General features: G+C 33.8%; 1 protein-coding gene across 1 annotated transcript; it reads right to left on the bottom strand.

Annotated features, from left to right (window-relative positions):
- Window positions 1-4,568: 4,568 nt before the first annotated feature.
- On the bottom strand, window positions 4,569-57,920 carry LOC143257687 (calcium uniporter protein, mitochondrial-like). The gene is made up of 7 exons (XM_076516730.1): window positions 57,814-57,920; window positions 24,439-24,508; window positions 20,567-20,773; window positions 15,377-15,481; window positions 14,163-14,323; window positions 12,802-13,011; window positions 4,569-8,975 (listed from the first exon to the last, which is right to left on the bottom strand). Exons 1-7 carry the CDS (start codon window positions 57,904-57,906, stop codon window positions 8,739-8,741), a joined length of 1,083 nt encoding a protein of 360 aa, XP_076372845.1. The 5' UTR covers window positions 57,907-57,920; the 3' UTR covers window positions 4,569-8,738.
- Between the last annotated feature and the right edge of the window lie 604 nt (window positions 57,921-58,524).

The raw sequence follows: 58,524 nt of genomic DNA, 5'->3' as shown, positions 1-58,524 counted from the left end.
TCCTCTTTGAAATGGCTGTACAGCGTTTAGTAATCTCGATGCAGGAATGTTTTTATTTCTGAAATATTTATATTTTCTATTTTTAATTCCAGTAACATTCTATTCCCAATTGAATAATGATTGGTGAAAGAGCTTTTCTTTTTGCATCTGAATGAATATTCAAAAAGTAGAAAACTTGGCATATTGTTAACTTTGCAAATAAGTAGAAATACAATATAAATACCAGCAGTTGTATTACTTTTTGACCTGTATTTTTAATTCATTGAGGTAAATTGTGAAACTCTTATGTAGTAACTTTAACATGGCAAGGCCCTCAGTGGCACAGTAGTATGTCACACCACAAGAAACCGGATTTCGATATCCGCCGTGGGTAGAGTACAGATAGCTCGTTGTGTAGCTTTGTGCTTAATTCTGAACAAACAAACCTCATGACGGGTTCCCGCAATTTTACGGATTTCAAGGGTAAAATCAAGGCCTCTAGTCTTCATAGTGGTTGAAGTGTAGTTAGTCCATTGTGTAGCTTTGTGCTAGAAATAATCAAACTAGAAAGGAACGATTTGCACATAGGTTATCTGCATGATAAACAGGTCAATAATAAAGTGTGACACTTTATTTCTATTGAGGTATAAAAAATATTAATCATATTAGTGATGTATTGAATTACAATCCGTGGATGTTCAGTCTTCTTTATTATCGGTCTTTTCTTTCCCTCTGTGTACGTCATACACAAATATCTGTACTCATAAAATCATCTTTTTGGGTTTAGTTTCGTACTTGTTTTTTACATATGTGTAGTAGTTGTTAAGGAACGCACCTTCATAAACTATACACTGCAGTCATTCAAGTTTCTCTCAGTATTATCTTCACTTGTGACTTGAAAATGTAGTGACGATACTGTGGAAGTTAAAGGTTATAATCTAAAGTTGATAAATACATTTACAAATTAAAGTATTTATTCTAATGAATTTGTCTAGACAGTTGCCAATATATAAAAAGATAAATACAGTATTGTGATAACTTTCTTAAACCCAAAACATGGAGTTCTTTTTTTCATTTTAACCAGTATTACATTATAAATATTCCAGATCAGGTATTTTTTTTTACGTTGATGTTTTATTAGTAAAATGTATTACTGTTCAGCTTAATAACTGCTGTTCAATCAATATTAAGCATCATCTGCCATGAATAATGGGATGGTCTAGAAAGTTCTGTTCCTCTGTCGTGATATGTGGTATCTTGAATAATTGTTCACATTACTCAATGATTTTTTTTCACTTTTATCTCAAGACGGCGGTATTAAAACTTTTAATAAAATAAAATAGAGAACATTTGGACTTTTTTAGGTTATCTTCAAAGAGTTTGCAACTGACCTTTGCCGAGCACGTCTTAGGGACAAGAGTGTAGACGGGTACGTTACAGTATATGTAAGGTTATCAATTAGTGTAGGTATAAAGGTGTTTCTTTATATCGGTTTTAGTTGTTGTGTAAGTAAGGCTTCTTTGAGTTTGCGTTTGTTTCCCTACCTAGTATCTGAGTGTTTTCCATGGTTATACTGTGTTTATTTGATTTGCGTGTGAAGGTGTTTTTGTTTGTTTGTTTTTGTTCTTTAAATCTGGTTTCCATTTTTCTGCTTGTTTCTCCAATATAGAAGTCATGGTAGTTGTTGCATTGTATTTTATAAATCATGTCGGTGTCGTGTTTGTCAGTGTAGTTTTTACATAGCATGGATTTTAGTCTTTTACCTGGTTTTTGAATAAATTTGGTGTTTACTAGAATGTTGTATTTTGTTATGTTTGTTTGTTTTCCAAATGTTGGTTATTTTACCCTGATATCAGGAATACATAGGAATACATAATTCGACATTTGTGGTGATCCTAACACTTATTCTGTATTCTGCTTCCAATCCTGTGGAAGCAACGTTACTTTCTATTGGTTGAACCCCGGCTTTATTTCGTTGAAGATGTCATTAAATTTACTTAGCCTGTATGTACTAATATTACATTAATTTAAGACTACCTTCCAGGATCATGACAACCTTTCTGATGACATGATTGAACTATTATAGGATTTTTTAAAACTTTCTGATAGCTAGATTTCTGAAGACTACAACCTCGAAATTAATTATAGCAAAGGTATGGTCAAGCCTAGAGCAGTCACAGTGATTCTTTGGCCTTAACAGTCTTCAATCGAAGTCATATTGTTTACTTTGATTTAGTGTCTCTAACAACATTCTTTATCTGGTAAGCTTAAAGATCTAACACTATCATATTTCTTTCCTCTGAATGTCTAAGTCTTCCATAATTCAGATATTAGTCTCTATACTAAACTAACCGTAAGGGTCATTTGATAATCTTTAACTTCAATAATTGATCTAACAGCCTGCCTTGGTCATTTTACGTAATTATCTTAACATGAGCTACGGTTTTTCTGATCGAAACAAAACCTGTATTCAGATTATTTATCTTGGGTTTCATTGTGTGATGTATTATTGTAGTTGTTGGGTTCTAAAGTTAGAAGCTGTATCCACCATCAATGACTTAAGTATAAAAACGTTTTTTACCTGACATAAGATGACTTCTTAAGTCTCAGTTTTATCTAGATAGGTACCACTGTGACATCAGATATGTTCTGTCTTTCCTCTTCATATTTAACTGAAGAAGAGCTGCAAGCAAGTTTCCATCTCAGCTAATTCTTATAAATTAGCATATAGGTTGCACATCTATACAACTTCCTAAGTGGTAGACTGATGACGTTTGAACTCAAGGTTTAATTCAGACTCAACTCCGCTAGGTTTGTCATTCTTTCTACTTGTCCGAAGATTTGTTAGGTGGGTTTAAATGTGTCTGTTCCCTAAGCTAGCCTCATTTTTTCTCTTACAACTTACATCTTTTGTATGACAATCTGCCTTATACATGTAGTGATAATTAAGTATATTTTATGCAAACGATATCCTAGGTATCATGTTTCTTATAAAGCTCATGCTCTAGCATCGATTGTTTTTGAATTTCGTACAAAGCTACTCGAGGGCTATCTGTGCTAGCCGTCCCTAATTTAGCAGTGTAAGACTAGAGGGAAGGCAGCTAGTCATCACCACCCACCGCCAACTCTTGGGCTACTCTTTTACCAACGAATAGTGGGATTGACCGTCACATTATAACGCCCCCACGGCTGAAAGGGCGAGCATGTTTGGCGCGACGGGGATGCGAACCCGCGACCCTCGGATTACGAGTCGCACGCCTTAACGCGCTTGGCCATGCCGGGCACTCTAGCATCGAAAACGTAACTACAGTTCTTATGGTTATGGTCACATGTTCTTGCGTAACACAGTAATTTCTATTCTAAAAATTTATTCGAAGAACAATGTTGACGATTTTAAACTATGCATTTTTTACAAACATTCCACGGACCTTCTGGTGTTTATGACAGCTAGCATCCAAGACCATGCTTCACAATCTGAATTTTATCCAGGATCAGAGACCGCTAGAGTTCTGAATGTTTTTGGATTTTTCTAAATAAAAATGCATTAATATGTGGTCTGGCGTTAAACTGTACTATTGCTTTATGTAGTAATGATGAAGAACGAAACCTTAACCAAGATTTTGGAAGATGTGGAATTGTTTTCCAAAGTATCTTACTCGCTTAATCCACGCGAAACATGGATTCGTGGCCTTATAACCAATTCGTAGATGCAATAATAGATGATGACATTTGAGTCAGGCTAAGGCAAAGTAGATGTACATCTTTAAAGGAAATTGTAACTTGAATCATTAAAAGTTTGAGATAAAGAACCAAAAGCACTTTCCAAGAACAATGAAGTTATCAGCTCAAGTCGTACAGAGAAATCACTCTGATGAAGGTGTTGAAAAGTTCAAGGACCCAATTATTCAACTTTTAATTCAGAATTGTAGAAGTAAATCAAAACCCTAAAACAGAAGGTGTTTTAATTGCAACGTGAAAGGGAATATTGTCGAGAACTGCAGACAAAGAGTCTTTAATTGGAGTGCTGATTATTCAGAATGGAAGAAATAAACCGCATAACGTAACATGTTTCAACTGTGACATGAAACGACAAACTGCTAGAAACTTCTCCCAAATGATGACAGAATAAGGTAACTGCAATCATTGTAGAAACTCTGGACAATATATCGGAGTGTATAATGAATCAGTTATTGAGAATATACCAAAGAATTGGTTGGTTGTCTTAGAGCAAAGTCACATTGGACAATCTGCTGTGTACACTGCAAGGAATCGAATCTTGGATTTTAACACCGCAAGTTCAGTTGGGTTTGATTTTCTAGTTGCGTCTGAGCACTTCAGCAAATTTAGTAAAATAATTCTATTGCATACTAGTTCACTTTTGGAATAACACCTGATAAATAAAAATGTAAAACTACTTCGTAGTATACAATTTGTAACGATTCAGTTTCTGTGTCACTTTGTACGAACATATTTTCAGCAGTGATATTTCACGAAAAGTTTAATGTGGACGAAAATGAACAACACTTTATAAAATATTTATGTCAACTGCTGAAAAAGAAAGAAATCCAATAATATATTTCGAATAGCTTTAATAATACTTTATTCAACAAGAAGCAACAAATGTTTAACAATATTCAACAAATTGATAGCAAGACAATCTACATAGGTTTAGCCCTAAAATTGGTTATTTATAAACACGAACTATATATATTTATATATAAGCCAGAAAATTAGTCTACCACGTATACATATCAACTTTCACAAGTCATGTTACAAATTGTATAATAGTTTTGGAGTTCTGTGGAAGGACATATCATGCTATCAAACAATAATGTTATAGGATATGTTTTTTTATTTATATATTCATATTACTTCATGGCTAGAGAGAATATTTAACTTCACCTGATAAGCACATAGCTTAAGTATTATAACTTTCTTGAATGTTTAGAAAGTAATTTAAACTATATAAAACAAAAGTTATGTGAGACTAGAGGAGTTTGTTGATGGATTATTGAGTCAGCTAACTAGTTTGTCTTGCACTGTAAATTTTGATTTTTTGTTTCCAAAGTTAGGTGAGACTCTGGGAGTTTGTTGATTGATTATTGAGTCAGATAGTTAGTTTGTTCTGCAGTTTTTGAGTTTCTAAAGTTAGGTGAGAGAAGAAGAGTTTGTTGATTGGTTATTGAGTCAGCTAACTACTTTGTTCTGCAATTTTTGTGTTTCCAAAGTTAGGTGATAATAGAGGAGCTTTTGATTGATTATTGAGTCAGCTAACTATAATAGTTTGTTCTGCAATGCAAATTAGATTTTGTGCTTTTTTATTGAGATGTTATTTATTTGCGAACAGACTTATCGTTAGTTACGTTGAACTTCCACACATTGTAATGAAATTTAAAAAATGTTTGCGTTACATTCAAGTAGACAGGATTTTATGCTATATTTTTACATAATAATCCGAAATTATCAACAATACACTATATAAGAAAAAAAGTTAAATTGTCGTTTTCAGTGATGTACTTTTATATTAAGTTATCGTTTGTGAATATCCGAACCTAGCGGTATACGTAAACATGTCTTTACAATATCGTTGACATTAAAAATATAGCTAAAACTATCACCAATTATAGTCTCTATTGAAGTGGTCGAAATTCTCTCAGTTTGGAATTTTTGTGACAAGATATCGACAGATAAAAGAGGAAAGATGTATTATAGGATAAGACAGCACACCGTAAATTTCCCTGCTACACCTTAGTTATTTCGTTGTAGTAAAAATGCGGGTTTTCAATTTATTCATTTCGCGATTTTGAAGACACATGTAAAATGGGCAATCAGTTGACATGCTTCGTTGTTATATTTCCAAGCTAATGTTTCCTATAGTGACTACTGTTTTACTCTGAAATAACGAATTCGGGTTACTTCAATGAAACTGAAGACGGTGTACTAACTGTCAGGTTAAGTAGTGTATCAATACACGGTAATAAACGTTTTGTGAAGTGGGCTCATAACAAAAAAATGAACTTCAAACGTAACTCCTATGCGTTTTTAAGATTAGCGTACGGCGACATGGAAAGTGTGCAAAAAATGGTTTCTATTGTTTGTTAGTTTTTAATTAAGCGCAAATCTACACAATGGGCTATCTGTGTTCTGCCCACCACTGGTATCGAAACCCGGATTCTAGCGTTGTAAGTTCGCAGACATTCCGCTGGGGGCAAGTTTCTATTTACCACTAAGTGTCTCTGTAGTCGGTTAGTAAAGTATACTAACAATAATTAATGTTTTTTATAGTTAGCTAGTCGAACGTTAAAATACACCATTAAAGAGGTTGAGATTAATCAACTGAATGATGACAAACAAACAGCGATTCTCAATCTGTTACTTGCAGTAGAATGTTAAAATAAAAACAATAGTCATCAACTCACGATATGTTGCCCTCTTTCCCGCCCTGATCAAATCCTCCTAGAATAAAAAATTAAGAAGTCATGCATTGTTTATCTCCAACGTACTTTATTACGGAATTAGATAAACATAACAGGTCTTCGTTGTTCATGCTCATGATAAACCAACGGATATTCACGATATTTCATCTCTACTGTGAATGTGCTGAAGTATATTGTATAGTTTTGAGTGTAGAAAAAATAGACATCGTGAAAACAAAACAAAAATACAATGTGCTGGTAGTCGAGCGAGAGAAAATTCTACAAAAAATGCAGAAATATACATGGAAATTCAGGAGAGATTTTTTGAAGTGACCATTTTAAACGCCTATGTACTTAGCTTTGAACTAAAGTTTCGCATTCTTATCTCTTTATTTAGAATTAGACAATTCTAGCAAATATATAAAATTTTTTCTGTCGTTTTTTTGAGCTCACCATAAAATACAATAACCCTCAATGTGCTAAATTAACCTGCATAATATTAGCGTATGTGAAACATAAAAAAAATATTTTAAAATAAATTGCCGTCGTAAACTTTCCTATATCCTTTAACCACTTTTCTATAATATCAGATAATGACTGGTGTGGCAGGTTTAAAGACCCATTTCATCTGATGGGAAATGAACCTTTCGCCAGATTTTTATTCTTATAGAGCAAAACTCATAATATGCTATATGTGTGAGTATCTGTTTCTAATAGCAAACCCATCTGCTGTGTCTACCAAGAGGAATCGAACCCTTGGTTTTGGTGCTGTAAATCAACAGACTTACCACTGTCCTACCGGTGGACTGTATGTTATATGCGATCAATTAAACTCTGCATTTTTGCATTATAAGTCCGTACCATTATAGCGGTCGTTCCGGGAAACCTATTAATGGATTATTTATCTACTGACATTTTCATATTTTACCTTTATAAATGAAAACTATTTGGTAATATACAATTATTTTTAGATAATAATAATATATAAAGCTAGGAATTTATATCAGGCCTTTCAAACAATATTAATCATATTTAAGGACAGCGAAAAGTTCTGTTATTAAATTTCACGATACATTCCATACTTTTACACAATGGTGTGTTCGTGTAGATGGTTGAGAAAGAAACACACTGAAGAGCTCTGCACAACCTGAGATATCAGTTGTAGTATTTTGAAAATTTAAAAATCTTCTTACATTTTGAATCCCACTTGTACGAAAGTGCTAAATTTGATTGGAAGGGCAGGTAATCTTGCGATGTAACTTGAACGAAACAAATCTCTAACACATGCAACCAAAATAAAAATATTTTGTTTCGAAATAAGTCTTTGACATTACGTTAATTGAAATTGAAATTTACTCACGGATTCTCAATATTTTTTCCTACAAATACATAGATACACAGACGATGACACTGCGGACAGTACAATACCTTAACACAAATTTTGTTAGTTCGATGCGATAAAAAAATAATGCTCCAGAGCATTTTACGTGAAAAATGTGGGCTTATGAGCAATTTTATTACAATGTAAGCCTTAACTTCGATGTCTTGGCTACATGTGGATTAAAAAAGAAAAAGTTGTTATCATTTTAGTTCTTTCGTGTGAGCAAACGTTCAATATTTTCTTTTATTTTAAACCATAAGAATATCAAAGTAACCAATCGTGAGCATATAATTTAAAAAATCGGATAGTTTTGGTATGGCTAGTGTCAGGAGAAAACGATGAAAAAAATAGAAAATTGTTCAAATGTAATATCATCAAATGTAAACCTCTTGTTGAGGCACTCTTCAAGTCACATGACGGAGAAATAGTAAAAAAAAACACAAAAACATTATGTTTTAGTAACCTTTGAGAAACAAAGATGTACATGATAAAGCAATCGTTCCAAGTTAATCTCAATTTTGTTTCATATCTTAAGCTCAACACGGATAAATATTTGAATGTTAAAGTTACATTTCCCAACCTCCCACTTTATAACCACTTTCAAATACGTTTGCTATGCCTATGCTTAGCCAAATAGTTTATATTAGACCAAAACAATGATTTAAAAAAAAACTATAAATTTTTGAAAGTTTTAAGTGGTATTTACCCCTAAATTTAAAATACAACCGTTTTCTAATAACGTTTAATAAGAGCTAAATTTGAAAAAGCTATTAAAATTTCTGATTATAATAGTAATGCCTAATGTTTCGAAATCGAAAGAAAGCTTAAATTCTTCCACAATCATATAGAAAACATTTCGACGGGAATAATTTAAAACGTTTCTGTAAAATGTAACTACACGTCATTACTTCAGCTTTCAACTTATATCAGCCTATCACTTTCCTTTAGGCTTAAGCTTGTAGTTATCTTGTGACATTTTCCCGAGAGCAATTCGTTTGTGAACTTTCTACTTCCTGTTTCAGTTCTTTATGTGGAAGATGAAGTTGAAGAGGATCTCTCAATCTTCTTAAGTTATCTTCCGTCTCTGCTACTGCTTTTCTTAAGGAATTGTAAATTTCCACGTCTAAGCCTTCCTTCCTGGCCTTCTTGTAAAAGGTAATTAAATATTGTCTGTCATGTACATCGGATAAATAGTATTCCTAAACCAAGAAAAATATTTTCATTAGAAATATCAAATTAAATATTTCTTTTAATTCAAATACTATTTTCTATCGATACTTAACGTTTTATGTCATTTAACTAGGATGTTTGTTTACCAGTAAAACACTAATTAACTTTGACCATTTAGAGTGAAGCCAGTCAAAGTATTTACTTATTTCGTTTTAGCACAAAATTACACAATAGGCTACAAGCGTTTTCTTTACCACAAAAAACTTAACCACATATTCTAACTTGATAAGTGTGTGACCGTTTTGCTGACCCATAATCGAACCTGGAGGAAACAGTTTCGTTTGTCAGAGGTGTGGGATGAAAATTGAAAGTAAGGGCCAAGGTTTGTTTTATCTAGCGAAATTTGCACCCATTACAACGAGATCCAGATCTCGTCTTAGGATCTACCTAAAAGTTCTTGGATTTTCGATTAAATTTTATGCATTTAATTGTTTGTTTTTAAAATAACAATTTTCTTAATTTTGATGCATTTTTACTAAAATAGGTTGAAAAGTGCCCCCTTCTCTATCCTACGATACTATTTGTTGATACGCACAAAGCTACCCAACAGGCTATCTGTGTTGCACACATCACGGGTATTGAAATATTCGGACTTATTGATGAACCACAGAAGAGCTAAAGACAAATAAATACTCACTAGGACATTTTTCAGGTCATTTACTAGTGTTTTATCTTAACCAACCTGAATATGCTCGCCCTTTCAGCCGTGGGGGCATTATAATGTTTTGTTCAATCCCACTATTCGTTTGTAAAAGAGTAGCCCAAAAGTTGGCGGTAGGTAATTGCCTTCCCTCTAGTCTTACACTACTAAATTAAGGACGACTAGCGCAAATACCCCTCGTGTATCTTTGCGCGAAACTCAAACAACAAACAAACAAAACAAGACAAAAATTAGCTATGCATCTCTCCTCAACAACTGTTCACAATAAAACTAAAATGAAGCAATTTATTTGTTCAATACTCTCTTTCGAGCCCCTCAGTAGCACAGCCGTATGTCTGCGGTCTTATACTGCAAGAAACCGGGTTTTGAGCATAAACAGTCTTTTGTGTACTTTTGTGCTTAATAACAAAACAACAACAACCCTTTTTTAAGTTCCCTGTGTTACAAATGTTCCATTTATGAAATAGGTAAATAAATATTCATATTACTCTCTGGTGCATTCTATGAATTCCTCATCACTTAAATGAATCAAGAACTCCTCGGTTATTAATTATTACACATTTCAACAATTTTCATATAAAGAAATCCAAATCTTAGTTGAAAAAGAGTGTAAAAATACCACACTTAGTAAGTTTATCATCTGGCTTTTCATGTGTAGTAATTACATGAAAATGTCCACTTTGAATGTTTTGGCTATTTTGAAGTAGCATGAAAAATGGCGGATTTAAAATAATTTAATCATCTGCTAATTTGACAACATTATCATCTTTGGCTCCTATTTGGAATTTAGGAATTGTAAAGAAATGTCGGATTTGGTTAGCTTAACAATTCAACAATTACATGGAATATACTGGAATTGGCTAATGTCTGCAGAGCCTTGGACAAATAATTCACTTTTGGGGAACTTTCCTTTCTGGAATTTAAATGTATTATGTAAAATATGGATCGGAAATTTGCAACGAATCATTCTATAGTGTTATAGAAAGTGAATAAATTGCTTCAATTAGATGTAACATTTTGTTTACCTGTGTTAAGTTTGTTTCGTTAATTTAATGAACTTGGCCCGGCATAGCCAAGCGATTAGGACGCTAGGTCCATAACCTGAGAGCCGTGGGTTTGAATCCTCCTTATACCAAATGTGCTTGCCCTTTATGCCATGGGGGCATTATAATGGTACGGTTAATCCCACCATTCGTTGGTAAAAGAGTAGCCTAAGAGTTGGCAGTGGGTGGTGATGACTAGTTGCCTTCCATTTAGTCTTTCACTGCTAAATTAGGGACGGCGAGCGCTGATATCCCTCGTGTAGCTTTGCGCGAAATGAAAAACAAACAAGTTTAATGAACAGAATTAATTCGCAATTAATTATGGGCAAGTAAAGCTTCCAGAACATCATGAGTTTAAAAAAGGATAGAAAAACATTTTATCAGAATGTTGGCAAACGTATCTTCTAATTTATTTATTTATTTGAGAGGGGAAGCCCCTGAACATCCACTTCTCTACAGCCTTGGTATATAAATAAGGATTTTTTAAAAATAAAAACGCCATTAAGGCTACCTGTCACCTTGTCACTTTTGAACTGCCAGCCAGAGGAATAGTAATTGGCCGATAGCACTCACCATCAATTCTTGGGATAGTTTGCCAGTAATGAATAGTGGAATCGACTGTGACGTTATAATGTCTCAGGGTTAAAAGAACGAATATGTTCGACATCGGGTTTCGATCCTGCAACTTGCGGATTGCAAGTTAAGTCCCAGACCTTTTAAGGCGAAAATAACGGAACTTAGTAATTAAGAATTACACGTAATCGTCAGTTTTCATGACATACATTGTTTTAACACATTATTTCAGTTGTGCCTGATTTAGTGCACTAGACAAAACTGGGCAGAGTGCAGATAACCCGTTGTGTATTTTTGCATGAACACAACAACCAATAACAACTATAAATAATCTAGCTATCTAATATTTAGTACTTACATTATAATTCCAGTTAAATTTATTACTTAAACAGTAAGCGAAAGTGCGAGGTTTAATTAGTCTAATAATTAAAAACTGGATTGAAATTACATAGAATGCAAATTTGATCAAAACAATTTTCAAGGAAATAAATGAAATTGACACGTCTGGTCAACTTAATTTTAACATAATTATGGAGAATTTTTGTTTTAACCGGTTATGTTTTTAGCGTATTAAATCCGGGAAACTGTAGAAACATGTTGGATGGCTTTAGCGATGTTGTCATGAGATAAGCCTAAAACTTTTCATTTTGTATTACTAACAATTGTTTTACGATACTTTTTATTTATGAATTATTTACTTGTCATTGGATCTATAAATACACACACACACACACAAACATACACACATAACTCAGCCAAAAAATAAACGTCATCGCAACATGCACACAACATAACAACCCCCCTTACGGTTTGTACACCGATGTTTCTTTTGTCGATGTATCTGTATCACCTCTTCTTTTTTTTCCCACAAAATGAAATCTAACTATAACTAACCTAAGGTTTGGATACGTTGTAAAAAATCACTTTATCTTTTCTTTCAGGCCCGGCATGGCCAAGCGCGTTAAGGCGTGCGACTCGTAATCCGAGGGTCGCGGGTTCGCATCCCCGTCGCGCCAAACATGCTCGCCCTTTCAGCCGTGGGGGCGTTATAATGTGACGGTCAATCCCACTATTCGTTGGTAAAAAGAGTGGCCCAAGAGTTGGCGGTGGGTGGTGATGGCTAGCTGCCTTCCCTCTAGTCTTACACTGCAAAATTAGGGACGGCTAGGACAGATAGCCCTCGAGTAGCATTGTGCGAAATTCAAAAACAAACAAACAATCTTTTCTTTTGATGTTACTTGTTACTAAACCTTCCAGTGATACTGTTGTATGTTTGCGGACTCACAAAGTTAAAAACCGGGTTTCGATTCCCATGATGAGCAGAGCACAGATAGCCCATTGTGTAACTTTTTACTTAATTAAGAATATCCAACTAAAATACAGTTGCATCTTATTTTATAGTAAATATATATATCATTTCTCCAAACTGTCAAATTAATGAGAAAATCACAAAATCTTGGATTTTTAAACTTTTAAAAAGTACGAAATGCATGAAAAAAAGTAAAGTTTTCACCTTACCTGTCTAGTAAGTACGAAGTAAGCATACATTACAATGGTCGTGCCGTAGGTAATGAAGAAAGTGACGGGTTCCATAATGTCCCAGGAATATTCCCACCAAGTCAGCCGAGCTAAGATCCCAAATTGTACCCCCATCCATCCTAACCCTAACCACGACAACATCACGGTTCTTTTTTGAGTAGCCATTGCCAGTTCTTGTTTTTCTTCAATTTAAGGTTGCGGTAAGAAAACAACAAAACATTACCCTTCTGGGTAGGCAAGTTTTTTCACATATGATAATAAATTGTGTGTGATATGTTCAAAAATTCGGCTAAATGTTTCAACCTCAGCGATTGTCTTTTTTTTTTTTTTACGGATATGTATGTAAAGCTAATTAAAGACTAGTTGCGCGAGCCATTCCTAATTTTGAAGTGAAAGATACTCACCACAAGATACTGAGATATTTTTGTTTGAATAAATACCAGGATTTGACTGTCACATATTTAACGTGCCAATGGCCCTGAAGAGTGTAGCTCTGTTTTTAGTTTGTTTTTTTACTGATAATGGGACGTAAGTGATGGATATGCAGATCCATTATTCGACACACTAATTACTAGGCCACACTTGGCCCAACATCATCAGAAATTAATTATAATTTACTATGAGTAAAAAAAACCAATAAAAATTACACGTGATATTTGTAAAGGTAAAATATGCGATTTTTTTGTTTCTTTTCCAGCTTTTGCTCTTTCTGATTTTACAAGAATTTTGAAAAGCATAAGATGGTTTCCCTCCATCCATACGTAATTTTATATCTGAACTAGTACACGCAGATTGCCTATTAAAAATAATTCCTTCAGTAATAATTTGTAAAGACAAAAGCGGTGAATTCGAGTTATGGTTAATGTGCAGTTGTTGAAAATGAGCCTTACATAATACAAGATTTTAAACATTTCAAAATGTTTAGATTTAAATTTGATAAGTTACAAATTCTCACTACTATTTCATTTCATAAGTAATCTGACGTGTTTAAAATAAGAAATAATTAAGTGTATAAATTACAAAATTAAATTACTTTTTAACCGATAAATGTAAACAGGATATCGTATGTCCGTAAATTATTTAAACAAAATTTAGTCTTTATTTTAAATTTGGGAGAGGTTTACCTCTGCTATACTGAGGTGCTTTGTCGTTGCAAATTAGATAACTTATGCAATGGCGGACATACACAGTGGGGGTAATGGATGCTTTATACATTCAGAAGTAAATAATGATAAAATATATTCACATACTTTTCAGATGTCTTGTATAATATGGAGCAAATTTTAACTCAATCTTGCTTACTTCTGATTTCCTAAAGGTCAAACCAACAGAAATCTTACCTTTTCTAATGGTTCTAGTTTTTGCTTTAGTTCTTCCAACTGACATAAAAGTTTTCTTTCTTGTTCCAGTTGATGGATATCAATTTGTAAAGATTCGTATAACCGCGCCACTTGTGTCTTTACCTCAGACAAACCAGGCACGTCTGGTGACGATAAACTTTCTGCCAGTAGAAATAGCGGTTACGATTACTTAATATTCCACAAAGCTAATGCCTTAAAGCAGTGAACTTCGGAAATCTTATTCTGGCAGTAAAATATTTATCTTTCTTCTATAATCCTATCTAACAAAGTCTGCGCTTATTGTGGTCAATTTATATTGTTGCTGCAGAATTGTTAGGAATATTATTACGTCAACGATATTTAAAAAACACGTGTTTTAGTGTTTGATGATAGGTAACACGCAAAAATTACTCCATTCACAGTTGGAAAACTGTTGTTTGTGAAAACTTTTAGTTCGTTCTTTATAATTTCTCCTATGATCAGAATTACCAGAGAACATCAACCTTTTTAGATCAGACTTGATTAGATTTATTTAACTGTAACGACGTTTTCCTTGTATGTAGCCTTACTGGAATTCAGAAGCTTTTAAACTAAATTACATGTCCAGGTAGAAGGTCTGCGCTACTTTTTTTACGAAATGAAAAGTTATATTTAGTATAGTTCATGATTAATTATCAAAATATTATGGCCGTCAGTTTTTTGAACACGTCAAAGACGCCCGAAGTCTATGTTTAGTGAAGTGCATAATTTTTTAGCTTTTTATTTTATCATAAATACCGTAGATAATGTAGGTAAAACTAAATTTTCTGCGTTTTCTTTTCATAACATAGTTAGATTAGTTGTTTTAAATCTGTCCCAATATTCTTGTAGGTACATGACTGTTGAATATAATCTACAGTAAAGCGACTCTAGCGAAGTGTTGCTTCACAACAACGATGTATTATTGTTATTATTATTCTACACGTTGTACAACACAGATTATATTTTCAACGGTTTTGAAACTTTCTTAATTGACCATACAATAACCTAACTTAATTTATGCATGTGAATAACATAATGACATTTACCCCGACTCCTTATTTTATATTATACAAAGGAACAACTGTTTAATTATTTTATACATACATATATATTACATGTTTAAGATTTTTCACCAACGTTGCAATTGAAAGTAGAATGTGTGACACTAATAATATTATTGTAACAGCACTAACCTGTCGGTGGAGCAATGACGTGATAGATTACGTCATTGACAACGAGATGGAAATCTTCATGGAGTAAAGATTCTATCTTCGTTGAAGCTGCTATTCTAACCCTATCTAGAAAATACGAATTACGAGATTATTCAGTAAAGATAGTCAAGACCTATAAATTGGCAGTAAAAACAATAAAAAAATCCCGACCATATTAACAACAGAGGGCGCCACAAATGATGTTACTGACTGGAAGTTTAGTTTACTAGGGTAATTACTAGCTAACGATTATCTTAGATCTACCGAACTCATTAAGTAAAACACAACCGCTTGTCTCTTTAACATAACAATCAGATAAAGATAAACGTTACTTTTGTTGTTTTTTATAATACAAAAGAGTGTCTTACGTCCTTTGTGTTTTGGAGCAGACAGTAAATCTTGGGAAGGAAGACGACAGTTTTTTTATAATCAAGTAAAAATAAAAGGCTCTATAAACTAGTATTTTTTAAGTAAAAAACGATGCTGCTCAAAATAATTATATTACAGACACATTTATCTGTGCACGTGTGTGTGTCGGTACCTATAATTTAATTTCTGTATTTTAAGGCCACATGAGCAAAGGTCATGGTTGAATATAAACACATATTAGTTCGTTTATATTGCGTTATCCACAGTTATTATCTGATATATAAATTCTGCTTTTGGTTCATTATTTGCTCTTCAACCTGAAGTAACTCGATAAGTGTTAATCTGTCTCACTGGTACGCTTCAACAAAAACGTGCATCTCTTCACTTTGGTATGAATCACTTCCACACAATATTTGTATTTTGTCGAAAACACTTCTACTTCGTTTGCTTTGCAATAACGTTATTAACACGTTATTATTTCAAAAATTACTTTATAATTACTCAATCATTTCATTGTTGCGATATCGCTTATCTTGCTCTAATATTCCTCCTCTAGTTAGAAAAATAACTAACGTCAACAGCGCCTGAATTCATTAATATGACGTATTTCTTTGGCTTTTTTTTTTTTTTTAATTTCGTACAAAGCTACTCGAGGGCTATCTGTGCTAGCCGTCCCTAACTTAGCAGTGTAAGACTAGAGGGAAGGCAGCTAGTCATCACCCCCACCACCGCCAACACTTGGACTACTCTTTTACCAACGAATAGTGGGATTGACCGTCACATTATAACGCCCCCACGGCTGGGAGGGCGATCATGTTTGGCCCGACGGGGATGCGAATCCACGACCCTCAGATTACGAGTCGCACGCCTTAACACGCTTGGCCATGCCGGGCCCATTTCTTTGGCATCAGTTTTCTAATATTTAATATTTTCCTTTGATTTTAACATCGTTGTACAGGTTTGGTTTGGTTTGAATTTTACTTTTTTACCAATGAATAATGGGATTGACCGTGACATTATAACGTCCCCCACCGCTGAAAGGGCGAGCATTAATAAAGACGCTGTTAGAATTCGTTCTTAGAAGTTTATACTATCACTTAATAACTTTCTTTTTTACTTATACACACATATATATAATATACGATATTTTAGAACTTTCAGTTACCGGGATATTTTTCTTAAATTTAGAATAGTTTTAGAACAAATTCATCCAGTATTTCTATATTTTTCTAACGAATTAAACCCAATGTTTTTGTATCATATTATTAGATTTTTCTTCCAAGTTCGGTTAAATATGCTTGTTTTCGGCAATATTTTAAACCAAGGTATTTAAAACAAAACGCAACATATCTTTGAAGCCTTTTTGTTTTAGTTTTTTAATAGCTCATTTCTTCCACTATGGCGTTCTAAACTAAATAAGGTTATTAGCAGATAAAACAAGAAAACGTCTTTTCACATGCACACACACGCGCGCGCGTATATATATATACACACATACACTATGCAAACGTGTTAGGACAAAGTCAAAAATTATACTTTGAAAAATAATTGAATGTAAATCACAGGTGAAACATCAACTTTTCATTAATCTTTATATTTATTACAACAAGAACTTGATTAAACTACTTGAGTTCAGCAAGCAGTTAATATTTTGTGTGTCCCCTTTTACTTTAATAACTGCAGCCTGTCTTTCAAGTGTTGTTGCAATATCCTTAATCAAAGTGACCTTTGGAATTTTACTCCAGATTCTCTAATACACTCCAGTGAGGTTTCTTTAGAAGTAACTTTTGATTTGTCAAGTTTTTGAGCTGTGAAATCCCAGATCTTCTCAGCTGGGTTGAGAACGGGGGTCTGCATCACTTGAATAGCTCCAGTAGCTTCTTTTTTAGATAAGTAATTTCTACATACGTTGGATAAGTGTTTGGGGTGATTATTTTCTTGGTCGCAAAACCACTGGGTATATCATGACGGATCATTATCTTATGCTACTTGCAATGGTTCATTATTCCATCTATTTTGCAAATATCGCCTGTTACCTCAGAAGAAAAACACCCCAAAGCCATCACACTAGTCCCCCCCCCCCCCAAAGCTTCATGGTTGGTGCTATGTATTCAGGTAAGTATAAGTATCTTTCACCTTTCTTCTGGTGGACGTAGAACCTACGCTTTGAACCAAATATTTCAAATTTGTACTCATCCGTCCATAACAATCTTTTCCAGTCATTAACAGCTCAGTTCACGTACTTTTCAGTAGCTTTCAGTCTTTTAACAAGACTTGGAGACCACAGTAAAAGTTTTTTAACTGTTACACGACTAAATATTCCATTCATGTCAAGTCTTCTTGATACTATAGCTATAGAAACTTTTCTGTCATTCGGTACGTGATTTTTATCTTGAAATCAGTGGCAGTTTTCCTTCTGTCTAAAAAGGCTGCATAAAAGAAGATACTTAACATCAGTGTCATTGAGTTTAGATGTTCTGCCTCTTACTTTCATATCTTCAAATTTACCTGTTTCGGTCTTACGATCTAGGATCTACTTGGTAGTGTTAGGGGAGCATTTCAAGTCTGCAACAATTTGTCGGAGAGTCCAACCAACATCAAATAAAGTTTTATACAAACTCTCTGTTCTACTGACAATTCTTAACCCTTTGTGAGCAGTGGCATGACAACAAAACTTAATATATATTGTTAAACATTGTTCTTAGTAAGGTTTATTTGTGGAATGATATAAAATTGATTTCTTCTAGCATATATCGGTACCATATACTAGTTCCTTGCTAACTCGGGCACCATGGCAATTATTTCGGACCCTGAATTTGATCAGTAAATTCATTCAAGCAGGACACCTTATGATATAACTTTGGTACTAGTATATGGAAATTCTAAAGAATTATAAGTATTTTCACCCTGGATCATTCAGTTGTCAACAGGGATTAGTGAAGTATTACCATAATGTTGAAACTTATATTTTCTAATGGCATGGAAGAATTAGCCCAATAAAATAAATGAATGGCAAAATATTCTCTTGTTCTAACATTTTTGCTTAATACTGTATATAATGTGAATAAAAACAGAATCAAAACACTTTCGTTACAATAATTTGTGCTGCACTTCGATCGATGTTCGATTTATCAGCCTTCTACTCCATAACGTTTCTATAAGCACTTAGAATTATTCTGGTAAAACCGTTTTTTATTTTGAAAAACCGCAATTTATTTGGACAAAAGTCATGAAATCCTTCTGGAAACCTAAGATAGTGATATAAAATTTACTTATGTAACTAATATGCCTTTAAACCGGTAACTGATAGACAAATATACCGTATGATTATTTTATCGTAAAGCTACACATTGGACTATCTGCATTCTGTTCACTACTGAGAATCGAACTCCATGTTTTTAGCAAAGTAATCTCATATACGTTCCGCTGACTTAGCTCAACAGATGCCCTAAAAATATCTTTCAAAAATTAGTTTGAAAATTTTCATATTTTCACTAATCGTAATACACGCTAATTTAATAATTATTATGACATTTTTACTGATTCCATACAATAAACGTAGGAAGTTTGTTTGTCTGAGTCTAGATTTTTGTTATTAAAAACCCATATAACCGTCCTTCTTGGAAACACATAACTTGAAAATTTTATTAATAAATGTATTTCAAAACTTTTATTCCCATTTTTAAACTGAAAAATTTCTCAAAAACACCGATTTATTGAATTAGTACAATCTTGAACACCTGATAAAAAAAAGTTAATAGCTGGATTTATAGGTTATATAATTTAAATATGCTTCCAAAAACAAAGAAAATTTACGGTATAAATTATTATGATTATTTCAGAAAGAGCAATACATACTTAGTTAAAAATAACTCCACCTCTCATACACACACAAGGTGGCATAACGGTAAATCTGTGGTTGGCAGCTGGCCCATTGTGTAGCTTTGCATTAACTACAAGCAAGCTGAAGGGAATATTCGGTGATAAATTTATAGGGATTTCCTATAAACAGGAACAATAAACATTTTAGTTTTTATAATATCTAATATAAGTTTAATTCATGAAATAATGATGATAATTTATTACGCGTAGTGTTATTTTAGGTGTATTTTCAATGGTAGTAAATAGAGGTATTGAAGAGCCATAAAAACGTGTGTTGCCCAAATACAATAAAACTTCCTTCCGGTTGACAGTGTCGCTGTGGAAGAAAACACTGGCCCAAAAATTTCAGATCCAAAAATTTCTCACAAACATGAGTTGGTTTTAATTTGCAAACACCGGACATTTTTTACCAAATGAAAACATGCGTCAGTTTTTGAACTTGCTTCTTCTGGTGAAGAAAAAACTGTTTGTAAGTATTTTCTATGAATTTTTTTTCGTGAAAAAAATAAAACATTAGTAACAATTCTACATTTGAGCAATTGCTTTTGATGGCAGAGCATAACGTGTTCTGAACCTGACGATGACCGAAGAAGGTCGAAACGTTGTTCGCTCTTCTATGTAAAAGTGTTTTCTCAGCCCAAACGAGCCGTTTTTGCATATAAAATAACGTGTTCTATTTTCATAATCGTAAGTGATAACGAAAGCAAAATCCACCAGTCACAATCTTCACCATTATTCGTATTTTTAAAAGCCACGAAGTGCTTCTGGGACCGATGATAAAATGCTTTTTAACTTATAGGTACTTTTAAATAAGTAAAGCTGTGTACAGCGTCTCATGTGCTTAGTAAGATAGGATGTACGTCCTAGATGTTTAGGGTTAACTTTAAACATATAAGAAGAGATTACAGGTTTGCTACGTACCTGTCGTGTAGAAGCTAACCCTGTCAATACCTTTGTCTTCCTGTTTGATGTTTTCTATAAATTCCCCTACTGTAGTGGTAAAAGGACGCAGTGTAAAGCGGCATCGTTCCTGACGAGATGGTAGTGGAAGAGTGACAGTCGGAAGACCTTTCTGGTAGGCCACTGTTACAACAGTCGGAAGACCTTTCTGGTAGGCCACTGTTACATCTGGAATTAAAAGTTATTAGTTTAAGACAGGTGATGTAACATAAAAATCATGCCTTTCGTGTAGAGCGTCATCTGTTTGAAAGTTTCGATGAAAGTAAGGGGTTCAATATTGCAATCAATTAAAAAAGGAAAAACAAGACAAATTCATAGAGAAGACACGTGGTGGCGAGTGTTTCATCTAGACTGAACGAGTAATACATTTTGTTTTGATATAAAATAAAGCCTAGGCACACATCTGGACGACTAATCTTAATATACAAAAAAAATCATGTTTTAGTGTTTACTGCTCACAGCTTATTAGCTGCAACAGAATTTTGTTCTACCTTATAAAGTATCTCTTATTTTCACAAACTATATTTGTCATTTTACTTCTTAAAGAAAATATTCGTCAGTTTTATGAAAAATTCAACATTATTCTAGCTACAGAAATATGGGTTTGATAGAAGTTGTATTGAAAATCACGATCATTTATAAACTTTCACGTCTACATTTTAATTCTTTGTGATGCTATTAAGGATAATCGTTACGTTTTAGTCTACCGACCACCACTGGTTTTACCTCCCATTGGTTTAAATTATATATTATAGTTAATGTTAGCTATATAACAGCTCATTATGTATTATAACACTGTGTCATAATACATTTTGTTGCATTAGTTTTGACTAATTACCTTCTCAGCTATAATAACGAATATTGTGCGTTTCATTTCCAATTCTTATAATCATTGAACTTGTCGTGTTTCCTAAACTGCTTTTACAGAAGGCTTAACTTTATTTATCTTTACGGGTTTGATCCATGTATTTTATTAAATAACCGAAATTAATTAGAGTAGAATTACTTGTGTTAGACACACTCTTGGATAGTATGTTTGAAATATTGCTTTCTTTATATTAAAGGATTCTATTAATTTATTATTTATTGTTTTGTACATTTATAAACAATGGATTTTAGTTTTACTCTTTGTAAGTTCCAAATAAATGCATGGACAATCTAAACAATAATGTATATGTAGTAATTAGTATAATATGTCACTCTTCTCTAAAGGTGTTTTTTAATGGGTCAATCACAAGACACAATTAGAGTTGGGGAAAATTCAGTTAATTGCACTTATGTAACATTTTTCGAAAAGAATTAAACCTATAACAGTACTCGAAGTCAACGCCTAGTGTTTGTGTGTCTCGTAAGTATGATATACTCTATTATTTCTTTTTGTTACTTTAATTAACAGTATTAGTTAGACTGTTTAACATATCTTACTTTATTACCTGTGATTTATTTATTTTTTATTTTTGTTCTTTTATTATAGGGATTGTTTTGCATTGTTAGCCTAATATGAGTATTTACGGCTAATCTAAATCTTTCAAGCTGACCGAACCTCGTAAGATATTATTGGAATTACGGACGAAAATACCGTTAACAGCGGGGGATACGCAACTGACAAAACAATATCAGCATTATGATCTTTACAAGGATGCACGCGAGAAAAGTATATATATTTATCTGTACTCATTACCAAGTTAAATGTTTAACTTGATCTGATTTGAAGTTAATATTAATTCATTTTCATGAAGGATGAAAAAATGATGACGGATTTGTAGTCAGAAAGATCATCTGGTTGGCCAATGTTCTATCTAATATGAAAGAACAATTGATTTTTATAAATTGTAACTGGTACGGTTCTCAGTTTAAAACCCTATGTCACCAACCATAGTTTCTTTCAAACATATTTTCATCAGCTGCATTGTTCATGACAAATCTACACACGTAAATCATTCGTTATTCCCATTGTTAAAATGTAGATACGTAAACTTTTTTAACTCTTTCTATTTCCTGGTTACTATTTAAGTGTTACACCTGAAGAGATCAGGTATTGTGTTTTCTCATTACTTTAACCTGGTAGGCAATCTTTTTACAACTAGGGTTAGACTGCAAACTACGGTCTAGTCCACAAAAGTGAAACACCACGTGGTAGTTGACAGGTAAAAGCTGAAGTTTATGATGTCATTACTTGAACAACGTAAATTGTCCAGACAAACTGGTGGTTTAATACTCCAACTCGAAACATCTAAATTATCAATATCTAATAATTCAAATGAACTTTTGAGAAAAAAACAAATTTTCTCTAAATGTTTTAGTTAAAATAGTTTGGATAGTTCATTTCCTATCTATCTATTGTTATTGTTAGGCCCGGCATGGCCAAGCGTGTTAAGGCGTGCGACTCGTAATTTGAGGGTCGCGGGTTCGCATCCCTGTCGCGCCAAACATGCTCGCCTTTTCACCGTGGGGGCGTTATAATTTGACGGTCAATCCCACTATTCGTTGGTAAAAGAGTAGCCCAAGAGTTGGCGGTGGGTGGTGATGACTAGCTGCTTTCTAGTCTTACACTGCTAAATTAGGGACGGCTAGCACAGATAGCCCTCGAGTAGCTTTGTGCGAAATTCAAAAAGAAAGAAAAGTTATTGTTTTGTCATTATGCAACGATATTTACGAGTTTATATATATTTATATTTTTATAACGATTATTTTTACAGGGATTTATACAAAATCGTGAATCACGTGTATCTCTAACACTCAATATGACAATGAACTAATCTTAACAGATTTCACGATTATAAGCAAAGCAGTAACTAACTTACTGGAATTAACAAGTTAACGCATTTTTTATGATGCATCATTTTAGAGGTTTCGCCTAAATCTGAATTAGTCGATCAATGGTTTATCAATCTGCTGTCCCAGTATTGCATCTACCTATATATAACGAAATTGCATTTATATAGAGTGAGGAATTAGGACCACAAACAAAGATATCTGAAAACGAAAGTTATATTTATTTCATAAAGAATTATGGTTTTTGGTTAATGTTTTAGTTTATTACAAATAACCTACTGTTAAATTTGAATGTTGTTTTATGTTTGTGTTTTGTTTTTTCGAGAATAAAAAGGATAGAAATTACCTTACGAAAAAGTATCTCTCCTATCAAAGTTTAGAAAACTAAAATGTTAGAATATAGTTTTTCACCTTTCTGTTAACCAATTAACACTAAAACCTCACTATAATTTATAAATTTCGTTGATGTAAAAAAGTTCAGAATGTCATAGAAATAAACAAAATCACTAAAATTAAATATTATTGTTTACACCTGCTTTCAACAGAAAAACATATTGTTTCTTATTTTCAACACAAGATGGCACTGTCTGAAGTAAAGTGGTATCCATAACCAAAATGAAAAAACAACAACAAAAAAAGCATTAGTACAAACTATTCACCAAATATTCTTAGGCCAAAACAGCATCTGGAATTCAGCGAAATTAAAATAACACTGCACTCGAAGTAGAAATCCTAAAGTAACAACTAAAAACACTTCTCGAAAGTAGTAGTACAAAGCCCCGTTAGGCACGGTGAACGGATTTCACCATGACAAATTAATATATTATAAATCCTGGCTCTTGCTAAGTTCTTGTTAAGGTTTCTGATCGGAACAAGGCAAGTAAAGAAAGTAAAGTAAATAAATATGTATAATTTAAAACACAACAGCACAAAAAACTTATATCAATTAATATAAAAAATTAGCCACAATGAATATGTTTATACAGGCTGCAGATGTGTCAACTTTTAAACTCGGCATAATGTTCAAGCCTGCCTTTTTCTGTCAAGATATTCCTTACCGCCTTGAGATGAGCTTGAACCACACTCACGGGCATTAACAATCCAAGCACGTCCGAAGATCCGTTTTATCTGTGAAAATAAAATGAATCTGTTAAAATATTTATACAAACAAATAAATTATGGAGAAGAAACATTGCACTTTTGATTTTAAAACGAGACTTTTTTTATCGATGTCGAAATAAAATTGTGTTGATGGGCAAAATATTAATTAAAACAAGCTTGTTAGGGTATTCTTGAAATGAAGGAAGCTTGGAGATATGCTACACCGGATGATTTTCATAATTATAATGGATATTTAGACCTGTTATGATGCACTAGAGGTCTGCAGTGTGACATAAATCGTGAGGGGGAGCGAAATTAATGTTTGATGGCTTGTTTAGAAGACCATCCATTTTTTAATTTTATCTTTTAAAACATGCTCGCCCTTTCAGCCGTGGGAGCGTTATAATGTAACTGTCAATCCCACTATTCGTTGGTAAAAGAGTAGCCCAAGAGTTGGCGGTGGGTGGTGATGACTAGCTGCCTTCCCTCTAGTCTTACACTATTAAATTAGGGATGGCTAGCACAGATAACCCTCGAGTAGCTTTGTGCGAAATTCAAAAAACAAACAAACAAAAACTTTTGATATTTTCGACTTTATCTCCATCTACCAAATTCATTTCAGAATTTTTTAAAAATTATATTTCATTATTCTGGACCAAAAACTCAATTCGATTTGAGGAAATCATCAACTTTTAAAAATATATGAGGATTAAAGTAGGTGCTGGACTTTTGCGTTGGGGAAGAAGCCCTTGTTCTGACGATTATTAATTTAGTGTCATTTTCTCATTCTACACTCGTATATATGTCTTCATAAAAGCATTTCTTGAAAAAGAATCTATTTATTACGTAGGATGTGATTAATTTGGCAAATTCCATAATTAACAATATGTTATCAAAATTGTTGAGATAAGTTAGGACTTTAAGTGATCAAATAATATGGCCGTCTTTTAACAACACATATACACACACTAAGTGAAAGTCTAATAAATTAACGAAGCTAAGTCGCTTGGTAATTTATCTTTTCTCTGGCATATAAAGTAAGAGTGTTGGACGTGGATATACATAAGAATGGATTAACTTCATAACTTATAGTAGTGCTTAAATATAAAAGAATTGGCATAAAACATGGTAAGATAAATCAAATATAGTTTTCAATATTTTGATAAAATGTTAAATGATTCTTCCAACATGTTACGATTTTCACGCCTCTTAGAAGCTCATATATCTTTCAATAATTTAAAGTGATCACTCACCCAGTATTTTATTTCACAGATTTACATTAACTGTAATTATTGTCACCTGTAACATATAAACATGTGAAAGGCTCCCTCTTTATTTAGTTCTTTGAATTCCCAGCAGCGAACATGCTTGCCCTTTCAGCCGTAGTTGCATGATTTTGTATCAGTTAATCCTACTAGTTGTTAGTAAGTCCACCAGAGGCACAACGGTATGTTCACGGAATTACAACGCTAAAAACCAGGTTTCGATACCCATAGTGGGCAGAGCACAGATATGTTTAATTTCAAAACAAACAAACAATTCGTTGGTAAAGAGGTGGCAGTTAGTGGTGCTGAATAGATGCCTTCCATCTAGTGTCTTGCTGCTAAATTATGGACATATAGCGCATAGCTCACGAAAAGCTCTGTATGAAATTCCAAACAAACCAAATCCTATGTTTAGTTAATTTAATCAAACTGGTAAATGTCTTCAGTATGTGTTCTTGTTTTTCGTTCAGACAAAGTTGTAAATCTGCTAAGATGTTTTCTTTTTTTCAAGCTTTTGTGGGAAAAATCATCTACAAAGTTAGTCCAATATATATATTATCAACGTGATCTTTTATTCATATTAGTCCTGAATGGCAGAAAGACTAAGGCCCTCAGGTTTAAACTGATATTTAAAACATAATTGATGGGTGAATCAAGTTTATCTTAAAATCTTTAAAATGAAAAGATATACTACACTGAAAACGCAAAATAACAACGTCGTATACAATTTGTAAACAATCCCATAAACGTTGCTTAAAGGACTGCGTCATAAACAGAAGTTGGTTATATTAAAGTGTCAAGATAGGATCGTACACTGGGTTATTCGATACTGTTGTATCTGGAATTAAATGCTCACCGAAATTTAACCCTAAAACACTTCTTGTGTAGAATATTTATGTGACAAAAGATAGAAGGGGCACCAAGATATGTTCGTTGCTACTTTACATGATTGTGTGTTAATGAGTTTCTTATAATGGAAATACAGTGAGGGCTTTTTAAGTGTGTTTAAAACCAGAGGAACTGATCAAATTCACATTCGTCAATGTGAAGTTTCAGATTATCCCATACTCCACAGAAATAAGACTACAACACATCTTACGTGTAGAATATTCCAGGAAAGCCAGTCACGCATGCACACAAGGTGTTGGCTAACATGTATTTATCTTTCAGTTCGGCTCAGAACAGATAGAATATCTGGTGTCTATTCTGTTAGGTTTTTCTTAGTGTTCTTTGTTTCCCCACATCACCCCGATCCTTTTTTTTTACTTTTCTAGTAGCCTTGAAAGGGGTTGTTAAAAACATCATTAAACATTCTAATTGGGAACTTTTTATTTCTCTTTTGCAACCAACAATTTATACATAATCACAGAGTACCAGTGCAGGAATCAACTTCTCTATGATAACTACATGGAACAGCTGCAACCAACAATCTATAAACAAACATCAAGTACCAGTACAGAAATCAACGTATCTAGGATAACTACCTCTAACAGCTGCAACCAACAATCTATAAACAAACATCAAGTACCAGTACAGAAATCAACGTATCTAGGATAACTACCTCTAACAGCTGCAACCAACAATCTATAAACAAACATCAAGTACTAGTACAGAAATCAACGTATCTAGGATAACTACCTCTAACAGCTGCAACCAACAATCTATAAATAGACATCAAGTACCAGTACAGAAATCATCGTATCTAGGATAACTACCTCTAACAGCTGCAACCAACAATCTATAAACAGACATCAAGTACTAGTACAGAAATCAACGTATCTAGGATAACTACCTCTAACAGCTGCAACCAACAATCTATAAATAGACATCAAGTACCAGTACAGAAATCATCGTATCTAGGATTACTACCTCTAACAATTGCTGCCAACCACCTGTAAATATACAACAAATATTGTGTAGAAATCAACTTAGCTGGGATAATTACATGTAGAATGAAGGCTAAAATGTAGTGTTGAGTTGTCCTTGCTGTTCAACAGAAAATATGTACCCTGACAAATGAATGAGGGATCATTATTCATCAAGACACAATATGAGAAGGGTAACTGGCAAATAAAAATTACAAATTTCACTATCATTTATTTGTTGCAAAAATAGAAAATAATATCAGTTCCAGTAAAAGACAAAAGATTATACTCACTTTATCAGACTCTCGTCAATAAAATGCAAAACTACAAACTTAAATGGCACATATATAATTATTAAATTCTATATTAAGAAATGCGAAGACTTTTCTGTGGTATGCATATGCATATACATATATATATCAAGAGACAGTAAAATGTGTTTACGTTTTTAATGGGCCCGACATGGGCAGGTGGTTAAGGCTCTCGACTCGTAATCCGAGGGTCGCGGGTTCGAATCCGCGTCACACCAAACATGCTCGCCCTTTCAGCCGTGGGGACGTAATAAAGTTATGGTCAATCCCACTATTCGTTTGTAAAAGAGTAGCCCAAGAGTTAGCTGTGGGTGGTGATGACTAGCTACCTTCCCTCTAGTCTTACACTGCTAAATTAGTTTTGCGCGAAATTTAAAAACAAACAAACGAACGTTTTAATACCAGAATTACTATAATTCCGTTTGAGGCAGTGCACCAAAATCTTTCAGTTTTTGGTAAAGTCAGAAGCTGATTTCTTGGTAGTTAAGACTAAAATTTATGTTTTTGTTTTTACACTTATTTAAAATATCTAAAGGAAACCGGACGCTTGACGAGATACAAAAAAAGTGAGTTGTGAATTGGAATTATATAAAGCAACATTGGAAAACGGTTATTAAATTTTTTCGGTTCTACACTTTGTTCTAAGGGAACCAGGAAATTGGTAGGCATACAATTACTATGAAACTGGATTATACATATGATAATAAATCACTGTTGTTTTAATTCAATTTGGAAGTATGATTGTTATATATTTTGTTAATCCTTTATTTAGCATTTATTGTGTGGATAACGTTTATCTCCAGCTTCTCCGTCATTTCTAACTTTTCTTTGGGGTGGGGGTAAACTAGCTTAGTGAACAAACTATGTTTGAAACTACGAACTCACAAGGTATTGAATGATCGATTTGAAGGTTTTGTTTGAACAGAGTAGTCACTGGCTATTTGAAACCAATGTAAATAAAATTGTCGCTTCTTATTTCTACTTACAGTTTTTAAAAGAATGAGTTGAGACAACTAGTTTTTTTTTAAAAAGGTAAAATAAAAGCTAAAATCTTGTTAATTTAAGTACTTAAGGTGATAAAACTCATTCAAGTTTGTATTTAAACATTTGTGTTCGCACAAAATTATATCTTAGAGAAAGGACGTTTTTTTCTGAACGCCATTTTAATAGCTTTATCTGCTAACAACTATTTTTTGCTTGGCTTGAAATACAGTGTCTAAATTTCTGGCAGTCTTGTCTGACTCTTGTAGGAATAGTCTATACATTTATAAATTAATTCATAATACTTTTAAAACGTGTAGGCTATCGAAACACGAGAGGTTTAATGTCGCAGTCATAAAAGGCCGCGAGTTTCTCCTTTATGATAGAACACAAAACTGTTTTCGTTTTTGGATAATACTATATATGTTATGTAAACATATACAATTAGATATGTAAGCAGGTAAGCTTGCTTCACATTTTTGTCTATGTAATCTATATACGTTACAATACAAACATAAAACTTTGTGTATGGTATTCACATACTCACATACAAATTAAGAAGAAAACAAACTACTGACGCCCTGTTTCATTCATTTCTATACCCAGGAGGGTTCCGTGTCGTGTGCACAGATCCGACTTAATAACATACGGCACGAACTCAATGGGAGAATTTTCTGTTGCACGCACAAACGGTACAATAATGTTTTCTTATCAGTTCTGTTAACGTTACAGGTTATATTCATGCAGTTGTTTGTTTTGTAATAGTTATCTTTGGGTTTATGGTTACATAAACATGTTGTTTGTCTTAACTCTTTCACCGTTTCTGGTTAAACCGTAATGTCTTTTGAGTATTGGTTCTTTCACACTGGTGTGTATAATTAAAATCACGTGACGTTTATTTAGTAATAGATCATTCACTATTTCCGATTGTACAAACGTGACTAATGTTTAATAATAGTGTTTTATGGTTTCTTGTTACCAATGTATGACATTCATCTTCCAATAGGTTTTATTCACCGTTTCTGATGAAAGAAAACAAATCTTGGTGTGTTTTCAGTAACAGTTCCGTTTTGTCACAATTACTTATTATATTGTTGGTTCTGGTTACATGTGAGTATTGTTACTGCTTTTAGTTAAGTAATAATATACCTTCATTGTTCCGTTATCCACGTGAGATTTGTTTAGGAACTTTTTTCCGCATGAAGCTGTGATGCTTGTGATCATATTTATTTAGTTTCGAGCTCAAACTGTATTACAACGACTGGTCTGTTACTATTTACAGTTCTATATATAAGTTAGTTTGTGTTTGGAGTATTACGTTCATAGGCTTGTTTTTCTTAAATGTTATTAGCTAGGTTCCAGCAGTTGATGAAATACAAGGTTAATCGTGATTCTCAGGAAACATTGTAAGTTGGATACTACTTGAAAACTAGTGATAAGAATATGAGGGTTAAATATTCTTTCTGATAAAGTATGGTTAGATTTTCTATAATTATAAAGTGATATTTGATGTTAAGTATTCTCGAGATGAAAGCATTATCAATTGGATGTCTACTAAATGACTTTGAAGCTTTGTATAATCTTTCAATATATACGGTTTCGATTTTTAGCACTATTCCACCTTATTGGATTATTGTTTTAGTTGGAAATACACCGGGTTATTGTCTACTGAACGAGTCTATATATTTGTTACTTCTATCTCATTATTGACTTGAACTACAACTTCTGTCAGTTGTTTCAAAAGACCCGACTGACTGTTTACTGTAGTGACAATCAGAGTTAACTCTGTAAGTTACTGTAGTAACAATCAGTGTTAACTCTGTAAGTTATTGTAGTAACAATCGGTAACTCTGTAAAACAAATGCATTTTACATGTCCATCATTTACAGCAACATTTTGAAATTTGATTTTGAAAATTACATTTAAAGGAGTTACATGAGGAGTGCCTTAAAATGTTTTTGAACATTTTGGGAAGTAACACAGAACTGTAGCTGTCCGTTTACGGGTTCATTAGGTAAGATAATTCTGAATATCCAATGGGAGAAAGAACAAATTTCTTTAAGAAAGGTTACCCACAGCCCTGTAGGATTTGTTTATTTAATGTGAAGTAAGTCTAGTAATTACTTATGACTAGGTATAAGTACTAAAACGTTGTGATGTGTTTCTTTCGTTATTTTTTTAAACACACTGTTAAATGTTTTGTGTGATTGGTCTACTTCAAAATTAATATTCGAACATGATTGGATAGTGTTAATCTATTCATTTTTCATTTTTTCAAGTTTATATCAGTAGTCATTATAATCAATGCAATGTTATAAATGTCTGACATATGGTGTTTTTAATTAAATATATAACCACTGTGTGAATATCATTTGATTATGATGCCCACCAGAGGCACAGCGGAATGTCTGTAGACTTACAACGTTAGAAACTGGCTTTCCATAGCCGTGATGGGCATAGTACAAATGCCCATTGTATAAGTTTGTGTGTTTTGAATTCAAACAAACAAACATAATCGATCAATATTTCTCTAACATTTTCGGTGTTTGTCTATGAAATAATTTACGTTTGACGTTTCTAGGTTCAGCAGGAGGGATTACGTAAGCTTACCGTAACTGACAAATACCGTAGAAAACTGAGCAACTGAACTAAAGTGCGTTCTTCATTAAATAATTTATCGTGTCGTTTAAATAATAAAAAAACGACAGTTATACTTCATGAGTTGTCTTTCCAATTATTTATTAAACTTTGTAACAAAAACGTCGGCTGGTGGAAATCTATAGGATTATGTACATTGCGCTCAGCCGTATAATACTGTGTGTATTATTGCGTGGTTTTAGAAGTTCCACCCCTAACTTCATTGTTAGCGCATATTGTTATGTACAGATGGATTGATCAGATCAGCGCAGTTTGAGTGTTCACGTAAGGAACGTTATTAAGGGCGGTGCCGTCGTGACGGGTCCTGTAACGGAAATCGTTAAGTGGTAGCCTTTACTGATCAATCATGCATGTTACAAACTCCCGTAATAAAAACATGATTCACACAATTCTTTTCTTCTTTACTATCCCGCGGCTACGAGTAAGACTGGGAGGGCAGGTTCTCTAAATTCTCACCAGGAGACTTGCGGTTTGTCTGTGCTTCTTACGTGATTGAATGCCTGTAACTTGAACTTTGCCACAAAGCCATCGATAAAGTGATACTCAATGTATACAATTATTTTGAGTGTGTTTAAGCCTAACACCTGTCTTTACGAAATTATCGGATTTCAACCGTATGTACTAATTATAGTAGAAGTCCGTCTATTTGCATGGACCGTACACATAACAGTTTGAAGTGGTGATGCTCAAGGCATAGTTTCACATTACTCTACGAAAGTTATTGCTCGTTAAAAGGAAGACAACTGAAACAAAAAAATCATTTTCACATGTACGTGCCACATTATACCCGTAAACACTGCACATGGTTTATAAAACATATACCATTATTAATATGTCTAAAGTGACTAATAACTTTATTTTGTGTTTCTTTATTTTAATTTAAGTTTTAATACCCATACCAGCCGTCTTTAAGGTACATTATTTTGTGTTTATTATAGCTCTGGTATTACTTAGTTACAGAGGTCAATGCTTTTTAAAATAGTTAGCATTGTAGTACTACATATTTCCTTTGTTGTTTACTATGTTCCACTATGCCGTTTCTCAGCACACTCGAGTACCAAGATCATACTTATAACATGACCAATTTCCAACGAGTGAGCGTATATGTATATATATATATATATCTACTTGCACTTTCGAAGTTCTACATGGCTATGCCACGTTTTTATCTTTTACTGATAAGTTTTGAATTGTAACGTGAGCTTCAATATAATCTAGTAATAATGTGGTGATAATAAATTAATTGAATATTGTTGAACAATAATAATGACCTAATTTCCAAATCTGTTTATTTAAAAATGTATCCGTGTACAATTTCTCCACAAAATAGATAGACAGATTGATGTCCTCATTTTCAATAATTTTGACAAGCTGAAACCAAAACGGGTTATACGTACTAGACAGCAGCGGGTATGTGGCCTAATAGTTAGCATGCAGAACTGTGAATCCAAAATCGATGATTCGCGCGTCCTCTTCCTACTATTGCATTTGGGTCCGTGGGTGCATTACAAGAGTAACGGTCAAATACCACTGTTATATCATGCAAGTCAGGATATATAGAATGTAATGCAGTTGGAAATTACTGCATATAAAAGCCACACAGTGCTGGTTGTAGGCTGTTCTGGCGTAAATTCATTTTTTCGATCTCGAACTTGAAATGAAATTAGAACTTAAATATTACGAACGAGTATGGGCTGTCAACCTCAGACTTTCTGACAAGTAAAATTAGTATTCTCACACAAATATATATGTACTTACCATTTTTTAAAACGACAGGTTTTACTTCACTGAAAATATATCGAAAAACTGAATAACAATGATACAATCTTTATTTTCATAAAGTAAGTTTGAAAATCGTAAAAGAAGTAAATCAAGTGGAATAACTGATGTATGAATAGCATTATATTATAGACATTTTGAATTCACAAACATTTCTAATGTGCGTTTATCAACTAGTTATGAAATTATTGGTTTTCCTGATGAACTTCTGTGTTTACAGTTTTAGGTATTTGTCGTACGGGGTCGTTGTTCTGCAAGTAGAGGTGGTAAATCGTTATATGGCTGTGAACGTTCTTAAAGGAATGTTTCCCAATAGCTTGTTTTAAACTTATTAAGTACCTCCGAAACAATGGCAATACACATCACAGATTTCTAAAGCCCTGTCAACATCAGTACGAAAAGTACCAAAGAGACGTCGTTCGCTATCTCACACAGATGTCCTCAGTGGCATAAGATACCCAATTGAACGATTCCGACATATGTTCTCAGAACATAAGTTTTAGTAGCAACAACAAAAATAGGGGTCACTGAAGAAAAATTTGAGGAAACCAAGATGTACAATAAGAAATTTTAATAAGAAATACCTACAGGGGTTATTACAATTAATAAGCCAATGAACGTTTCCTGTTGGTTTGGGATGTAATTCGAGCTCAGACCTAAATAAATAAATAAATCATTTTTTATTAATACGATACGGTTTCATATTACGTGCTTACTAATCTAGCGCTGAATTTTAAAATTTATTTGCCTTTAATTTATATGTAGTTATTCAAAATTATTTGCAAGTCTACTTTTGCACCACTTGAGAGCGCTTCTGTATTTACTATCCTTTGTTGTAGTTAAGCACAAAGCTAAACAATTTGCTATCTATGTTCTGCTCACCACAAGTGTAGAAACCCGCTTTCTAGCATTGTAAGTCCGCAGACATACTGCTGTGCCACAGTTGGGGGTATTTACTATTGTTTCAGTGGCGCAGCATTCTAATTGCCCAATGGACAACAGATCTTTATTAAACTTTAATCGGAACTAGCAACATTTTACTAAAAACCTTACCCCGCTGCGGGAGTTGTTCATAGTTTTGAAAACAACGCTAAATATGACATTCTGTGTGAATTATAAAACATTCGAAAATATCTCTGTTAGAATCTTCATGAACATCCATCATCAACTCAATAAAACTATATATTTATATACTAAAATGTTATGTGTTGAATATTTAATTGATTATCCTATTAATAGATCCTAGAACTAAGTCACATTACTATTGTTTTGCTTACTGATAATTTTATAACTGAATTTAATGAGATAATAATAATTACTTGCTAATAATAATTTACATTATTTTTGGAAATAACAACAGTAACAATTTAAAACATCGTTTACGTTTTTACAAGAGCTGTACTTTATATTATAAAAGTTAAATCTTGCATTAAATGAACGGCAACAAAAATAATAAAAACTAAAAACAGCTGTACGTTTAGAAGATGTGGCGTAAGAAAACGACTTGTTAAATAATATTATATGAGCACATTAATGAAAAACAAAAATTTAAATTAGCCCCTGTAAAAGAATTTTTGTAACAACGTTCATCGTTAGTGCAAGAAAGCTTCGCACATGTGAGGGAACCATTTTTGAAGGACATTAGATATAAATGTTTAATATGTCTTAACTTAAATTGTCATGGGCATGAAGCTGTAGATGAATTTTACTTTTTATCTAAAATAAACTGTTAGCTTAGAGATAATTTGGACATGAACAAAGATTTTATTTCATATTACACTGGATAAAATAAATCGATACACATAAGCTTTTCTTGTATAGCTTTTAAACAGGCACGTTTTAAAACTATAGCTCAATGAGTAAACCAGCAGTTGTTGAATATAACTGGCAACATCTACACATCATCTACATGACGGTCTGATAAACATGTTTATTAGCAAACATTCCAGGTCACAGTTAGGTTTTGCATTGTGTCTCCAGAATAGAAATGGTTGTACAGAACGTGAAAGCAGTCACGTGAACTACGTCAATAGATAATTTCGCTCCCTTTAACGTTTTCACGTTGTGCTGATTTGAGTGCTCTTGGTTAAAAGTAGTGCATTTCTGGCATTTGTTTATATAGATAAGTGTGAATTATAATGTCGCGATAGTATTCTCCTTTAATATCTTATCGATACATTTCAACGAATGCAGTTTTAATTATCTGCTTTTGATCACCATTTATAGAAAATGACAAGTTGTTTTAATTGTAAATTATACATGTATCCCCCATTGAGGGGTGCATGTATTTCAGAGGGATTTGCTAATACACACGTGAGGTTAGTGTAAACTTGCATACGCCAACTATTTTCTCGCTGGTGCCTATTGTACAGTATGTTTTAAACATGGTATATCACCAGAATCAAACTTCACTTTCTAACGGCTATATTCTGCTCTGAAGGAGGTCTTAAAAGAAGCTTCCTTTTCTAATCTGAAAGATGCTTATTCTGCACAACCATGGACAGTTTGTTCTCAGTTGTGGAGTGTTCTATTGATTTTCTTTGTAGGAAACTAGGAGTTTTATCGTTTTTTTTGTCACAACGCACATACTGTATTTGTGTAACATCCATGTAAACCTTCATCAATAACTTAGCTAGTGAGGGTCACGTAAAAAACCCAACTTTATTATAATATTTCAGTTATATGCTTCAAGCTGTATCTATTAGAAATTTAATGAAATTACCTTTACTGCCTAGCGGACAAATATATGAGAAATTTTCGTTAGTACTTTCTTCTAGTCATGTTCGCGAAAATTCACCAATTCAACTGATGGGAGGGGCACGTCAATCCTCAGTCACGAGAAAAACATTGTAATATACAGCAAATGTGTGTATCTTTCCGAAAAAAAAACATTTTTAAAATACTGTGCATAGTATCAAAATGTATACACGTATTATGTGGCTGTGAATGTTCTATTCATTAAACACTTTTACAGGTACACATTTTAGATTCTTAGTTCAACGTATGATTTTGCAGTAACCTATCATTATATTACGTTACAAATAAATTGCATGGTTCATTGGTGTCCCTGTTTTCTTTCATACATCCTCTCAGTGGCACAGCAGTATATCTACGAACTTACAACACTAGAAACCGCGTATCGATACCAGCGGTGGGCAGGGCATAGATAGTTCATTGAAAAGCTTCGTATTTAATTACAACCGACCAAACCAACTCTTTCATGCATTTTATATAGCCATGTTTTAAGTCTCTAAGATGTCCAGACAAATCTAATACTGCTGAACCTCACGAAAAATTACAAAGAAACGAAGTTTCGACGCTTTGTGGGAACTGAAGATAGATTGGTGTGTTTACAGGGCTGTACAAAACTCCTGAGCTCCTCTTCAAGAAAAACATACGCCCTCTACGGGTCGGCGCACCGCCCTCACTTCCCTTGGTACTGTCATGGTTCATCGTGTGCTCTTTTCTATATAGTATCTCGCAAAAGCTTAAGCGTCTCCCGTATTATTATTTCTTTAAGGCTGAGCTTCTACCTGACGAAAGCCTGATATGCTGATAATATCTTAACACTCTTTCATTAATGAAAGAGAGTAAGTGTTCGCACGTTTTATAAATGTCTTCGAGATTTAAGTTCCTCAACTTTACTTTTTTGTCATGATCATTGCATTGCAAAAACAAACTAAAACTTTAAAATCCCTGAGGTTGTTACACTTTGGCTAGTATCCAGAGAGTGCCGGAGTATTAGTAAACATTCAGCGGTAAATTAAAAGATCAATACGTATAGACATTAGGGCTTGCTTCGAGTGACAAATAATTTGTTCGTTTTATTGATCGCTTAGAAATGCATGAAGCTTAAACAGTATTTATCGAATCTCTCACACAATTTAATTAAATACATCCAAGCTCAATACGTATAATTTATGTGATTCCTACAACAAGCCTCTCAGCGGCACAGCGGTATGTCTGAGGACTTTAAACGTTAAAAAACTTAAAAACCGATTTCGATACCCGTGGTAGGCAGACCACAGATAGCCAGATGTGTATCTTTGTGCTTAAACTACAAAAAACATACATTTAGTAGTGCTTAAAATAATCTACAGCAGGTGTCGTCAATATACTGAATACGGCTTTCTTAGATTAGACAACCAACTGATACATCATCTGGTTAATTTTTCCACCGATATGAAAGATGTAATTTCTCACACAATGTACTACTTTCAAATAAAATGATAAAGTGAATAAACTGTCACTGTTGAAAACCGTGTCACCTAGATCAGTTGACATTTGTGTTTCACGTTATTTGTATGTTAATCATTCATCTTCATTCTTTAGATGTTTGTACTCGGAAAACATTTAATTAAAACTTGTGACAATTGTGTGTTTGTAATGAAGCACAAAGTTACACAACGGGCGCTCTGTTCATCTCGAGTATCGAAACCTGGTTTCTAGCGTTGTAAATCCGCAGACCACTAGGGAGGCAAACTTGTGACAAAGCTTTAGTTGAATGGAGTTTTTCTACATTTATTTTATTATAACGATTACTACTATCTAATTTATATATTATACATATTTGTTTCTGTTTTATTCATTGCACTGTAACAGTTGTTGTTGTTTTCAGAATTGTATGTTTGTGCCTCTCTTTCATTATGTCCCTCCCCCTGGTACAGCATTAAGTCTACGGACTTACAACGCTAAAACCAGGGGTTCGATTCCCCTAGGTGGACTCAGCAGATAGCCCAATGTGACTTTGCTATAAGATAACACACACATATACACTCTTTCATTACAATGGTTTTTATTCGTTGTAGCCTGTACATCAACCACTTGGGTAGTAAAAAACATTGTAATGGAATATATTTACATTACTTGACGAGTAAAGAATGTTATAGTGTAATATGTTTCGCAATAAACGATTTTATTCTGTGAAACTGTATAAACATCGTGCAAAGATTCACATCTCTATGAATAATTATATTGCTATAATGAATACTACAAATGTGTTTTATAAACGTTGTACTTCAAATTATCAGTAACATTTTAATATCAAGACTAATCTAAGAACTTGCCACATATTATTGTGGGTTTAGGTAAAATGTATAATTGATATGCGAGAGAATTATTAAGAACTGAATGATTATATTATTGTATAACTGTTTCTGGACACGTGTTTGGACCTCTGTTATAAGATTGGCATTTGAAAAAGCCTAAGACGAGGAGACATAAGTTTCGTTATAATTTATATTGACTTTGTAACTTACTTTTATTTAATCGGAAAAATTTACAAAATTGCTTTAAGATATTGTGCACTGTTCTTATTTTCCAAATTTAGTTAGTAAACAGAAAAAAAATTACTTCGTATCAGTTGATAACAAATGAATTTTAAGCCTTCAAAGTCATGAGAAAAATGAATCCACAAATAGAACGTTAAGATTCGAACTTGTGACATTAGCGTTCCGAATGATGCAAGGGACGGAAACTGAAATTCTGGTTAAATTCAAATCTTCCCCCACCCTCCTCCGCTAATATCTGAAAAAAAAGTAGCTTTGTATTTTTTTAAAAGCGTACCTTTTGTAATAACCACTGAAACACTGAGTAAACAATTTCTGGTAAACATATGTAAATTTTGTTTGGAGGATAACAATTTTATAAGACCTGACACAAACCTACCTAGAACAATAAAAACTGCTATGAGGACGGTAAGTGTTTGTCATGGTTAAAATAAAACATCTTGAATGTGAGTTACCAAAATTGTTGTCCGAGAATTATTTCTGTCGTGAGTTTGTAAGCTCATTTTATGTTTAAAAATAAGATGAGAGATTTAAAAGGAGGTAGTTTTATTTATATAAGCATAAGTTATTTTTAAACAGTTCTTTTTCTTATGGTTTTCAAAGAGCAGCGAACATAAACCTATTTTCTCAAAAATATTCAGTGTCTGAAGTTTAACTATGTATTTAATTCATGTTTGATGCCGTATTAGGCTTGTATACATTTGAAGGTATGCTATTTCATTCACATTTTCCTTAGCCCTAATATTTTCAGAATCACTTTTACTTAATAATGTATTGTCTTTATCATTAGAGTTCGTTGTGCTTTATCGTCAGTTTTCTCTCTAGCTATCGTACGAGCGTCATCTACACAGTACAAGAGCACACGTCAAAGCAGCTTATAGCCCACGCGCGCAGTAATGTTGCTGACATGAATGCTAACTCGCCAATACTGCTATAATTTAATCGCCACACGTGGTAGTCAGTTATGAATTACTGTATGAAGATAATAAATAACATGATCATCCCAATCGCTAAACACCTGCAACTGATATAAAAGTCGTAATTTTCTTTCGCGAAAAGAACGATTTCTTTGTTTCTGTAAAAAACAGAGTAATGAGTAACACAATGGGTTATCGGTGTTGTATTCATTACGAATAACGAAACCCAGTTTTTAGCGTTGTGTGTGTTTTTCTTTTAGCAAAGCCACAAAGGGCTATCTGCTCAGCCCACCGAGGGGAATCGAACCCCTGATTTTAGCGTTGTAAATCCGGAGACATACCGCTGTTTAGCGTTGTGAACCCGCAGATGTAATGCTTTGATTACCAATATCATGTGATGTGATCAGCGATAAATAAATTTTTGTTGTGTGAGAAATAGTGTCGTTATTTATTTTCCAACTCTATAAATATTATTTATTTCATACTTGCTGGTGAGAAATTTCCTAACAAAAGAAGGTCAAACAAGTTTCATAAAGTACAAGCTGAGACTTATTTTCTTTTGGTTCTTTTAAAAGTAATATTAATGTTTAATAGTGCAAGAAGACAAGATTCAGAATAAAGTCGCGAGCGGTTATATGCAAACAGTTATTGAAAACACAAAATATGTGTTAAGACCTGAAGGTGAACGATTCATAGGCAAAGTATGTTATTATGTATATTGGTCTTAAGACCTTGGATCTCACAGTGGCGGAAAGTGTTATGTAATGGTGCGCATATGATGTCAATAAACGAACACACTGGGTAAACTTAGAGGCATAGACTGTTTATGTTACAATTCTGATGTCCCTAACTGTGAACTATTGACCAGAGGGAAGACATCCAACTAGAAGTACCTGCCATCACAAAGCAGGCCCCTCATGGCCAGGTGATTAAGGCACTTAACTCGTAATCTTAGGGTCGCGGGTTCGAATTTCTGTCACACCAAACATGCTCGCCCTTTCAGCCGTGGGGGCGTTATGATGTACGGTCAATCCCACTATTCGTTTGTAAAAGAGTAGCCCAAGAGTTGGCGGTGGATGGTGATGACTAGTTGCCTTCCCTCTCACACTGCTAACTTTGGGACGGCTAACGCAGGTAGCCTTCCTGTAGCTTTGCGCAAAATTCAAAACAAACAAAACCATCACAAAGCTGTGTCCAGCTCTTTGTACCGGATTTTATGAGAGTGTCTTTAATTTTCATAATGGTTCTACAGCTGAGAGTGGGAAAATATTCAGTGGTTTCCCGTCAAGAACACTGGAACCTTCGATCCTTACTCTGGCATGTTAACAACTACTATATGACAGGAACGTAAGAAATGTAACTGTAAAATAATCTACATTATTAGATCTATTTTGAAAAAATTAACGATGCAGTTGTGTTTACAGAAAAAATGTTTTCTTTTTGTCTGAAAGGCACCTTATGCACACTAAGAACTGAAAAGCCAGGTCAGATATTCCCCCCCACACACACACACCAAACTTAGACATAGCCACTTCTAACTTTGACTGTAAACCAGAGGTAAGAGTACTAATAGATGGTATCTGCCGCTTGAAGCTGGTAAACTAAAACAAATATCGAGAACGTCTGTCACTTATAACGCATTGCCACCTGTAACTTGTATAAGGCTCGGCATGGCCAGATGGTTAAGGCACTCGACTTGTAATCTGAGGGTCGCGGATTCGAATCCCCATTACACCAAACATGCTCGCTCTTTCAGCCGTGGGGGCGTTGATCCCACTATTCGTTGGTAAAAGTGTAGCCCAAGAGCTTGCAGTGGTTGGTGATGACTGGCTGTCTTCTCTCTAGTCTTACACTGCTAAATTAGGGACGGCTAGCGCAGATAGTCCTCGTGTAGCTTTGCGCGAAATTCGAAAACAAACAAGTATGAAATGTATTGAGTAACATGACAGTTCGAACCAAAAACCTCGGATTCTTAGTTTAATATCCTATCTAGTAAACTAGTTTGATAATTAAAAAACTTACGCACTACAGGAAGCGACCATAGATCAACGATACAAAGTTATAAACATGTGACAATATGAAAGTTTAACGTGTGGCTAATATGATCAACACTATTGCGACAGACGATGTTAAAAATAACTGAGCAAAGCTGTTAGCGATAAACATGCGCGTTTTCATATATATATATATATATACAGGGGGTACCAAATTATTACGCTAATTTTATTTTACAAATATCTTAAAAAATGTAAGTTTGATGCAGATGAAACTTATATAGATTAACTACCATGTTAAGAGCTGGCGGAGGGCTACTCTTTTACCAACAAGTAGTGGGATTGACCGTAACATTATAACGCCCCCACGTCTGAAAAAGGCGAGCATGTTTGGTACGACCGGGATTCGATCCCGCGACCCTCAGATTAGGAGTCGCCCGCCTTAACCCGCTTGGACATGCCGGGCCAGGGAAGATAGCAACCCTTAATATTGAGAAATAGCTTTAACATGGGATTAAACCATCCCGAAAATTTTTTCAAAGTAAAATTCTACCCTTTTAATTGATGTTATAAGTAATAATAATATTCTTACAGTAGAGACAAGCCATCCTGAACTTCTGCATAACTCCCAATCTTCATCCTTTTACTTTATAAGATATAAATAATAATAGTAGTCATATCCTTGTAGTAGAAATGATCCTCCCTAAATTTCTACACAACTCCCAAGCTCCACATCCTTATTTTATATAAGATACAAATAATGAAAATATTCTTGTGGTAGAAATAAGTCACAAGACTGTTAACAGAGGCAACATTTTGAATTTAAATTTTATTACATTGTTTTAGGTTTATATATTGCGTGCCAAATTATTACGCAAGTTTTACTTTTATAAATATTTCAAAAAGTATAAGTTTGATTTAAATGAACATTATAAACGTTAACTATCATATCTTATTACCATACACACGTTGTGTAATTGTTATTAAAATCCACTAACAAATAAGAAAGTTTTAAGAGGTTTTCGAAAATGCTATGAATTATACAGTGTCAAATTATTGATCAAATTCCTGACAAATGAGTATAGAGCACAAAAATAATAGCCGTTGGAGGTAATAATAAATAAAACTGACACAGACAATCTATAATAACCAAACTAAACTCAAAAACCGCTTAATATATAAGATTGTTTGTTTGTTTTAGAATTTCGCGCAAAGCTACTCGAGGGCTATCTGCCCTAGCCCTCAGATTACGAGTCGAGTGCATTAACCACCTAGCCATGCCGGGCAAGTAGATGGAATATCCCGCAACACATTTGGGTGCTTCGACCACAGGTATTATTCATTATGAGTTAAGAATGACAACAAAGAATATTAATTGGGGCGTAATTCTATTAGCCCCCCAGTGGCTCAGCGGAATGTCTGCGGACTTACAACGCTAAAAACCGGGTTTCGATACCCGTGGTGGGCAGAGCACAGATAGCAGCCCTTTGAGTTTTGTGCTTAATTCAAAACAACAAGAACAACATCCATTCTATTATATTGTTTTATAGTGCTGATTTTATTCGTCTATGAACAATTAATGTTTTTCATAGCATTAGGAATATTGTTTTATATATATATATATATATATATATTGTTTTATATATATATCATAAAAGTTTCCTCATGCGATAGTGGAAAATTTACGCTCACAAAACTTCATATTCAACTGACAGATTTTGAATTATACACAAATATTTTGATTATAAGAAGGTATATCTATATATATTACATAACTCGTAGAAATAAGTAAAAGCAACAGAACACAATACTCTATATCAATAAGGAAGTTTCAGAGCTGACAATAACTTTATAAAAAAAAGATCATTACAGAGTGGATAGGCAAGCCAGCATTAAAGTTTCCCTATTTAAATATCAGGCTAGGTTGCTATTTTCTTTCTTTTAAACCGTAATCTCTTCACAATACACATTAAAGGCCTTGTTCTTCAATATTATAGCATGTTGTTCTTTTATATTTTTTTTTAACTAAAAGCTCTCCACTATTTAACAATTTTGAAATCCCTTCAAATTGGATGGTTGGTCGAAATTATTATTATTCGTGGTTCTGAAGTGTTCTATGTACTAAAAATAGTACTCTCCGGTTACGAAAACTAGCCGGTTAATCTGATAGATAATTAAGGTGAAGCGTTTTTGATGTATATTGGTAGAATTTCGAGCCTTGTGCCATTATTCGTTCTTCTGTGCTTAATATTTTTAACGGATGCGTTCTAAAAAATTCTGTAGTAAAAAAAATTATGGCTGTCAATTCATTCTGTAGATGAGTAAATTTTAGAATTGCTTTAAATATACATAATTAGAGGTGGTTTTCTCTTACATTTCTAAAACAGTTCTATGTTTCAGTGAATTATTTCGGAAGTTCTAAGACTGATATGCAAGAGCCGTTGGGAAAAAACATATTAAATTTAAAACTCTTAGCAGGGACTTAGGTTTAAACATCTTTCAAGCCTCAGAGACAATTTTGAGGCCTGAAAGACAACCGGAGGAAGTCAGAAACGTCTGTTTCTCTTCACTCCAAGTTGTTAGGAACTGTCTGATTTATATGATATAGCACAAGTGACTCGTACGTTTCTACCACAGCACAATTCACGCGGTTGCCAACTCCGATGCTTCATTTCAACGTAAAGAAAAACAATAACGAGTTCTTTCTTGACATGTTTCGCGGAACGCAAACTTAGTAGAGGAAAGCCACGACTGATTCGAAGTTGTAAATTACATTAATATCAACTCAGAAATGATTTAATCATGCTGGATTCAGCAACATGGAAAGCCATTATACGACTGAAAACGTCCTTGTGTAATGGTTTATATCATTCATCAAGTAGTACAAAACCACTGAGTGGTGATATACGTCTAATAGATTCATGAAGAGGTTCAGTCATTTTGTAATGTTTGCAGCTGGTGGAATCAGCAGTAATTTTGGTTAAAGTTGTTCGATTAATGAATAAACAAAGCAACTGTTTAACATTTAACATTTTATGCATTCAATGGAAACCTAATTTCCTCTTGTGACGAAAAACATATTGAATTAAATAGATCAATCACTAAATATAGAATGACCTACATGCAGGGTTTATGATTAATTAAAGTATTTGAAAATATCATGATGGAATGAGTTGAAGCTACTGAACTTGATAGAACAAATACTCTATGTTCAATTAAGTGATTACTGATGAACTATGTTGTACAGATGTGTTTAATTAAGTGATCAATCATGAGTAATGTTTTACAGATGTGTTTAATTAAGTGATTATTCATAAGCAATGTTATAGAGATGTGTTTACTTAAGTGATTATCACTGAGAAATGTTTTGTACATGAGTTTAATGAAGTGATTACTCACTGAGCAATGTTTTACAGATGTGTTTGATTAAGTGTTTACTCACTGAGCAATGTTTTACAGATGTGTTTGATTAAGTGTTTACTCACTGAGCAATGTTTTACAGATGTGTTTGATTAAGTGTTTACTCACTGAGCAATGTTTTACAGATGTGTTTAATAAAGTGACTACTTATGAACAACGTTGTACAGATGTGTTTAATTAAGTGATTACTCACTGAGCAATGTTTTACAGATGGGTTTAATTAAGTGATTGCTTGTGTGCAATGTTTTACAGATGCGTTTAATTAAGTGATCACTTATGAACAATGTTGTACACGTGTTTAATTAAGTGATCAATCATGAACATTGTTTTACAGATGTGTTTAATTAAATTATTACTCACTGAGCAATGCTTTACAGATGTGTTTAACTAAGTGATTACTCATGAGCAGTATTTTACAGATGTGTTTAACTAAGTGATTACTCATGAGCAGTGTTTTACAGATGTGTTTAATTAAGCGATTACTCACTGTATGATAATACTGTGTAACACAAATTTTGTTGCTCGATAGTACGTGTTATTTCTTAATTTTTTATGTTGTAAAAGTACGGAATATGACCAATATTCCCTTCAAACTTTGTGTTTACGACCTGGATAATGAAATTTAGAAATTAACCTATTTTCCACGTAAAAATGGGCAAATTTGCACATTTTCATTCACATAAGGTCTGAATAAAACAACATATGAATCAAGATTTACATAAATTTATACTAAAGTTATACAAAAATGTTTTGAAGTGAGTAGTTTTTCGAGATTTTCGACTGTAATGAAAATCACTTTCATGTATAAGCACCTAAATATAGTCTCCCATCATGTTTTTGTTATACGATCCTTGGTAGTGGCGTTCAAAGTCCAGTATATCTTGATGGAAGCGCTCGCCTTGCTCCTCTGAGTATACTCCCATGTTCTTCTTGAATTCATGAAGATGAAGATGAGCATCAAGAATATGGACTTTCAGGGTCATCCTGCAGCCCATTTTGCTGTAGTTTTTCAGCAGAGCCTCAACCACTTCCACATAATTTTCGGCCTTGTGATTGCCCAAGAAGCCCCGATTTACTGCGAAAAAGCTGTCCCAAGCTTTTTTTCCTTCCTACTAAGCTTCTTGGGGAATTTTGTGCAGTCCAAGATCTTCTATATTTGTGGTCCATCGAAGACACCAGCTTTGACCGTTGCCTCAGACAGCTTAGGAAAGAAGTCTCGAAGGTACTTGTAGGCTGGAGACTCCTTATCAAGAGCTGTGACAAACTGTTTCATAACACCCAATTTTATATGCAATTGTGGGAACAACACTTTTCGGAGGTCCACTAATGGCTCACACTTAACATTGTGCCTCCCCACAGAGAACTCGGTCCATTGTGGCCAGTGCTTTCTGTTATAGTGCGCTGCTGTGTCCCTTCTGTCCCAAAGGCAAAGATAAGAGGGAAACTTGGTAAAGCACCTTGTATAGGTGTATGTTTTCACTTAGGCAGCTAGAACTAAATTGAAGTGGTGAGTGGTGAGCCCCTGTATACATATATTACTATGGAAAGTTCTATAAAATTATAAAAATTTCTTTAAAATTCTCGAAAGTTCTACAATATTCTAGAAAGTTCTTGAAAATTTTTGTAAGTTCGAGAAAATTTTCTGTCAGCTACTCAGCACTAAATCTACCTGGAATGTTCTGAAAAATTGGTCAATTTGAAAATGTCATTACCCAGGTGACAAAAGCAAAGTTTGAAGAGAAAAATAGGTCTTTTCTTTACTTTAGGCATAAGCAATTGGGAAATAATACTTTCGGCCCAAGAAAAAGTAAAACTTTTGTTACATAGTGTTATTACACAGATGCAAAGCTTAGCAAAATAATTAATGCATGTTTGATGTTTTACAAACGCTAGATCGAAAATATATTTTACGATATTTTATACAATTACGGGATTTCAAAATAGAAAATACTGTAACAACCCACAATAGAAAATACTGTAACAATCCACAAAGTTAAAGGATGGAGAAATAGTCGCACATACAAACTTAAGTTCTTCTTGAGTAGAAAAGAAATGTGAAATAAGAGTCACGTGTATATAGAGAATAGTTTATAGAAAAGTTTATATAAAGTTTTGCAAGATAAGTATATTCCATACTTGATGTAACTTCACTGGTAGCGCAGCTTTCCACGAGTGAAGAGTTGTTTAACCTCACGTCTATGGCAACTGAAATACTTTCTCAGTGCTACGTATCTAAAAGTCTGTATTCAACAGAGATGAACTCTACTATCATTAGCTCAACTGAAATGGACAGGTAAAAAACATTAAGCAACGAAATTACAGAAATGCGGAACGTGTGACATTTTGTGGATGTTGAGAAACCGAGAACCAAAGCGTGATGGTGCTTTCAATATTTTATTATGTGGATGTTGAGAAACCGAGAACCAAAGCGTGATGGTACTTTCAATATTTTATTATGTGGATGCTGAGAAACCGAGAACTAAAGCGTGATGGTACTTTCAATATTTTATTATGTGGATGTTGAGAAACCGAGAACCAAAGCGTGATGGTACTTTCAATATTTTATTCTGTGAAAGGACACAAACTAATTTTCAATATTTTGTCGGGTTTTGCGGTTAGCAAGCAGTCATAAAGCGAAAATTGGGAGACATAATCATAAGTATTGGAAATTCATTTCTTTATTGTTCTGTTGTTTTTGTTTAAGATGGAGCAGTATTTCCTGCAATTGTTAGCAGTGTCATACACTATCGTAATTTAAAATTAAACAAAGTAAATTCACACAGCAGTGGTCAACACTGAATACTGATGTCTATATTTGGATTGGGCGTGACCAAGTAGTTAGCGTGCCCAGATCATCATATCCTGTCACAACAAATACTCTGCATATCTTGGGGTTGTTGATGGAATATAACAGTAAAGGAAGGTGCTTCTGTATAACTATTTCCCCTCTAATATGTGAACTTATAATTAGGGACGGTGTGCCCAGGTAGCCCTTGTGGAGCTTTGCGTGAAACTTCTGAAAGAAAAACAAATAAAATCTTTATTTAGTTACTTTGTTTAGTACAGATTATTATGAGGCCATTACTTTCATTTGTATCATTCTGCAACCTTTTCTACGTTAGTTGGTTTTCAGCCGATAGCTTTTTACTGGCGCCAATCGATAACATATTATTTGAAAACCACTTTTTCAACAATTAATAAAATTTTAGATTTTAACTATGGCTTGGTTTGTTTTAAATTTCGCGCAAAGTTACACGAGGGCTATCTGCGCTAGTCCTCCCTGATTTAATAGTGTAAGACTAGAGGGAAGGCAGCTAGTCATCACCACCCACCGCCAACTTTTGGGCTACTCTTTTACAAACGAATAGTGGTATTCACCGTCACATATAACGCCCCCATGGCTGAACGGGCGAGCGTGTTTGGTGTGGCGGGGATTCGAATCTGCGACCCTCAGATTAAGAGTCGAGTACCTTAACAATCTGGCCATGCCAGGGCTTTTAACCATGACGTGTTTATTTAAAATTCAGCCATATTGGGTAAACGTGTAGAAGGATCCGGGGTCCTGTTCAAAGAAAAACCCACAAAATAGAGTATTGTTAATCCACAAGCATTCGAATATCATTGTTAATCCACAAGCACTCAGATACCATTTATAATCCACAAGCACTCGGATATCATAGTTAATCCACAAGCACTCAGATATCATTGTTAATCCACGAGCGTTTGGATATTATTGTTAATCCACAAGCACTCATATATCATTGTTAATCCACAAGCACTCAGACACCATTCTCAATCAACAAGCACTCGGATATTATTGTTAATTCACAAGCACTCATATTCTGGTAAAGTGAGTTATTTTAACCTACGTTTGGCAATTATTATATCCACTTAAAGAGCTGTATTAACTAACCATTTATATAATTTATTCTGAACACTGAGTGAAAACAACGACCTATAGGAATAACTTTACCCAGCATATCTTTCAACCACGTATAATATTCACTTGCTCATGTACATTTTACTGGTGTTTAAAAATATCTTTATTCCCATTTTTGTGCTAACGCGTCTTTCTTACGTTACACAATCACCCTTACAAAAGGAACAGAACCATTTGTTTTTGTTTAAAGATTAGTCTTAACTCGTCTTGAATTACAATCCTTTAAAGAAATAAAGTAAGATTGTCCATTATCTTTAATGCACCTAAATTGTATAGCATTCTTCTTTGAAAACATACTTTGAAGAAGGGATTTCACATTAAAGTCTTAAGTACGATTTTGAAGAAATTTTGACACTCTTTTAATAAAAAAACATATAATAGACAAGTTGTATAAAAACTCTAAGACGGTATTTACGTCTTCTTAGTATGACGTATAGTGTCGATAAAAAACAACAAATTCTTTATTCGTACTTAAAGTTTTAAATGAAATGTTCAAAATGTTAAGAATTTTATATTCCAGAAGATCCCGAAAAGATCGCAAGGCCATCCTCAGTGCAACGTATTATCAGTTACAAATGAATCTGTAACTATAGTTACTTCAACAGCAAGTAATTTGCAAGCTGTTATAGCCAGAAAGAACTTATTTTTTAAAATAAAGAAATATACCCGAGGGTATAAAATGCTATGTAAGATCCCCACGTCTTATCCACTCATGTAAGAAGGAGATTTGTAAATGCCATTTTTTTCTTATAGTTGCAGCTGAACGTACCATTGGAAATAATATATATTTTTTTGTTTAATTTTACCCTTTTTACCTTGAGTAAGTACACAGATTTTCTCACCTAATTTCGTGAGCTTACCATGGTTTATTAGTTTTGCAAGTATTTGCAGGGTGTGTGTGTGCTCCGAATAACGCTGAAGGCAAGATACTGCTACTGCATGGAACAAAATATAGCATTTGTTCAAGAAGAAAATTCTTTGGATAACTCTTCAATCTAATTGTGAACGACTAAGCCTCTTATTTCTTCTTTTTTATTATAACGATCGAATATCCTATGTCACATATATTTGACAAATTAATTAAGATCAGACGACAGGACTAAATTGACCTGTAAGGCATGATGTATGTTTTGGGCACGTGAAGTTTCTTTTTCTTATCTTTTATTACAGTACATATAATAAAAAATAAGAACATCATTACTCAAAAACCATCGAGGCGAGTTGCGCAACCGATCAAAATATTCACTCTTTCTCTTTCGAATTCACAACCGATCTACCTCTGTTTGATGGAATCATAATTAAAGCATATGTTTGAAGTGATTAGTCTGTCACGACGTAAAAAGTGATCAAACCAATAACCCGTTATCTATAGTGTTACACTGCCTTCTAATTAAACAAGAGCAAACATTCACAAATTTCCGCCTTGAATTCTATAAAATAATGCATCAACTAGAAGAAGGGAGGAAAATATAACTGTACGATATATTTTCGTGCCATTGATTAACAAACTCTTTTGTAGCAAAAACTTCATTATTTATGGTTTTAAGAGAGATGTCTTCGTACTTTCCTTGATGTATATTGAACGTAATTTTTTATAAATTTTATGGCACAAATAGTTTTTTTTAAATCTTTATATAAAAAATGCTTATTTTTACATTCCCCTCGATGGACTTAGCAGAAAGCCCGAAATGGCTTTGTTATAAGAAAACACACATAAGTTTATTTTACTTGTGAAAAGTAAAATAAAATGAATTCGGAGAATTAAAGCTGTTTTTACTGAGTTGTCAAAGTTAGAGTTTTCTATAGAGTTTGGGACAGTCAGTTTTTACATTTACTACAAGATTTTAATATGATTATATCATTAAAATACCTTATAACTCCACTAGTGAAATAATCAAGAAATTAAAGTGGTTTTTACTGAGTTGTTCAAGCTAGAGTTTAGGACAGTCATTTTTATATTTACTACAAGATTTTGATATGATCATATAATTGTGGGTATATTAAAATACGTTATAAATCCGCAAGTGAAATAATAATAGACAAGAAACTTATAAGTGAAATTTAACATTGTCCTTTTAGTATCATAGACTTGACGGGCAGATTAGGTCATGACATGTAAAAAGAATCAATGTTATTTTTTTCCAAATCTTTCGTGGTTCCAATAATAACACGAAACAAAAGATTGTCGTTTTATTTTGTATTTAAATTGCAATAAAGATAAATACAAAAATCACAGTATGCTATATTTTTCTGAACCTTTTAGTTAGTCTTAGATTTATAAATATTCAATGGATTATCTGCGTGTTTTTTTTTGCACAGAACTGTTATCTCTATTATAACCTTCATTCATATAATAACAAAATATCCACTGTTAGCTGTAAAGCAAAATATAGTATTTGATAGCAAAGTATTTGGGGAAAAAAACCTGACAAAAGATTCTGACCACGTTAAATTATGATCAGTTTAAGCTCCCAGACCAAGCAAATATTGCTTACAGGTCCTGGAAATTCATTAGTTTCTTACATGAATTATTGCGCGCAACCATTGCGTTCCTTAGCGTCTAGACACGTATATTTACAGCCAGTGTTATACATCGGTGTATTATACTTTGTGATGAGGAAACACGGATAAGTCCTTAGCTCTTACAGCACTTTCTTTAATTGTCGATGACCCTGTGTGCTGCACTTATTATGTATTTCTGTTTTGGGACACAATTTCCGTTGCAGGATATTTTGTGTCCGTCCCTCTTCTTCATGTCCTTTTCAAAATCTATTAAGTGCGCGTATTCAACCTGTACAACGATCCTGTTTACTTCAGTCTGCTAGTATACGACTTTCTGGACGTATAACTTCCGCTTATAACTACAATCTGGAACTATAAGAAATTTCTTGGAAAAATAAATTCACGATGTATTTTGCACTAGCTTTCAAATGTTGCATTATTGGCAGGAAGTCAGTAAGATTACCGGTCGTTTGCAAATTTTTAAGTAAAGACTTACTTTGCCCACCGTGGCTATACGCCCGTACTGATCTGTCAGCAGTTGGTCTACCGTTCAGCCGCGTGCTTTTGTCAAACCTTTCGAAATCTCTCTGGCATTGCATTTGTAGACCTATATCAGTGTGATTCATCTTCTTGCTACTTTCAAGGAAATTTTTAGTTTAGATGTTACAGGCAGCTTTGTGACTGCGTTTCTTCTGGTGACAAGCTCTTTAAATTTCTTCGTTATATCTGGAGTGCGAATGGTAACCAATCGTGAAGAGATTTTTTATTTTCAAACCTATCACCATCGATCTTTCTCAAGAAAGAAAACATGCTGAGCACTAAGTTTGAAATCACCAGACTTTAATGTGTTCTACGTTGTTCTTCACTCCATTCTATGTTCACCATACGTCATCCGGAATTAGAAAAAAGTTATTTCTTTTCTTTCTTTACAATGATTGCTTAAATCAAGAAACTAGTTCGGCTTATTACAAGTCATTTTTTGCTCACGTCTTGTCGATGGAAGCGTCTAATCTCACGCTTCATTTCGTTTCATATTTTGTGCAGCAGTTTTTAGAAAAGATATTTATGCACAGAATGGTATGGTTGGATGTCGTTCTCATGGTCGGAAGTTTTGTAATATTTTGGTTGCAGTCACCAGTATCTGCAAGAAACGCATGACCAAAATCTTATTTTTCCTGACGAGAATTCAAGAACGAGGATCACAGTTCCCACCAGTTTTGAAACATACCATTATACTAAGAAAAATTATATTCTGAAACAAAATTCCCCACTAACTATGAAGTTTGTTTTGAACTTATTTCATTTATTGTAAAATAAATTCCCACAAGGCATAGTGGTTGATAGAAAACGACCATGGACGAACAATAGATGGTAATAAAACCACCCGTACAATAAGAAGCTAAAATATAACAACATATACGATATGCTATACAACCACAAAGTTTCCATGTGAGAACTATCTATTCATAAAAAGATAATGTCAAATACAAATTTGAAACCACGTGATAAACGTAACAACGTTGTTTATTGGCCTCTGCTTCTTATCAAATTCGAATAAAACTGTGCTACCATTTTCTGAATCTTTAGAAAACTAACGTAGTTTTCCGTAATATTGTGAGCCTTCAATAGAGGGCGAAGTTATGGAATGTTTACAAACTTAAACTCATAATTATTGAAGATTCGACCAAATGTGACGTGTAACTATCCAATGGATGTTAAACAGGGTACACATAGACACACTAAACCAAGAGATAAAAGTACAGTCTATCTTTCAAAACTTGCACATGTCAAAACACTCTTTATTAAACAACTAACAAAGTGCAGTATACCTGTTTTACACTTTGGATTATCTTAAATTATTAACGCGCGTAAAAGTATTAGCTAAAAGTATATACCCATTTTTATTCGTTTTAAAGCATTTTAAAACAAATTATGCTAAATTAAAGCACTCTGATGCTTAACGGAACATAATATCTACGTACGAAAACCAGAAATAGATAGAACACAGACAACCGATTGTGCAGCTTTGAGCCTAATAACAAATCTCTCAAAAGGAAATAATAAGTGTTGCAAGATTTATAAATAATAATTTTCAATAAGAGTAGAAATAAAATTATAATACTTTTCAACTGTGTGTTTTTCTTATAGCAAAGCCACATCGGGGTATCTGCTCAGCCCACGGAAGGTAATCGAACGGCTGATTTTTGCGTTGTAAATCCGGAGACATACCCCTGTACTAGTGGGTAGCAATACTTTTACCGAGTATCGAAAACTTTCTTTAACAATGAATGAGGTAAAAAACACATGATTGCTATAATACAAATAAAGAATGCGATATGTTATTGCCTCCACATGCATACAAGAAACATAAAATTGTGCGAAATTGAACAAACAAATATTTTCAAGAAACGGTGATAATGGTCCTCTCCTTGGAGTCATATGCTAGGTACAGTGTTGTACAAAGTGTTAGGACAAGAGAACATTTTGTTATTTTTTTCCATTTTCTGGAGCTAATTCTTCCATGCCATTACAGGATGTGAATTTCAACATTATGGTAATACTTCACTAATCCCTGTTGACAACTGAATGATCTAGGGTGAAAATACTTATAATTCTTTAGAATTTCCATATACTTGTAACAAGGGTATATCATAAGAGTTCTACTTGAATAAACATATTGATCAAATTCAGGGTCCGAAATAATTGTTATGGTACCACATACAGTGTCTTAACTATATAAAAAGAAGTTAGCAAGAAATTAGAACATGGTACTGGTATATGCTAGAATAAATCGTTTTAATAACATTTCACAAATAAACTTTAATAAACACTGTTTAATATTATGTATTAAGTTTCGTTCTCGTGCCACGGCCACGTAAATAAAAGCTTTACATTATGCTGGTTGGATTCTCTGACAGATTGTTCCAGACTTAAAATGCTCTCCGAACACTGTCTCGCACACCCTAGATCATGAGACCGGGGCAGGTAAATTTGCAAATAGGAAGGGAAGTGTCAAAACACCTAAACTCAGTGATACTGATGTTAAGTATCTTTGTTAATACTAGTCTTCCGCTAATACAGCGGCAAGTCTTGCAAGTCTTACAAGGATAAACTCAATAAAATTAGGAGCTCGATTCCTCTCGGTGGATTCAGCAGATATTCCGATGTGGATTTGCTATAAGAAAACACACACACATTCATTAATGCAGACAGAAGGAAAACTACCACTGATCTCAAGCATGAGATAAACAACCATGTATCAAATGATAAACAAGTGTCTAGATCTACAGTATCAAGAAGACTTAACAGTTACGGAATATTTAGTCGTCGTGTAGCAGTTAAAAAGCTTTTACTGCGATTTCCAAGTATTATAAATAGACTGACATTTAATAAAAAGTAAAAAAAAACTGGACTAATAATGATTGGAAAAGAGTGTTATGGATGGATAAGTCAAAGTTTGAAATATTTGGTTTAAAGCGTAAGTTATACGTTCGGAAGAAGAGAGGTGAATTATACTTACCTTAACGTGACAGGAAATATTTTCAAAAAACATGAAATAATGGACCAGCGCAAGTACCATCAAATACTGATCCGTCACGGTTTGCATATTGTTGGTACAGGATTCTACAACCAAGAAGATAATGACCCCAACTTCTTATTAAACCTATGCAAAAATTACTTAGCAAAGAAACAAGCTGTTGGAGTCATTCAAATGAGGCAATGACCTCCAAAGAGTCCCATTCTCAACCCAACTGAGCAGTTCTGGGATTTGATATATCAAAAACTGACAAATCAAAAGTTACCTTCAAAGAAACTTTATGATAGTGTATTAGAGACATTTAGAGTAAAATTCCAAAGGTTTGGTTTCTTTTGGATTTTGCTCAAAGCTACACAAGGGCTATCTGCACTAGTCGTCCCTAATTTAGCAGTGTAAAACTAGAGGGAAGGCAGCTAGTCATCACCACCCACCGCCAACTCTTGAGCTACTCTTTTACCAACGAAGAGTGGGATTGACCGTTTCATTATAACGGCCTCACGGCTTAAAGGACGGGCATGTTCGGTGCGACGAGGATTCAAACCCACGACCCTCAGATTAAGAGTCGAACGCTTTAACCCACCTGGTCATGTCGGGCCGAAATTCCAAAGGACACTTTGATTAAACGTGTTTCAACAATGCCTGAAAGACTGTCTGCAATTATTAAAGCAAAAGAGACGTACAAAATATTAACTGTTTGCTGAACTCAGTCACTGCCACTGAATTTCTGTTGTACTGAATATAATGATGAATAAAATATTGATGTCTCACCCGTGTTTTATGTTCCATTGTTCTTGGAAAGTAGCCTGAAATCTATTTTTTTACTTTGTCCTAACACCTTTGTACAGTACTGTACGACAAATCTTCGATACAAATAACGCTCCTTGATAACAATTCCAGTCTTTATATATTAAGTTTATTCGTATGCATGTAATACCATACTAGAACCTAAACGCCAACATCAGTCAGAACAAACCATATGAACTCGTGCATGATATCCATGGATTTACATAAGTTTAATCAACAACAATAAAAAAATTTTTTTCGTATTCTAAAGAGACTTTGAAAACCTGTTATGAACAACAAACAATTGGATGCTACAACATTATCATCAGAATCTGTTTTTATGCAAAGTCTAATGCAGAAATATTTTGCGAACAAAACACAGCTTTGCATATTTATTTTACATCCAAGTGAAGAGATAAAGCAGGGAATGAAATCTTTCAAGTTATAGCTTAATTTAAATGTTTCAACAACACTTCTCTCAGTTTGAAGTTTCAGTTCGATAATTGTTTTTATATATTTTCCTTGTTCAGAAGCCAATGATTTATACGCGCTGAAAACGTAAATATCTGCTATATACTGCCGTCAGTTTGATTGTTTTGGTCATTTAATTCCACTGTAGAGAAGTTAAGCTGTTTGTGTTTTTTGTTTTGAATTTCATATTAAGCAACACGAAGGCCATTTGGAATGTTTCTCTCTATCTCTCTGATGAAGAATTCAGACTGGTTTGGTTTGGGTTTGCGCAAAGCTACACAGAGGCCATCTTCACTATTTGTCCCTAATTTAATAGTGAAAGACTAGAGGGAAGGCAGCAAGTCATCACCACCCACTGCCAACTCTTGGGCTACTTTCTTACCAACAACTAGTAGGGGCCCGGCATGGCCAGGTAGGTTAAGGCGTTCGACTATTAATCTGAGGGTCGCGAGTTCGAATCCCCGTCGCACCAAACATGCTCGTTCTTTCAGCCGTGTGGCCATTATAATGTACCGATCAATCCAACTATTCGTTGGTAAAAGAGTAGCCCAAGAGCTGGCGGTGGGTGGTGATGGCTAGATGCCTTCCCTCTAGTCTGACACTGCTAAATTAGGGACGACTAACGCAGATAGTCCTCGTGTAGCTTTACGCGAAATTTCAAAAAACAAACAAACAAACAAATAGCAGGATTGATCGTCTCACATTATAACGTCTCCACGGCTTAAAGGGCAAGCATGATCAACGACGGGGATTCAAACCTGCGATAATTAGGTTGCTAGTTGATCGTCCTAACCACCAGGTAGATATTTGTGACCCAACAATAATTTTTACGGGCATATTGTGTCACTATATGTCAAAAAACATAACTAAGTTTTACTTGTTTTTTGTTAGATCAAATCTACATTTGGACATGTGTTGTGTTCATTGCAGGAAATCAAACCCCGACATTTAGCGTTGCAAGTCCTTAAACTTATCACTGTCACACTAGAGGACAGGGTTTGGGGTAGGACACAGTGAGAGATAAAGCTTTTATTAATTGTTTCAGATGACTAGTTTTGATAACAGTTACCATCATAAAAGTTTGAATTTGTGTTAACTTAGCCTCAATAACGATTGCAGTTTATTATTTGTTTTGATTCAGTTTTGTGGGAAAGAAAATAGACGCTAAGAACCGTTAATTAAGGATTAAGTTGATCAAACAAATAATTAACAAGACAAAGAAATCTGAATAGCGTAACTCTACCTACCACTGCAACAAAACTGATACAGAAAGAAGTCTTATCACTTCCATTAAACTTTCTCTTACCAACAAAAATCAATCAAGAAAGTTTAATAATTACTGAATAAACAAACTTATCTTCAACTTTAGCTGAACATCTCGAAGCTGCTTCACATTTCGAATACTAAAAACATTTCGTCACAAGAAAGTATGAAATAAACATCTCGCATTATGATTTAAATAATGAAAATTACTTCTGATCAATCTCATTTACTGAGAAAAACGAAAATAAAAGGTCATGAGATGAGTTCTAGGTAACTCTCGTAGCCTACAGATGAATTGGCGTTACCAAGGTTATAAGGTAGAGGGTGCTCTCAGAAATTAATTTACACAGTACTCACATCTTTACTCAGCTGACCTCCGACATTTCTACCATTCTGGGATTTAGTACAAACAACACTCCTACCCAGCTGTTCCACACGTCTCAACGCCATTCCGCGTTGCCCTGACTACTATATCCAACTGATGAGCGACTAGAAATCTTTAATACTTGCGCCCTCTACTTGTTAATTGGCATACTTTATTGAAAGAAGATTTTTTTCGGAGACAGTCAGTTTAAACAAATATTGTAAATTCGAATGCTAATGATAGTTGGTAAAGTGTATAAATCACAACAGAGTGTGACTTTATTTTTTGAACAACAATCTATTCTTTTCTGAACAATAATATTATTACATAAAGTCGCCATCTGTTGATCAGCTTGCGTACTCTTTGAAAACATTAATTTTTGTTCGTGTATCATTTACAAACACTGCAATCCGTATTGCTGATTAAAAATGAAAATGGAGACTTGATTCACCGTCACATTCGGTTTTGTTTTAAAGTTAATTTTTACTGAAATGTCACTCAAATTTCTTGAACAAAATTGAAAATAACAATCACATTGATTCGCCGACACCTTTTTATTTTCTCTAGACAAATCTTTCACTTATGAAGTTTTTTCTGAATAAGATGAATTTAAAATTTAATTTCCAATAAAATATAAGTTCAACTTGTTGAAAAAAGAACTCTCATGCCAAAGTATATTACTAGACTTAATTAGACATCATGAA

Source organism: Tachypleus tridentatus, chromosome 7, assembly GCF_004210375.1.
Source record: "Tachypleus tridentatus isolate NWPU-2018 chromosome 7, ASM421037v1, whole genome shotgun sequence".
Classification (NCBI taxonomy): Eukaryota; Metazoa; Arthropoda; class Merostomata; order Xiphosura; family Limulidae; genus Tachypleus; species Tachypleus tridentatus.
This window is presented reverse-complemented; position numbering and strand designations above follow the sequence as displayed.

What these genes read in the sequence shown, in the direction of transcription:
- LOC143257687 (XM_076516730.1), bottom strand. Translation starts at nt 57,906, where the DNA reads ATGGCGTTGAGACGTGTGGAACAGCTGGGTAGGAGTGTTGTTTGTACT. An exon ending in GAGGTCAGCTGAGTAAAGAT is followed by an intron (nt 24,509 to 57,813) that starts GTGAGTACTGTG and finishes TTATTTTCACAG; the next exon opens with ATAAAACGGATCTTCGGACG. An exon ending in TTCAAGCTCATCTCAAGGCG is followed by an intron (nt 20,774 to 24,438) that starts GTAAGGAATATC and finishes TTTTAATTCCAG; the next exon opens with ATGTAACAGTGGCCTACCAG.